The following is a 72089-nucleotide window of genomic DNA, read 5'->3' on the forward strand; positions in this document are numbered from 1 at the left end:
TCCTAATAGTAATACGTAAGGAATGGAAGCCCAAAAACAATATTGGAGATTTCAGAAATAAACTGTAGTTAGGAAATACAAGATAACCACCAGTATTAGTACAAATACAGAAAACCTTTATTATAACAAATTAGCACTCTTTAAGCCTGAATACAGAAGATAATATACATTGGAGTTAGTGATGAAACTATATATCTACCAGCTACAACCAACACAACTGCTTGTGGATATGACACATTCTAACATGATAAAAATGATACAGTATTAAACAAACGTAATGATAAGTAAGCTGAACTTGTAATGAAACCAAGCACCTGCTAATTGCATTATATGAACATATAACTAGCCATTTCTGGAGAAATTAAAAACTAGATGACGTGGAATCACTTATAAAAGTTCACCTTAGTAAAGCATCGTCAATCATTGTAAAGCACAGAGAGGTCATTTAAAACACAACAAACTATGGTAAAGGCATTGTATAACCATGGGAAAAGCGTGGGAAACTTCCAAGTTAGCATGGCAATTTACTGTTGTAAACTTTTATAAGGGTTTGGTAGTTATTACATTAACACAAAAAGCTGCTTTCCATAAGGCAAATCATCAAAGAACTACCTGAAACCTAAACACATCATACCTGCAAAATCAGCCACTTTTTTGTACCATGCATCCTTAAATATTTATTATTAATTTTATTAATGTAGAAGACCACCGATGCAAATGTATAAATTATGTAAATACATGCCTATAGAACGTCTACACCCCTGTAGCAGGGAGAGATCTGTGCTGACTCTGCTGGCCTGTTCACGGGCTGCAGGAAGAGGGCAGCAGTCGCCCAACAACCGCCTGTGAGTCATGGCAGTGACACGGGGAGGTGGGAAAGTGGGTGTGTGGACTTTGCCCCTCTCTGAATGGCTGAGAGGTGAGTCTTGGGTGATTGTTGGTCCTATAAAATAACGCTCTGCTGTTTCCTCAGGTCTGCCCTTATAGACTCGCTGAGAGTGCAGAAACGCTGGTCGTGGACCAAGAACCAGCTGGGAGAGAAAAAGACACGAAAGTGTCACAGTGAGACAGTGAGAGCGATGAACCCTTGGGCAAACCCCTTAAGAATATAACAGAGCAGGCTAGGTAGCCGGCAGCGTAGGATGGAGATCTGGGTCGCACGGGCAGCGGCGACCGGGATATTGCTGCAGAGTGCAGCACCTTTTATTTGTAGTTTTGTTATTGTGTTATTTTGTCCCTTGTTACTTTTGCCTTCTGTTTTCATTATTATTTCTTTGAGCACCTGCAAGGCGCCGGTATTGTGTACCATCGCTTGGTATGCCCGTGGTTCTGTTTACCATCGTTGGTAAATCAGACCACGGACCCACAGCGCCATTTGCGGGATAAACCGAAAAACAGCACCCCGAAAATAAAACTGGGCACCTGTGCGGTGTTACCAAATCCACCTGTCTGTCTCCTGTGTCAGTGAATTACCCACCACCCTTCCACAACCCCCTTGAACTTTTTTCACATTTTATGCGAGATCACGTTTCATGCATTTAAATGAGGATTTTTTTCCACTTATCTACACATCATATTCCACACTGTTAAAGAAAAAAGATATATATTAAAAATACAAAACTGAAAGATCATAATTGGATAAATCTCCATCCCAATGAGTTGCTTCCACCAAGAATTACCTTTGGCATCAATTACAGCTGTGAGTCTGTTGGGATAGGTCTCTACCAACTTTGCACACCTAGATTGGGCAATATTTGACCAGTCTTTTTACTATTCAAGCTGTCAAGTTTCTTGGTGAGTGTTGATGGACAGCAATCTTCAAGTTATGCCATACATTTTCGATTGGATTTAGGTTGGGGCTCTGACTGGGCCACTCAAGGATATTTACCTTTTTGTTCCTTAGCCACTCCAGTGAAGCTTTGGCTGTGTGCTTTGGGTCCTTGTCATGCTGAAAGGTGAACTTCCATCCCAGTTTCAGCTTTCTTGCAGAGGGCAGCAAGTTTTCATCAAGGACTTCTCTGTACTTTGTGCCATTCATTTTCCCTTCTATCCTGACCAGTGCCCCAGTCCCTGCCGATGAGAAACATCCCAATAACATGATGCTGCCACCACCATGCTTCACAGTAGGGATGGAGTTCTTTGGGTGATGTGCTGTGTTGGGTTTGCGGCAAACATAACGCTTTGCATTTAGGCCAAAAGTTCCATTTTAGTCAGACCACAAAACTTTTTGCCACGTGGCTACAGAATCTCCTGAGTGTTTTTTTTTTTTTTTTTTGCATACTTTAAACGGGATCCAAGGTGGGCTTTCTTGAGTAATGGCTTCCTTCTTGTCACTCTATCATATGGGCAGATTTGTGGAATGTTGGGATATTGTTGTCACATGCACACTTTGATCAGTCTTGACCATAAAAGCCTGTAGCTCTTTCAAAGCTAGCCTCTCTGATCAGTCTCCTCCTTGCTCGATCATCCAGTTTGGAAGGACGGCCTCATCTAGGCAGGGTCTTGGCGGTGCCATACACCTTCCACTTCTTAATAATTGTTTTGACCGTGCTCCAAGGGATATTCAAGGCCTTTGATATTTTTGTATACCCATCCCCTGATCTGTGCCTTTCAATAATTTTGTCCCGGAGTTCTTTGGAAAGCGCCTTGGTGCTCATGGTTGAGTCTTTACTTTGAAATGCACTATCCAGCAGAAGGAACCTACAGGAACTGCTGAATTTATCCTGAAATCATGTGAATTGCTACAATTTAACACAGGTGGAGGCCACTTAACTTGGTGTGCGATTTTCTAGAATTTGTTTTTCACTTGAAAGTTGTGGGGTAGGGTGTGTAGATAAATGAATATATATATATATATATATATATATATATATATATATATATATATATATATATATATATATATATATATATATATATATATATATATATATATATATATATATATATATATATATATAATATATTTAATTGCATTTTAAAGTCTATAAAAGGTGAACATTTTGAAAGGGGGTGTAGACTTTCTATAGGCACTGTATGTGTGTATAAAGATGTATTTACATAATTTATACATTTAGTATACAAGGACATCCTGGGAATATGCTCTGAACTTATGAAATTTAGTCACAGAAGTTTATTTGTTAATATATTCCAGCCTATTTGATCAACCTCCAAACCCTATGCATACTGTACTGTACTGCCATTACATTTCCCTGGAGTTGCTACTGCTTACTTATTTCAGCAAGCTAATGTGCATACTCTTTTCTACAGATTCTAAAGAATTTTACATTAAGTGCACGAAATTGTATCTGAGCTTTTGCAATTGACAGGACAGCCTCAAGATAATGTCCTTCTATCGGGGACTATTACTGCTTCTACAAACTGCCTGTTTTGTAACAAATGAGTACGCATCGATTGATTGCTGCCAAAACGCTGGCACTAAATAACCTTGCCCCAATGCATTACACAATTAATAAACTGCAGTCAATACTACAGTGTATTTATTAAAAGTAATATCTTCATTAAATAATGATTATTTTTTGGTATCTGCAGTGTTCCAGACTTGCCATAATATAAACGCACTACTACTGCAGCTTCTCAATTTGCAGTCTTTGTAGTTCCACATTGGGTGATTTAATATTTTACAGTTTCACTGTAATAGAAGTATACATTTGGGAAATTTAAGAAATGTGTAGACATCATACAGACACAATTCAAGCACATTAGAAAGACAATATCTCTAACATGTGTAAATGGTAATGTTGGATTCATGTATCAACTACATGCAAACATATTTCTCAGAAACTAATCTGCCCTTTTAATGTAAACATTCTATTCTAATTTCCTGTCAAGAAACTAGAAGCCTTGGATTCTTTATGTATTATTTATTTATATTTATTAAATTTCTTTAATTCTAACCATAATACTTTGCAATATAACCCCTGAAGGAACACTTGACATGTATCGGAATTTACACTATTTCATTTAGAAAACTACATGTATAACCCCTCAAACAAAAAAACACCACCATTTTACATAATCTAAAAACTCAATCAGATAACAAAACTGTATTATGTTATTGCCTATTAAAAACTAAAATAAGTTAGTTAATGCTGGGAGAGGCTTTGAATTAATGCACTAAAAAGGGAAGAAAAAGTAACAAAGAAAGCAGAAAACAATGAATCCAATGACCCAGTTGACAGAGTAAATGTAGACGATCACCATGTCCATGTCAAATCGCCAGCCCTGAGAGTCATCGTCAAAGTCCATAGAGTCCAATCTGTAACCCCCATGCGGGAACTGTCTTTGTGCAATTCGGTCTGCATGCCTCCTAAAACCTACAGGGAACAAAAAACAAAACAACTTTGAAAGCAAAAAGCTCTGACTGCAGTTGACTGCTGTTCACAGAAAACATATCTGTTCCCCATGACCTGATTTACCTTGAGTTGTGTTCCTAGTACTGGCAGATATTTTTTTGGAAATGCATCATCATAAAAATTCTTCCGCAGAAGTAAGATGCAGCTCTTGAAGAGAACAGCAGCCAGTCAGTTTGACCCTGAAATAATGTTTCTTTTGTGGCTCTCAAAACAGGCAACACCTTGAGAATATAATAAACTCCTCTCTACATGACATCATCCTGCAGTGTAATGCAACATAACATGAAACAAAAGCCCAATTTTTTTTTTTTTTTTTTTTTTAAATCTGTGCCAAAACAGTGATGCAATGGCAACATAAGACAGATATCTGGTTGTACATAGGATGTAAATCACACAGCTGTGGCTGCAAATATTTAACAACTATTTTTCACTGGAAAAACTGAAAGGGTGTCTTGCAAAGGGAATAATAAAGCATATTCCAGCCACAGTTTGAAGTAATGTCAGTAGTTCCTTCCTCCAAGATGATATTCTGTGACCCCTTGCTTACACAGTATTTTCCATTGTATTACAATATTTTTCATGCTGAAGAACGATTAAGAACATCTAGTAATTCTTTGTCCTGTATGAGTTTTCAGGAAGTGTACGAGTTATCCTTGCTGTGCTAAATGACTTAATTCACATTATTTGTCATAAGTGAACAGCTTCCGATTTCAAGGATTTATAACTCACTCACCCATCTGGCAGACATAAAATCTACTTTTTCAGCAAAATGTTTAAACAGTTCCAATACCTTTAATACTGTTTGGATTGGTTCTGTATTACTCTGGTTATGCAAAGTACTATGGGTTTAGTGAAGGCTTTTTTAAAATCAGCATGTTTAAAAATACAGTGCAAATTTTGGATTTACAGCAATGTTACAAACATACTTAAGGCTTAATTTCTGTTCAGTGTTCACGGCAACTTTTATATGAATATATGAATACATCCACTGTACAAGGCCATGTGCACTAATCGGGGTTAAGTGGAAATATTTTGATTTTCTATTCTTTAAAAGGAGGGGCTTGCATAGGTTCATTTTAGCAGAGGCTTTGAGCTCATAAGCTTTTATTCCTTTGTAGCTTAGGAGAAGATAACTGGGTGCAAAATCTGTGCACTGACACTCACGCGTCACATTTGTCCTACTTGAAAACTTGGACGAAGTTAAATTTTTTATTAAGCCTTTTTTTTTTAAGCTTGATTTTTATAGGACTTTCTTTTTCAGACAGAACCGTACATATCATATGGTTAGTATAAGGGTTGGATTTTGTTTGCATTGACAGCAGGAAAAAGAAATCTCAAAGAAATCTCATTCAAAAAGACAAGTGCAACTTTTCATATTAGTATGTAATAATGGCACATTTCACATACAGTGTTTACATGAAGACTTGCTTACTCTCCAGGTCACATTGCATTTCAATGAGTTTTACCAAGATCCCTATTAATGTAAGTTTTTTAAATTTCAAGGTGCAATGTGTCAATGGGTGCAATTATCTTTGTTAAAAGAAAAAAAAAAAACATCTGTAATGTTCCAAAATGAATACAAACCAATGGACTTCATATTCCTAATTTAATCTTCCATGTTGTGTTCTCTATTTGAAATGCAGGCAGTTTTACAGTAATGCATATTGCACACTGAAGTTATTGATAAATGCAAACCCAAGTGTCTGCAATCTAAACACAGAATCACATTTTTCCTATAAATGCTGAATCATTATAATAATAATAATAATAATAATAATAATAATAATAATAATAATAATAATAATAATAATAATAATAATAATAATATTTCAACCCCCAAAGGCCTTGTTACACAAGGAAGCTTACTTGCTGCAAAACAGAGGAAGCATACAGCTGCTGCATTACAGCCTGGGAGTGTCCCTGTGTAAAAAACCCGCAGCACTGTCGCTGCATACAAGGCTGCACAGTAGCTCCCTGCTGCTTCCAATTCAGGGGCTCAGGGAATTGGTAGCAGCACAGTCGCCTAATCATGTTTAAGCCTTTCTATGGAAGCCTAATAGAGGTTTTATTTTTTTTTTATAAATTTGGGTTTCATGTCCTCTCAAATGAAAGTTGATTTCTTGAAAATTAAATCCAAATTAGACTATATAATGCAATCAGGGCACATTCAAGGCATAAAGCTTTCTGAGCAACTGCAGCAGTCCTAACAGCATTGCACTTTAAGAGGCAAAACATGACAGAGCTTCAGATTTCACTACACTTCATGAACCATTAAGGGAAACAGAGTACAAATAATCAATCTCCAGTCTCCGGAGATCATGAGCCCATCCCGTATAATATCTAAATGAGGTTTACTGGTTAAAGCATCTGACAAGATAAGGGTTAAAATGGAACAAGTTCAACAACTGGTATCCAAACTCACTGTTACATTTATGTCCTTTTTATCACTGAAAAGATCCTGAGGACATGGTGTCTGTAATAAAGTTCTATGTGGATGGTTCCTTCTTTGGTTAAGTTATTATTGTGGGGATGTTGCTGTGCCAGTTCTAAGGACATATCTACCACTAGGCAGAGGGTACCATGTGCTACAAGCACAAATAATAGGTCAAGTTATCCCCCCCCCCCCCCCCCACACACACACACACACACACACACACACACACACTGAATATCATACACAGACTTTTTTCTTACCTCCAAAAATTTGGAACATTTTCCTACAGCTTGGAAGAGGCCACTTAGCACAGCTAGTTTTCTGGAAGTTCTGTTTTCTGGATAAATATTCTTTTGGGAAAAAGGTTTTTGTTGTATGGTTTAGATCTGTAACAAATAAAACAAATATGGACACTGAAAATGGAAAAGTATATTCTTATAGCTAAAGCACTGGAAATTAGTGTATCTCCAGGTTAGTTGTCTATGGGGAGAAGAACATAAACAATATATATTTGTGGAGAGAAACCTTAAACAGCACATGCCCATATAGTTTGACTTTTTAAAGTTGTTTTACTTGCTTTAATACTTTCCTGTTACTTATGCCCTTACTTGCTGTGACAGGCTAGCGAGTGGACAGAGGCCCAGAGACTGACTGCAGTTTAAACAAATAATACTTTTATTCACAAATAAACACAAAATAAAAATGTCAAAACAAATATATTCAAACACATATAATAAAACAAAATAAAGGTTTCCAGGCTGGCGATGCCTTCACTGGATCAGAAAATATAAAAACACAAACACACACACACACACACACACATATACATATATATATATATATATATATATATATATATATATATATATATATATATATATATATATATATATATATATATATTATGCTTCCTCAGCTCCCTCCTCTCCCTAATGGGAAGCTGAGGCCTCTTTTTATGTCAGGTGGCTGGATGTTGATTGATCGTTAATTACCCCAATCAACCCCAGACACACTAACACAATAAACCCAGGCAGGTAGGGGAATTTAACCCCATCCCTGCCAATCTATACAGGGCAGAGCTCTGCTCTGCCACACTTGCCTTTTTCCCAGCTGAAACTTTTAACAGGATTTTATTTACCTTCCTCTATTGACCTTGAGCTAGAATAAGAAAACTAATCTTTAAACTTCCAGTCAAATCACTGTGAATCATGTTTAATGGACGCTAGTCTTGAGTATGAAACTCACTATCTCTGAAATTTTGAATCAGAACCTCCAATAACACATACTCTATTGCAGAGTACTCTATATTTGATGCTCAGACTCTTTGCATTTTAACCCGAGTCAAGTTTCTTATCTCTGCTGGCACACATACTCAGAGATTTTATGATTTGACGCAGAAATACATTAACTGTTATACCCCTTCTCCACTGGCACATCTGACCCGTGAGAGCTTGGTACGGTACGGGTATGGGTGGTTCTCCACTGGCTATATGTCAAGACTCACAAGAACCAAACCGTGAAAGTCTGGACATCTGAATCTGGCTCAGAGTCAAGCCGGGCCTGGGGGGGGGGGGGGGGGGGTTAAGGATTTTCGTCATTACGTTGCATCAGTCAGTCAACTCCAGAAAGACAAACAATAAACAACATGCCAGGCACCGAGCGTGATGAGAGAAAAGTACAGTCTTGGGACGCTGAGGAAGTGTAGCCTCTAGTTTCTCTGTGGGCAGATAGAAGATCTGGAGTCATGCATCAGAAATGAGAAAGTGTATGCCCTAATTTCTGATGATTTGAAGCAAATGGACATAAATTGCAGGTACGGTACACTTAACATGCATTCAAAAACACAAAATCCCACCAAATTTCTTATCCTTGACCTTTATTATATTACTATAAAGAAAAGAATATATAGTAAAACAGTATACAGCTGTACCATACATACAACTACGACTCTCGTTGACCTTGTGCAGCTTCTACTAAGCACCCAAACAAAAAACAACAACAATCTTTGGAAAATTATATTTTTAAAACCTGCCTTTTTCCCCCCTTCAACAGAACTAGTTAAACTTTATTAAGTCGATATCATCAGTAAAATTGCGTGTGACGTCAGTAGCATGGCCCTGCTCTGCAGTGGAAAAACAACTCGGGCTTTCCTTAACTGCACTGTGAGGGCTCAGTACGGCTCCTGCGTGGCTCGGTTATACAGTGAAAAAGAGGTATTGGTATTTATGCACTAACTTTCCAGTTTAGTATCTATGAGCCAACAAAACCACAAATATATATATATATATATATATATATATATATATATATATATATATATATATATATATATATATATATATATTATTTATCTAAATTTTAAATTAACATTTCAAATGCCAGTTTCTGATTTTCCATCCTAGCAAGCCTACTGAAATAGTTTTAACTTAACTAGTACTTTGTTGAAAGACACTTAATTGTAACATAAATCAAGACTATTAGAGTATTCTATATATAATAATATAATAAAAGGGTTAACTGAACATTCAAAGTGTGAAATATAATCAGGCTTTAATTACCTTTATATTTATCGGGTTAGATTTACAAAACCCATGCACACCCTTGAATCCTGAAGAAAGATGCAGAACTTGGATTTATCTGGAATAAAACCCTTACAACACAGACACTGCCATCCTCAGACTGTCACAGACTCACCAGCTGAATTAAGTAATGATGAATGTCAGACACCACGATGAGAGAACAGCTTTTAAATATACCAAGTAATTTGACAAAAAAACACAACAAAAAAGTATTTAGCCCTAAAGCAATGTCACATTAAAGTAAATAATGTTAATGTAGATAAAGTGGCTGTATGTATGAATTCCCCTTATTGAACAAATCATTTATCATACTTTTATTTCACTTACTCAGAAATATTATGACAATGTATTAGTTTAAAATAACACTAGGGCCCAGGGAAATACCTGAAGCACAGAGCTGGGTTCATCCTGTGTGCATCTATATATAGTTACTTTTGCTCCGTAATGCCCCCTGTGCACCCCAGCTATCACCTCCTCTTTTTTGAAAACACACAGTATCTAGCACACCAGTCTACTCACTTGTGTAACCAGTGACCTCTGTAAATACAGCATTATTCATTTTTACCAATAATATTTTACCTGTTTGGAAAAAGACCCTTGTAATGATGGTCCGGCAGAGAGGGCATGGTGTATTGGTGGGGTTGTCCTTGGCAAGAGTGCGGAGGCATGGCTCACAGAAGATGTGGTGGCAGGGGTAACACATGTAGGGACTGAAGTACACATCCAGACAAACAGCACAGATGTAGCCATCCTTGTCAATGCCATGGACATCTTCATCGTCACTGCTTGTTAGATTTCCGGCAGAACTCTACAAGACACAATACATTAACATCACTGTGTGCTTGTAGATGAGACAACTGTTGAGATTATACCAGGAGCTGCAAATTGAGAGGCCAACTCAAGCCAAACATAAGTAAATGAATGAAAAGACATACATTCTGCAATGAAAACTATGGTAAATAAGTCTTTTGAGGGGAAAAAAAGGCAGCGGTTGTATGACATGAAGGTCATTCAGTCAATATGTGACTGTAATAAATTTTGACTTGCTAACTGCTCAGTGTGTGTTTAAAGCTTATGGATTTTCTAAGTAATTAACAGTAATAAATGAAACTGTGAAGTTTACACATTTAAAAGAGGCAGCCTTTATTTTCCAAAAATGCAGCTGAAATTTGTATGCCTGAAATTGCATAGTGTCCAGGTATTTGAGCATGGCATCAACATCCATAGACATTTTTTAATAACACACGAGTTAAAGCTTTGTGAACCTGCAGTCTCTATACTGTATTGTTGTGTATACTTACATTTTTTTTGTAAAGACAAGATGTAATGTTTACAAAAGGAGACTTGCATTCCCAAAATGATTGCAGAAACATTTCAGGGGAGAACAACAATCAAAGCAGAGGAATCAATCAACCAATCAATCAATCTTTACTTTATATAGCACCTTTCTTAGTGGACCACCATCACAAAGCGCTTTACAAGATGCAGTAACAACAAGAAAATCCATAATACTTTAAATACAGAGAAATGCATATGTGGCAGGCTGGCGAGTGGATAGAGGCCCAGAGACAGATTGCAGTTCAAATGAATATACTTTTATTATAAACAAACACAAAAATAAAAGGGCAAAAGGGCCAAAACAAAGGGATTTAAACACAAAAAGAAAGACAAAAAGCAAAACTTACAAAATTAAAGTTCCCAGGCTGGACGATGCCTTCACTGGATTCAAAAAATTCAAAAATGACAAACAACAAAACAACAACCTGCTTCCTCAGCTCCCTCCTCTTAATAGGAAGCAGAGGCCTCCTTTTATGTCAGGTGGCTGGGCGCTGATTGATCGTTAATTAAGGTAATCAACTAATCAACCCCAGCCACCTGAACACAATAAAGCCAGGCAGGTAGGGGAATTTAACCCTATCCCTGCCAATTTCACACACCTCCCCCCATGTACAACGTACACAGACTGCAATCGGCCAACCCCCCCCCCCCCCCCCCCCCCCAAGAGTCCAATTATGTCCCTTGGGTGGGCTGTTTTGGTGGGCGGTGGTGGGCAGGGTTGATGTCAGAGCCCCTAAGCCTTCTTTGGTTGAGGGGGCCCCGGATCTCCAAGGTAATACGTCGACGGCGGTCCGGCTCCCTCTGGTGGTGGAGACGGCGACGGCGGCCCGGCTCCTTCTAGTGGTGGAGACAGTGATGGCGGCGGACCCTCGGGAGGAGGCGACGGCGGCTGCGGACCCTCGGCATCCCTAGTAAACAAAAAGGAGACACCAGCAGCCTCAGGCGATGCGGAGCAGCAGGCAACCTTGGGCCACAGCTCCTCCCCTCTGGGCTCTGGGAGCGGCGGCTCCTCCCCTCTGGGCTCTGAGAGCGGCGGCTCCTCCCCTCTGGGCTCTGAGAGCGGCGGCTCCTCCCTCTCTGGTTCTCAGGACGGCAGCTCCTCCCTCTCTGGCTCTCGGGGCGGCGGCTCCTCCCTCTCTGGCTCTCGGGGCGGTGGCTCCTCCCTCTCTGGCTCTCGGGACGGCGGCTCCTCCCTCTCTGGCTCTCGGAGCGGCGGCTCCTCCCTCTCTGGCTCTCGGGGCAGCGGCTCCTCCCTCTGTGGCTCTCGGGACGGCGGCTCCTCCCTCTCTGGCTCTCGGGAAGGTGGTTCACCACTCTCTGGCTCTCGGAGCGGCGGCTCCTCCCTCTCTGGCTCTCGGGACGGCGGCTCCTCCCTCTCTGGCTCTCGGGATGGCAGCTCCTCCCTCTCTGGCTCTCGGAAAGGCGGCTCCTCCCTCTCTGGCTCTCGGGACGACGGCTCCTCCCTCTCTGGCTCTCGGGAAGGCGGTTCACCCCTCTCTGGCTCTCGGGAAGGCAGCTCATCACTCTCTGGCTCTCGGGAAGGCGGCTCACCCCTCTCTGGCTCTCGGGAAGGCGGCTCACCCCTCTCTGTTGGAATAACCAGGCCATCTCCCATGTCTACCGCCAGGTAATTCACAACCATGAGGGCAACCTCTGGGAAGCAACCTCCCACTTTTCCCACCTCTCCCCATCTCGACGCCACAGCATGTTGATAACTATGGGGAGATCGAGGACAAGGTCTGCCTCAGGGTGCGTCAACCACTCCCAGATCTCCTGGGACGGTGGTGAAGGTGGTGGTATTGGAGGTAGTGGGGTGGCCCCTGATGCCCGGGGTGAACACTGCACCTCTTCCTGGGCCTGATTGTAGGGGCATCCTGCCCAGTTGTGGCCGTCCTCCTCACACCGGCCACACCAGTTTGCCGGTGGCATGTGTGGGCAGGACCGCCAACGGTGGTCCTCCTTCCCACACCAGGAACACCAGGAGAAGAGGCTAGCCGGATCCTCCAGCGGTGGCTGCAGCAGCTTACATTTCTTCAGCTGCTGCCTTTCCTGCCTTTGCTGCTGTCTGCTCTTCTTTCCCATAATAAAAAAAATTGTCCCCCCCAAAAAAAAAAAAAAAAAAAAAAAAACACTGCAGTACTGCTCCGAGCCCCCTGGAGGCGCTATATGCCACTGCTGACACCAAATGTGGCAGGCTGGCGAGTGGATAGAGGCCCAGAGACAAACTGCAGTTCAAAAGAATATACTTTTATTATAAATAAACACAAAAATAAAAGGGCACAAGGGCCAAAACAAAGGGATTTAAAAAAAAGATAAAAAGCAAAACCTACAAAATTAAAGTTCCCAGGCTGGGCGATGCCTTCACTGGATTCAAAAAATTCCAAAATCACAAACAACAAAACACTAACCTTTAAACTTTTATTTTATAATAAGTGAACAAAATGAAAACAAAACTTAGCTCTGTTCGAGCACTAACTAAAACACACAGAAACGCCCTTTAGCACAGGATATATATATATATATATATCCCGCGACGAGAAACTCGATATATGATATATATATATATATATATATATATATATATATATATATAATATATATATATATATAGATTTATATATATATATAGATAGATAGATATAGATATAGATTTTTTTTTTTTTAATAGGGCAATCAAAGACTAATCTCACCGTTCAGTGGAGAGGAAATACCCCCTTGGGAGGAAACCTCTGATCCTGCTGGAGAGACGGCCCCCACTCTGAGCACACTAGATATACAATGTTGGACATGAGATATATCTTGGAGTGAACAGCGGATGTAGGACTACTACTGTAGAAGACTAGTGGCCCATTTTTTTTTTATTGAAAGCTGGTTGAAGTTATTTTTTTTGCTTCTGGGGTAGCTGCGCCAATATGGAATGAATGGGGGGAGCAGACAAGCTTTAAAAATGAGAGAGGAAAGATTTTTTGTTATATTAGTACTGTTTGCATTAATGAACAGGGGATCACAAGGGTTGGAGGGGATGCTACAGGAAAAAGAGCGGCAGAGAGGAATAAGGGCAGACAGGGGAGTTGAGCTTACAGAACTGCACAAATTGACCTTGGTGGAACTGGTCTGATTTGGAAATGCATAGGAAGAGGATATAGTGAGTGTCAGGGACTAGAGTGAGATCACAGAAGCAAAGAGCAAGGGAGGGAAAACTGAAGGCAGAAAGGCAAAGAGATCATTGAAAGGAGAGAAACAACCTTGGAGGAGGATTGTGATTAGGTGAAAGGGAATATCGGGGAGACAGGAGATGGGAGGAGGAGGAGGGAACACTTTGCCATTCCCTGAAAGAACAGGAGGACAGCAGGACTGATGATGGGGGAGGGGAAGATATACGGGATAGACGATATTGGTATTGAATGCCTGCTAGATGTTTTGAGGGTTCCCAAAAACAGGTGTAGATCAACTGCATGAACAACAAAGGAAATAATGAAATCCTGATTGATTTTGAAGGCAAACCAGCCTGTTGCATAGGATGAGCAGGTAGATGAAGCGAGAGCCATGTACTCTTGAGCGAATGTGAGAAGATTGCAAAGGGATGAATTTAGTTGAAAATCAAGTTGTTGATATGAGGAACAGGCAGTGTGAACAGATGGGCCGAGGGAGCCACATGTCTGAAGCCTGGAATCTGTAGACGAGAAAGCATCGGCAGCGTTACTGATACCTGGGAGGTGTCGAGCTTGCAAAATTAAGTTATTGGTAACGGATAGCCAGGTGAGCCAGCAGAGGAGTTGCATGGGAGATACGGATAGCCAGGTGAGCCAGCAGAGGAGTTGCATGGGAGATGATGAACAACCTTTGTTAATGATGTGTACAGTGGCTTGTCAGATTTTTTTCTGCCAGTAGGGGACCCAGAGGAAGGCTGTGATGACAATAGGAAACAGCTCAAGAAGGGCTGCAGATTTAGACTGTGGGGGAGAATTTGGATTTCCTGAGGCTTTGCACTGGAGAACCACTGGTTATGAAAAATACCACCGAAACTGAGGAGAGATCGTTGGGGACAGATATTAAATCGTCTCAGAACAGCCATTCCAGTGCTGTAGGAGGAAAGTCCACATCCCAATGCCTTGCCGTGCTTCTGAAGAAATGTTGTTTGTTTTTGCAAAATGCATAATTTAAATGACTGCATATCTGTATGCCGTCTGAGCAGAAGTAGCTGGAGGTGTCTTGGGAGCTGGCAATGGGAAATTTGAAGATGATGAGGAGGCACCGGCTTTGGGGCAGAGAAATGAAGAGTGGATGATGGAAGTGCATATGGTACAGGTGTTTGCTACAAAGCTGTTAAAAAATCTGTTGAAGAAATCAGGATCGGTTTGAGACCAGTCTATGAGAGTGTTATCCAGCGCTAGGCGGGATACTGCTTTGGCTGAGAATGCATTGTGAAATTGACAAAAAAAAAAAAAAAATTATCTGACAGACAAGTCAACAATATTGAACATGTAAGAGTCCAGTTCTTTCAAATGTGTTCAGCCGGTCAGAGACTGAAGAAACGGCGGAGTTGAATAAGTTGCTGAATAAGTTGCTCGATATCGTGGGTATTTGTAGATGCAGGTTGAAGAAAGAGTCAAGAGGAGCCGAGAGTTCTGGTATAACAGCAGGCAGTGAAAGGGGAGTAGCTTGGGCTGGGCTGGATTGCTTAAAGCAGGGACAAGCGACCGCTGAAGATCCTGGTTCTCTGACATAAGTGTAAAAAGTTGTCAGGATGTTAACAATGAAAAGAAAAAAATACAGGTACATTATTTAAACAGTTTTAGTAACAGTGGGGACGTATAATTCTATATTTGTTCGGAACCCAGCTACTTACTTTTTAATATACGAAAAACAAATATCATTAACCCCTGAAAGTGAATTACAGAGTCTGATAACTTACATGCTCAGTGCAGCACAGTGCAAAATACAGTTATGAGGAATTTAAGTTCATGAACAATGTGAAAAGGAGTGTGGTGGGGTACGGAGCCAGGTCGCAGTAAAGTTGTCCCTTCCAGTCAAGGTTTTTGTTCAAACTATGTTTTTTAATTTGAACTAATTAACCTCCCACCCACATCCAGGTCCTGAAGTACTTAATTGTGATATAGCTAATAGTTATGGTGTACAATACCCCCCTTATGACAGAAGTTAATGTACAGTACCTGGACATGAAACAGTGGTACCTAATTGTACCAGTACCTACTTGTGTGTTACTGTGTTGTATGCCACTGTACAAACTACAATGATTTAACATATTTTGACAAATAGATTCTAGAAAGGTTAGTAATATACTGGACAGGATGGTGCTGAAAATCTATAAAAACCTGTCATCTTAAATAGTAAAATATCTATCTGCTAGCATCAGTATAGTACTCTCAGATTCTAAAGCCTGAAATCCTATATTTAATACTGCTCTGAAATAACATTGCCACTTCACTGCACAGATCATCAACAAAGCAAATTCAGCGCTGTGCAAACCTTCCCTATTTACTACTGTATGCTTAGTATATAATAAGCTTGAAATGTTTTTTAAAGAGGTTACATCAATGTAAAAGACAACATTGTTCTCATACATAATAAACAAACAGAATGATCACAAGTATTTTGAAAAACATTCAGTATGTGGTGATAATTAAATCCCTGAATGTAACAAGATGTCAAGGGCATTTTAGTTGTTTTGAGAAAAAACGCATTAGTGTTACACTAGCTGAAACCCTGATCTACTTGCAGTAGTTTCTTCATATTGTTACCTTCAACAATTTAGAAACTTCCTATGTTCCTGTATAGCAACAGAATATACTGTTGAGTACGATATTCAAATTATTTGATGACTATGAAGAGGATTCTTTTAGTCTAGGCCGATGTTCTAAATTGTTTAATTGACTCCACTGAACCTCAATACAGCTCTTCAATTGGTGAATTAGTTATTTTTGCCCAATAAACCTGGAGTGGAATGATTCCTGATGGAATTATTTTTGCAGCTACAGTGTGTACTTTATTGAGCAAAAAACAAATCAGGAACTGTACCACAGTATATTATCCATTTATCCTGTCTATCTTAACACAGCCATTCCCACTCAAGAATCAAGTTTCCAAGGGTCTGGAGGCTAGTGGTTTTGACTCAGGCTCAGGTCAAAAGTTTAATTAATTTGGTGGTCCAAACCAAGACATCAGATGGACATGACATTGCACTGAAATCTGATAATCACTTTTTGTTTAATGACCCAATTCGGAACTGGAGCTTTAGTATCAAATGTATTTCTGTCCGTGGGAACTGGTTTGTAAAACACAATGTGACGCTGCCAGTAATCCAACGGCCTCCATGGGATTCTCTTTTAAAGCGACCATTTCTTCCCTGTTAATCAAGGAACTAAGAGTAATCAACCCTGTGCAATTAAAATATCATTAACGCCCTTCTGTAATCCATTTTGTAACCCCATTATTCTGTCCAATTTGAAATGCCCAACAGGAGTGTAAATGATCAGTAGGACTGAAGACAATGTTTGGCTACCTGACAATGCATGGCTTACCTATTAGTTTTTGGCAGGTGTCCGAGCCTGGTTTCAAAGTTTTTCAAAAGTTTTACTTCAGATTATGTCACATTGACACAAGCTCAAATAAAGTGGTTACTAGGATTCAAAGGGATCTGCCCGGGACCACCGATTTAGCCGCTGGATGTACAGTATATCATTAGTTAGTAGCTCACAATCTATTGTAACACCTACATATTCAAAGTCATCCTGATCCCCACCACTAAGTGACCCCATGTTTATCTGGTACATTTATTATCCATGTGGTATGAATAAAGTTATTTTTTCAAGATAGTCACGTCACTCATTACGCAATAGTTTAATGCCACACATTTTATCATATAGCTAGATTTGTTCCACTATCACCTACACTGGGTAAATCTTACTTGGGCACTTGTAGAAATGGTGTCATTACATTTGTCACTTTGTAAGCCTATTAATGCAAAGTCTTCTAATTAACCACAAACAGGCATACAGTCACTGTATGATGCAACAGCATAAACGTATCTTGGGAATGGCTTCACCAGGAGGACATTTTAAAGGTTGTAACGAAAGCAAATGAGCAACAGTGAATACACAATACCAGTTGTGTATACACATCTTGTGAAAATACAAAACAGTTCCACTAATTTGGGCACTCTTATTTTTCATAGTTCCATAGTTTTATTCTAAATGAATATACAAACTGGTCATAACATAAAAAGAAAAAACATATAAATATATGAATCTAGTAAGGAGTCTTATGATCCTGTACTGTTAATACACAGTCCACCTCATCAGACAGAAGTTAATGTGCCTATGTCTCAAGTTCATTTAAACAGTCAATAGGGTTACAGTTCCCCATATTGAGTTTATTATTAAGACAAAACAAACTTTTATTTAATTTGGCAAAGGAAGTGTATGATTTAGAGGAATGTTCCAGGATGACTGGGTGATACAATGTACAGCATATAGTCCTTGAGGTGGATTGGTTAGATCTTGACATGTTATTGAATTAATGTATGCTAGCCAAGTGACTTTGTGTCTCTTCATTCAGTTTGAGCAGCAAGTAATCCACCCAGAATGATGTACGCCAAACAATGCAAGAAGATAAACAATAACTGAAGTCAGACAGAATTTGGTGGAAGAATGCCTACATGAAAACAACTAGAAAAAAATCTAAACCTAAATTACAAATAAACCAACAACACAGAATATTTAGTTTGGGCATTATCACAATAATACCTTCATATAATATTTCCATTATTACTGAGTATACCTTTATGTACAGTATAACGCATGACTGAAGCAGACTTAAAAGTATAAAAAAAAAAAAAAACCTCACCCACTCATGTTTTGTTTCTTGTCAAAGTGATAAATTAAAATACTACAGTATAGTGTCACCTCAGACTACAGCTAAAAGAAACCAGAAGTCTCAAACTGTCAGGTAACAGGGTTATTAAACAAAAACAGCCTAATTATTTAAGAGGCTGCTCACTCCCATGATCATGCCACTGTAGGAACATGCGTTGCTACAGTACCTGCAGATAAATAAAACCTTCAATATATTCACCAATAATCATCAGCTGATCTGTCAGCTGTCATGAACATTTTCTTCATGCTACATTACCTTCAATCAGCCCCTCCAGGAAAATCTAAATGCAGTTTGAGTATATTCACTGGCAGAACACAAAGAGACTGGTGCTGCGACAGACACCAAATATGATTTATTTTCTCAGAAATGAGTAAAGCTTAGGGCATTTTACTGCCTTTATTACTCCACTGTCTGATATAATTGTTCTGAATGCAGTGACCTAGTTGAACTGACTTTCACTGCAGAAAACAACCACCCTGCCTCTATGCAGTAGTGAAAAGGAGCAATCGGAATCACATCTCCATTAACGCTTTATTTTAATGAGCAGGAACATTTGGTAGCAAACAAGGAAATGCAGTGAGGCCTAGCTCTAGGGAAGGTACAGTGATCTGATCTTTGAGTGTTGTAAGTCTGCTCGGAAAGTATTTGTTTTTTGTTTTTTTCACAAGAGATACAAATTTAGGAGAACAAGATATTTCCCTGGATACAAACTATAACTTTTAAAAATAAAATACTGTTCAAAACATCATATATAAATAGGGGTTTATCTAAATCGCGATTCTGCAGAAATCATGAAATTGAGGGGTCATTGTGAAATTCACCTCTTTTAGGGGCCAATGCATATGGACAAGTACAGAGAAAAAAAAAAAAAAGGAAACCTTGTTTAAATTAACAACTGCACAATGCATGAGACGCAAACTACGCATCTTTCATCTGTAGATAGCCCTTTTTTATTCCTTCGCCGTCCTGTATGCATTGCACGTAAGCAAAAAACAAACAAACAGAAAATGTCCACAAATAATATTTACAAAAAAAATCTCCAAAGCAGTTATGGTTGTTGTTTACTATTCAAATATGAACGAAGTTTTAATCAGCCTATCAGTATTGCTTTTCTGTGACCTGTACTGTGAAGTAGGGGGTGGGACAAAGTTAGGTGCTGCTTTTCATTAGGTTGTTAAAATCTAGTTTTCAGCATTGGAGGTAAAATAGTAGAAATGGACTACAAAAAAAGCAAAGTATATTTCGTCTGATGATCGTTTCAAGATATTTCCCAAAGACACTGTACATGCAGATCGAGGTAATTGTTTTGCATATCTTAATGTGTCTTTGGAGAAAATACGATCGCTCGCTATTTAGCTTCAGAATCACACATTAAACAAAAGCTACTACAGAGGCTGTTGAACAGAACGTAAAATAAACAGCTTTCAGAAACCAAACTGGAAAGTCAGCCCAGACAAAAAGTGTTCCTGTCTGCAAGTTAAATCCGTACTAAAACGATCTAGCAGAGCCACCTCGCTTCAACCTGCTGCTTACTTTTTCGCAGTTGGAATTTTAGACCGGAATAGCCTAGCCAACGTTTTCTTTGTTTTGACGCGGTACTAATAAAATAAATTATTGGATGGGGCAAATAACACTTCAATGAACGTGCTGCATACATTGCCTGTATTAAAGTATGCCAGATGCCCTTCGTAATCGAGTTTTGGAGTGGTTTCTAATCGAGTTCCACATCTGTATAACTTGGAAAAGCTTTGCCTTAACACCAATTCAGTGGATGCAGAATGTGCAGTCTCAATGTATGGGCAAGTCAACTGCAGAGGGATGCTGCTTGCTTGCCTTTAACAAATGACAGCACTCTGTTTTAGTAAAATAGCAAGTACCACTCTTTTTATGCTTTATAGTGTTCTGAAATACTGTCTACGTAGGTTTATTTAATGTTTAAACAGGTCCGCTAAATGTCCGCGAAATTCTAATTTTATTCCACAACCTAACAGTGAAAAATACGTACATTTACCGCGAATTAAGTAGACCCCTATATATAAAGTAAGAAACCTACAGTACATTATACATTCACAGTGCACTGGAGGCAATATTTACTGCATTATTTTATTAGCTACATGGTCTTCGTGCAGAAAAAAAAGCACAATGATATGCATTTGCTCTACTTACAGCAACATTCTCTGTATAACCCAATAATGGAAAGCACATATCACACATTAACGGTGCAATTCTTTACTTATAATCAAAATAAATAGATTTGTTTTAGGTAGGAATTCAATTAGGCTTTAGCCTAGATATTCAAGATGTATTATGAGCTCATTCTCCACCTTTTCATTCAGTCCATATTGTTTGTAATCTATCCATTACAGCATTCTTAACTAACCCATCTCTTATACTTATATATAATATTTTATGTCTAAAACGTGTTACTCCATTATTAAATGAATCAAAGTATTTACCCCCCTGTAATCAATGCTTTAACTAATCAGTTTTCCATAAAACATAGAAGAAAAGAAGAAATGTGAAGGTGAAGAAGAAAAAAAATACTAAAAAGTCACTTCATTCTATAGAGTGTTGTGTAGTGTTCTAAGCCAGGGGTTCCAAAACTGGAGGCCGGGGACCTCTGTGGGACCTTAGCACATTGGCATGCAGCAATCTTAATACAGATAGACTAAAGTAACTACAACAAATAACAAAAGCTTCCATTTTTGGAAACTCTTAACTACATGACAGGGCATATATAACCATCAAGTATAGCAATGTTATAAGTATACCAGAAGTCACTGACAGGTAGGGCCTCATCAATGGATAAACGCTTTCAAGTCCTTCACTTTCTCTGGTGCTGCAAACCCTGTGTTGAAAACGTTTTCAGACCTAGGCAGACCTGGCATTTTACCATTAAGTAAATCAGAACTCTGCTACAGCACATATACTGTGCAGCAGCAAAAAGTCATTGCTTGAAAAGCTTTGTTCTCTCATAAATTATTAATTCAGCATCTTCCAGAACACCGCAATCAATATAATGGCTTTTACTCAAGAGAAGAAACATCTTTGCTAAAGACAATGACCACGGGTATTTGTTCCAGACATAAATAAAATATGCATTCAAAAAAACTAATTAAGAGGAAGAAAAATCTGACAATGAGGAAATATCTAATCCATATCTAATTCCATTTCTACATCTATATAAAATATAATGTTTTTTTTTTTTTTCAAAATCTAAAAACAGAGAATAATTTTTTTTATGAATGCAAATAGTATTATTGATGTCTGCTCCTTATCTGGTGCTAGATTTAGGGTTCTGGAAATGTCCTAATTAGTAAAACAGTGATTACTGTTTCTGAAAAGGTCTTGACAGGAATGGCGTTGTGGTGAAGTCAGGCCAGATGCAGGAACCAAAACAAGGCATGCAGCGTTTATTTAAATAACAAAAATAAATAAAATATTTAAACAAAAAAAACAATTTGCTCACAGAGCGAAATAAAAGATTTAAACAAAAACAAAATCACGAACACAAAATACAAATCGAATAATTAGGTCAGGCTGGGCAGTAGCCTTCCCTGATCCTACTTTATTTTCTGTTTCATTTGGTTTCTTTCTCCTCTCTTTCTCTCACTCCGTTCTCTCCTCTGAACTCCTCACCTCGAGTGCTGAGAGCTGCAGGCTTTTATATTAGTGACCGAGGGATTAACTAGCTATCAATTATCTGATAATCCCTCAGTCACATTATGCAGTTTTTTTGTTTTTTGTTTTTTTTAATGTAGATGGGGCATCCCATCCACGCTGCAACACAAATACAATAACAAAACACTGCTACGCCATCACTAACACAAATAATAATAACAATACAACAGAACACAAGGCTCTCGCTGTCATATTTACACATAATAATAATAATAATAATAACAAACAAGAACCAGATATATACAAGCAGGTCTTTGCCCTGCCCCCTGTCAATAATGTGCAGGGCTCTCTCCTGCTGCCCTACTACAGTCTTGTTTAAAGCTATGTGGTATACATCAAATAAAAGTTTTATCCAAGAACTGCCCATTGATGCAGAAAGCTAAAGATACTGAAAATGGATGTGATACCTTTCAATCACTCAGAAAAACAGATCAGTGTTTTTTTCTTTCAATTTTACACAACCTCTTCATTGACACGTTTAGTTATTAAGATCTTACTTTTTTTGGTCCCCCCTCCCCCCGTTGTATAACAATCGATAACTGTGAACTTCCATTCTTATTTGGAGATGCACCAGATAAAGTCTGGTGCATCTCTGTGCACTTGGCTATGCAATCTTAGAAATAAATGGGTTATTGTGCATTCCACATAGACCCACATGGTTCTCCAGTCTTTCTTGGAACCCTTGTTGTGTTCAGGTTTTATAACTATTCTTACAGTCCACAACATCTAGATAATGGATTCACTATGAAACCAAAGGGTTCTAAATAGAACCATTCGAAGTTCCATAGTTTGTTGCCTATTTATATGAAACTTTGAATTTGGAACCCCTAATTATGGTTTTACTGGTTCAAATGGTTCTATTACTCAGTAATTAGGAATGGTTATTGTTATAGAGCCTACACAAACATGGTTTCCAGAAAAAGACGAAAAGAACCACATGCTCCATAGAGAATGCTGTAACCTTCTTTTCTAAGATTGTAAGCAATATTGAACACAGGGTGGTTTTTCAATGTGTTATCTTGCTGAAGGAAAAAAAAACCAAGGGGGTGCTTATATAAGATTAAATGTATAATATTGTTCGTAAAATATTTATTATAAAAAGTAGGCTTTTGTTATTTACAAATAGTTTGTGAATCAAGATTTCTATCACTAACTATGTAGCAGAGTTATTAGCATCAGGCAGGTGAGGTGGCAATGCTGTCAGGATTAAGATCAATAAAAACATTAAAACATAGCTTGAAGAGGGCAGCGGTAGAGAGCGGTTATCAGTGTTAATAACATCAACAACAATGCTTTTAAGATCATTAAGTTAAAGCCCCTTGTCAGTTTGGAATTATTATTGTTATATTCAGGTTATAATGTTATCTAGATAGATTGCACCAAAGTCTGTTGCATTAGTATAGGCCTGGCCTCCAAAAAAAAGGCTAGGCGATACTAATGCAGCCACACCACCTCATTAATCGGTAATTATTCCTACAAGACACGACTCAAAGTGAGCACAGCTGTTTTTATCAGCCCGTTAGGCAAATATAGCAGAACCCTAACGTTACAAACTTTACCGGTTAACCAAACACACCATTTGAAACTGAAAACTGCACTGTGCATTGTATCTACTTTCCTGGCAGATTTTCTTTTAATTTTTTATAATTGATCCTTAGGTTAAAAATGTACACATTTTAATAATGCAGTACACATATATTCCAATTATTGAAAATAACACACGTTTCAAAGTTACAGACATTTTAGTCTTATGAGCATCCTCCGTTTTTAAAGCTCTACTGTAAGACTTTTTGATTGCTTCTGCACTCACTTCCAATCAGAAGTGTGGGGGCTTGCTTTTGCATTGGTAAAATGACCTTCAAAGTGGTTTTATTATCATCTCATTTTTCAAGTAGTGGAGCACACATCATCCCACCACATTTAACCCATTGGGCTCTATTTTAAAGCCTGTGCATTTGTTTTCTAAAAGGAATTAACAACAGTAATGTGTATAATAGAAGCAACACATTCAAAAGTGCTTCTACCTACAATTAAGCTGTGTCTTATTAGCTTTGTGGGGTAAATATGGAGCAAGTTGAAGATGTTGTATATATTTCTTATTATGAAAAACTGTCCGACAGCTTTGTAGTGCTACCACATGGTAAAGCATAGGAAGTATATAGAGCATACATTGTGTATGTGCCCCAGAATCATAATACTTGACTGTATGTAATTCAGCCTGATCGAATCTCAGATTCAACATTTTGTATATATGATTTCTTTATTCTGGAACGCCATGTTGTTCAAGACAAAGTTGCACTACTGTGTGTCTGCGGGATTCTAACATACATTAAATCCATATAAAGCATGCTTTCAAACAACTGAGTGTATCATTAACAATGTCAAACTTGAATATCAAACATGCTGGAAGATGAAATGCAAAAGGGAATGTGGTGCCCTCTGCTGGAGGTCAGGTGCAGTACTAACATACAATAGAACCATGTTGTTGAATTAAAACTCAATCCTCCCAATACGCAGGTATTTATGTACAAATTTGCACGTTTCATCTAAAACAATTAAACACTCAATAGTTCAAAATTCATTAAAAGAATGTTGAAAACTGTTTATACTACAATGCTTTCTCAATATCTTCAGATTGTCCTGTCCGCAGCAGGCATGCAGAGCCGTAATGAGGCATTTAGCGCCCGGAACAGGCAATTAGATTTGCGCCCATAGCCCCCCCTCCCCTCCCCTCCCCTCAGTTTTTTTTCTTTTTGGGTGTTAAAAGTTGGGATGGTATATTTGCTCATAGTTTTGATTAACTTATTGTTATTTCAGAATCTCTCATCTGACATGTTTGAAGGGAACAAGACATTACTTAAAACAGAAAAGAACTTGTTAACACGTGTTAACTGCAAGGCTATATTTCCTGCCTCTGCGATTATATTCAATCCAAGCATTTTCAGTACCAACCAAAGACAATCAGTTTATTTTACGCATGGTCATTTTTTGTTAGTTTTTGACTCCACAGTAAAAGCTAAGGCAGAGATCAAGCTATGTGCGTATAATAAGGACAATTAAATTGTTATATATATATATATATATATATATATATATATATATATTATATATATATATATATATATATATATATAACTTTTTAATTAATCTGTTGTTCTCATAATCATTGGTACTGTAAAAAAAAAATGGATTGAAAATAATCGTAACACAAACGCGGATGCAATGACTTAATTAATGGCTTGAAGCATATTCAGAAAGACATAAACTCTCATTTCCATCTATATAGTTAGCAAAATGAAAGAAAATTGTTCCATTTCCCTAAAGATCCAAAACAATTTAGAATTTAGCAAGAGCCATGCAGGTATGTATGCTATAATTTAAACCAAAAAAGAATAAGAAGGTCATGAAAAATAATAACTAGATTTTGTGTTTATTAATACATACATGTTTAACGCATTACAAGAGCGACGCAATTATCACATACACTTGGTTTGTAATGGTGTTTTTAAAAATAGCAAACTGGGGGGGGGGGGGGGGGGGGGGGCTGGGGGGGCATTTGTTGGGGGGGCCCTCTTAACTACACCTCACTTGTTTCCTGTCCTTATTCCTTAATTACAATAAATAAATACTGGTACCACCCTTATCATCTTGTAGTTCAGGATGGTGAATTATAAGGGCCGTTTATCTATTTGCATTTTCTTAGAAATTAATTTCTTACTTGTTGTCTATCCTATTGTAATATTTTGGTTTACCTTTATTACATAGTGTAATTTAGTTAGTTAGGGAATTAATCCCAACTACTAATTCTGATTAAACTTGTATTACAATTATTGCCACCAAAGGTAAATAATTACAATAGGAATATGCACAATGGACTCTACAGAGTAATATCTATTGAGTTCGGATCCATCAATTTAACATTGATACAATATTAGACTGGATTATTAATTAGCACAGTGCATAGTAACAGTTCCAAAGGAAGCCCATAACTCAGGGATGTCAAGGCGCTGGGCTGATGTCACTGCCAGAATTACCACATCCGTATCAACTGTGCATATTGACACCTTGGCATGCCCTTGTTTCATGGCATCTTCCACGTAAAGGATGAGTCGTATATCGGCCTCCTCATGATTGCATGGAGCAAGACCTGACACATCTCAGGGCTGATTACATAGCACACAAGAGTGATGTGTGCTGATGACTTGTTTGTTGGTGTCCATGACTGGCACTGGTCACCAGGAAGGAGAACAGCTCCATTTTTGTTGTCATCAATTCTGAGAAACTCATGCCAGTTTTGAGGACGTGCACTGGATAGTTCCACGTGTCTCTGAATCCTTTCCCCCTCTTACTTCATGTATCTGCTTTCAAACTCTCTGGGAAGTACTTGTCCCACACATCATTTACCAGGCTTGCTTGCTGCAGCTGGGATTCATTGTACGGTAGAGTACGGTACTTGTGTTGCATAGCTATTGAATGCCTTGGCAGGGCCAGGTTGTAGCAAGTTGACGATAGCAGCCCCATCAAGGATAATGACTTCAGCAGTGGGAATGGGAGCACTGTCTTGTGCAGGGACCAGATCTTCCAAGCAACCTACCAGGTCAGATTTCATTCCAGTTCTCCGCTTGCCCATTTGTGATAACTAGGGTGGACATGCCTTGTTTTCATGTTCAAATAACTTGTCACGGTCTCCATCTCGTATCTGTGATGCAACGAACACCCTGGAAAAGAGGGAACAGTTGTTCTTCAGGGGTGACAGCTGTGCTCTTGACTTCTCTCGGACTGGAGGCCAACTGAAGAGGGGGAGGCTGTTCCTCTTGATGAGATCAGCAACGGGCTTTGTTTGGTTGACAAGGCACTCTTTGATATAAGTGTCATACTGCTCTTGTCCAAGCTCCTCAATCTGGCGTACAGTGTCTATGACAGCTGGATCGGCAAGTTCTTTGCCTTCTTTCTCTTCCCCATTGAGGCTTCGAACTCTCCAATCACTCGGGCCATCTCGGGACCAAATCCATTCAGCGCCGCAGGGATGCAGGGTTCTCAGTCAGACCCAAAGCCATCACCTTTGACTGAGGCATTGTTCTGCTTGTGGGCCTGGTCTATAGCTATTGCACAGAACGCACGTGCCATCTTCTTCACAGTAAAGTTCCCTTTGAGAAACTCTGCAAAGACATCGGGATGCTAGACTTCCAGTGCAGTCATGTCATGCAAATGGACTGGAATCCACCTGGCATAATTGGTTTGGTCCAAGGTGAAGAACCATGACACGATCTTGGTCAAAACATCTATGTAGAGTAGGAAGTCTGCCTCTCATATTGCTCTCACATAGATCATCACCTCAAGCTCCAACTGCAGGATGTTGCACCAAAACTGTAACTGGGGAGTACACCAGTCTTCCAGGGACATCAGATTCTCTCCCTTTTCCAGGCTGCTGCTGTACTGGGCATAAGCTTTGTGCACGAGTAGATATAGAGTACTAGCTGTGACCTGATGTGTGCGTCAACTGCATGTCACATGGGAGGCTGTTCCAGGTGTGGCAACGCCAGCTTGCACAAGTGCACTTGTCCACCCACTGTCCTCCAGAAGATCTCCAAGTGTATTGAGAGCTGACATCTCAATGTGCAGCCTGCCAAACATCACAACAAAGTGATCTTCACCATGGATTGTTGGCCAGTGACACTGGATTTGCTTTGCAAGTGTGTACAACCTGTTGCACTCCACTGACCTCATCGCTTGAATGTTGCAACAGCGATATTCCGGTTCCATGTAAGGAGTCACATGCACTTGTTGAGCTTGGATTATGGTCTATGTTGTCTACTACACCTGTAGTGAAGAGGCTACCTCCGAGTTGAGGAGGACAGACAGCTTTTTTCATCTCATAGTGTTGACAGATATTATTTCCCAGATCAGATATTCATCACCTGTTCACATAACATGGAGAGTCCTAGATTGAACTCCACTAGACCACTTTTTTTTTTAAATAGATAAAGCAGTAGTAATGTTATTGTTATTATTTATTTTCAGATCAATACAGTTCCAAGCCTGCTGCGACTCTAAGTCAGGCCAGCGCAGATATATGGAGAAACAGTCAACATTATCTGGCACAGATATATGGAGAAACAGTACACATTACATTCACTCTACAACATAATTATACCATAGGCGGAATCTTAACACAACTCATTGTTGGCCCTGTAGCTAAAAATCTTCCTTAGGACATGCCCTAGCTGCGTAAAATGTCATGCTTGTATCATCAAAGGCACAATACCCCTGAATATTTCACATATCCGCTGGACTTCAAGTTCATCTGAAGCCTGGAGTAGGTGACATTTTCTTGTGGTCTGGCAGATAAGGTGTCGATCTGTTTCTTTCTTTACATAAACAAATGCAAGTTAAGTGTTTTAAAGGGGGAGGGAAAATTTTGTATTGGAAACACACCGAATGGCTTTCTAGTATTAAATATAAAGTGACAAAATATCACCACAATAGGTGCTTAATACGTGTTATGAAACATACCTTTACATTTCATTACGCTTATAGTAGTGCTGGTCCTGAAGGCTGCAGAAGCGAATAAATAAATAAGCAATGCACATCTCAGGGGAAGCGAACAACACAGATATGCCATAACAATAACGAACAGGCGATGCTATGGTGTTGTGTAGAACCAGGTTCGTGGTTGTTAAGACCGTTTCTAAGGATATGACGCATTCCCTTTTCTAGTGTAGAGGTGCATGTAAAGTGAAAACATTGAGAACTGCAGAACAAAATTATTCGAGTGGCAATGCATTTAAGTCATTTTTTCGCCCCCCGTGGCTTTGCGCCCTGGGTGGCTGCTGTAATACATACATTAGTTGTTTAGTTATTGCATACTGTGGCAGGCTGGCGAGTGGACAGAGGCCCAGAGACAGTCTGTAGTTCAAAAAAATAACTATTTTATTATAAATAAACACAAAAATGAAAGGGCACAAGGGCCAAAACAAAGCAACTTAAACACAAATAAAGCAAAAATACACTCACAAAAATAAAGGTTTCCAGGCTGGGCAATGCCTTCACTGGATTCAAAACATTCAAAAATCACAAACACCAAAACACCAACCTGCTTCCTCAGCTCCCTCCCCCTAAATGAGAAGCAGAGGCCTCCTTTTATGTCAGGTGGCTGGGCGCTGATTGATCATTAATTAAACTAATCATCTAATCAACCCCAGCCACCTGAACACAATGAACCCAGGCAGGTAGGGGAATTTAACCCCATCCCTGCCAATTTCTAAAGAGCAGAGCTGTGCTCTGCCACATACCTCCCCCCATGTACAACGTACACCGGCCGCAATCGGCCAACTCCCCAATTATGTCCCTTGGGTGGGCTGTTTTGGTGGATGGTGGTGGGCAGGGTTGATGTCGGAGCCCCCAAGACTTCTTTAGTTGAGGGGACCCCGAATCTCCAAGGTAGCACGGCAATGACGGCGGCCCGGCTCCCTCTCGTGGCGGAGGTGGCGACGGCGGCCCAGCTCCCTCTCGTGCCGGAGGAGGCGGCGACGGCGGCCTGGCTCCCTCTCGTGCCGGAGGAGGCGGAGGCGGCAGCGGACCCTCGGGAGGCCTAAAAAACATAAAGGAGACACCAGCAGCCCCAGCCGATGCGGAGCAGCAGGCGACCCCAGCCGATGCCTGAAGGGGACTGTAGAGCGGCGGATCGCAACGTAATTCGTAGTATCCCTGAGCGGTGCAAGGCAGGCATCCTTGGGCCATAGCTCCTCCCCTCTGGGCTCAGAGCGGCGGCTCCTCCCCTCTGGGCTCTGGGACCGGCGGCTCCTCCTCCTCCCTCTCGGGCTCTGGGAGCGGTGGCTCCTCCCCCTCCCTCTCGGGCTCTGGGAGCGGCGGCCCCTCCCCCTCCCTCTCGGGCTCTGGGAGCGGCGGCTCCTCCTCCTCCCTCTCTGGCTCTCGGGACGACGGCAGCTCCTCACCCCTCTCCGGCTCTGGGGACGACGGCAGCTCCTCACCCCTCTCCGGCTCTGGGAGCGGCGGCAGCTCCTCACCCCTCTCCGGCTCTGGGAGCGGCGGCAGCTCCTCACCCCTCTCCGGCTCTGGGAGCGACGGCAGCTCCTCACCCCTCTCCGGCTCTGGGAGCGACGGCTCACCCCTCTTTATTGGAGTGACCGGGGCATCTCCCATGTCTACCGCCAGGTAATTAACCACCATGAGGGCAACCTCTGGGAAGGACGCCAGGTGGTGTTGTTCCTTCCATTGTTCCACCTCTCCCCATCTCGACGCCACAGTGTGTTGATAACTATGGTGAGATCGTGGACGAGGTCTGCCTCAGGGTGCATCAACCAGTCCCAGATCTCCTGGGACGGTGGTGAAGGTGGTGGTGCTGGAGGTAGTGGGGTGGCCCCTGATGCCCGGGGTGAACACTGCACCTCTTCCTGGGCCTGATTGTAGGAGCATCCTGCCCAGTTGTGGCCGTCCTCCTCACACCAGCCACACCAGTTTGCCGGTGGCACATCTGGGCAGGACCGCCAACGATGGTCCTCCTTCCCACACCAGGAACACCAGGGGAAGAGGCTGGCTGGGTCCTCCAGCGGTGGCTGCAGCAGCTTACATTTCTTCAGCTGCTGCTCGTCCTGCCTTTGCCGCTGTCTGCTCTTCTTTCCCATGTTAAAAAAAAAAAAAAAAAAAAAAAAAAGGATCCCAACCCCCCCCCCCCCAAAAAAAAAAATACTGCTCTGAGCCTCTAGGTGGCGTTATCCTACTTCTGATACCAAATGTGGCAGGCTGGCGAGTGGATAGAGGCCCAGAGACAGTCTGTAGTTCAAAAAATAAACACAAAAATGAAAGGGCACAAGGGCCAAAACAAAGCAATTAAAACACAAATAAAGCAAAAATACACTCACAAAAATAAAGGTTTCCAGGCTGGGCAATGCCTTCACTGGATTCAAAACATTCAAAAATCACAAACACCAAAACACCAAAACACCAAAACACCAAAACACCAAAACACCAAAACACCAAAACACCAACCTGCTTCCTCAGCTCCCTCCCCCTAAATGAGAAGCAGAGGCCTCCTTTTATGTCAGGTGGCTGGGCGCTGATTGATCGTTAATTAAACTAATCATCTAATCAACCCCAGCCACCTGAACACAATGAACCCAGGCAGGTAGGGGAATTTAACCCCATCCCTGCCAATTTCTAAAGAGCAGAGCTGTGCTGTGCCACACATACATAAAAGTTTTTCTACTAATCGGTAACTAAAGCTACAGTTTAGTTCTGTCCCTCTGTCCATATGACGAGTTCAGGTTTATTATCTCGTAGGACAATTCTCATCCCCTCTTTGTAAATACCCATAAACACACATGCATGTACAGTCTAAGTTTTGATTGTATTTGTTCTAAGTGTAGACACTTGGCATGTTTTAAAGAGATACACATCGAAGCTACCTTTAAAAAACAAAACAAACAAACAACAAAGTAATGGGGGAAAAAGTACTGATCTTTACAACAAAAACAAAAAAGAATTGTGTGTTCACATTTATGTTTTAATGTGACAGGGCAAGGAAGATAATGTTTCATTTAAATCTGGATATTCACAAAAAGAACATGCAGATATATTTTATCCCAAATCAGTTATGATAAAATCAATTTAGACAAATGCAATACTTTTACAGTTGAATAAATGAGGCTCAATTTTTCAATAAGCAGGCAAATGTGTCATTATGAATAGACCAGCCAAGTGAGGCAAAACAGATTCCTATTGACAGTTAAATACTGCTAGATAAGGCTGCCACCTATAAATGTGTAAACACCTCAGTTTAGTTTACTACGAATAAATGTTTAGAAAATCAATAAACCATAAACTAACATTATGCAACTGGCGAGATTCAATGACATTCCACTCATTATTAACAACCTTTCTTTTTTTCTCACGAAGCCTGTGTAGGTATTCTTTTTCACATACTTGCCAGCATTGGTATCCAAGCTCCAGTTACACAAATGCACTGGATGGACTGAACTGAGCTGTTTCAGATGACAATATATAGCAATCAAAAAAAGTAAGCCTATTTTTGTAAATATAAAGCAGTTATATTGCCAAAAGAAGATACATTTTATGATTTTTACAAGTTACTTGTAGACTTGAAGAGTGTTTGATAAAACTTAACTGGCAGTTGCTGTGTGCATAACATTATGCCAATTAGTCACAAGGTTTTCCAAATACTCTGTACACCAACAAAGAATCACATAACCTTTTTGTGTGTGTCTAATTTATTTTTCTACAGTAATAGAAACGTGTATTAAGTATTACTTAGTACTATGGTAAATGTGAAATGAAGTTTAATGCCCAATTGAAAGGTCTTGTTTTTTTATATCAACTTAATATAGTATGTGTTTCTTGAAAACACTTGCCCATCGTTTAAACTGTGTCGTTTAGTTTACTGCAGGCAGTTTACACGTTTACAGAAAAATGTAAATGTTGCAGCCTTACTGCTAGATAACCTGTACAATATTTTTTGATCAGCTTTAATCTGGTTGTAGCTAACACAATAATTCAATAAATTAGAGTACCCTAAGATAACATTTTACCAGCATGGGGAGGCAGGGAGTATATTACTGTATGTAGGTAGGCAAATACTAAAACACCATATACATGTACTGTGTCTGATAGTATGTAAAGAGTTTGGGTTTTGTTTAGTGCTGAGAAGGCCAATATAATAACTTCTAAAGTAAACAATACTAATGTCTGTATCCCTGAACTAGGTTTATTTCACAGTGCTTTTATTTGGCTTATCCTAACCAGGGAGGAGTGTAAAATCCAGGGAAAAAAAAAGCTTACGCCACAACCATTTTATTGAATGTTCTTAATGTAATGTTAACATATGTTTAAGTGGCTGCTAAAATGTGGTATTGGTGAATACAACTCATACTTAAACAAAGTTCAAAGGGAGTGTGTGTCATGACAACAGAGTGAAATAAATACTCTTTGAATTGGAAAAACTTGAATTGGCTACAGTATGCCACAGAATGAAGTATCAAGCCTTACATATAGTATAATACTATACAAGTTTAAACCAAATAAAAACAAACAACAACAACAATCTACGTTAGATTCCTGTAATAAAATGATATGAACCATACATAATTTACACAACAGAAAGCTTGCAATGTTGATTATTGAATAAAGTCTTACAGATTTCTAAATGGGCTCTCCAACACAATACAGGATCCAGATGTAATTTAGATGAAAACACATCTGCAAATAATATGACATTGAATAGTTAACTTATTCAAATGTAACTGAACAGATACAAAATGGCATTTCAACGTATTGGGTGGTCAGTGAGTGAACTGGGTGTACAGTAAAGCATGCCTGCCTATAAGCCCACAACATTTAGTGGAATTGCAAACAACCCCATAATGCTTTGAGCTGTGATTCATTCCATTCTCCTCCACTGCTTTCTGTCGATTTTTACTTTTGCGCGGCCCAGCATTTTTAAATACATCTAGACTCCACAATAACAACAAAGGGTTTATTTTACCAGCACATCTGGTACATGTGCTCACTGCTCTGTGCAGAAGGAATACTGCAAGCTATGCAGTGTGCACTCCAGTGCTCTCCATCCTGCTAGTATTTTCTACATTGCTGCTGTTGGGTAAAACAAATTGTCTTTTACAAAACCTTCATGACCAAACATTACTTTTTTTTTAAGCATGCCGTTGTACAGTATTTTAAAAGGAAAACAGTATCTGCACTTCTAGTAACCTAATAGGTCACTATTACTGCACATTGTCTTTAAAAGGGTTAAATAAACCAAATATCTGTATGCATCTTACAGTTTTGAAGGACAATATCTTTTAAACAGGAGCCTCTTACCTGTTTGTTTTGCTCCTGAAGCTGGCTCTGTATCCAGCGTTCTCTTCTCCTCTGCTTCCTCCTGAGGCTCTTGAGCCTGTTCCTCTCCCTCTTGCTTAACCTTCTCTCTGCTGCAGGTGATGTGGAGGGGCCAGTCTGTAACAGGCTAGCCGCAGACGTTACCTGCTCTTCCTCTGTGCTACTTTCAGAGGGGAACCGTCTTCTCAAAGCCACAGCCCGGATTGTTGTACTGTTACCTACAAGCACTTGTGCATTTGGTTCTCCAGGATGGTCCGTTCTACCCTCCATGTCCATGACAGCACATTGAGAAGATCTGTCTGGCTCGCGATCAACATCTGAACTGACCCTGTTTGGACAAAAGGTGCCAGATGTTGCCCCAGTGACTAGATGCAAACGGGTTCTTTGGCTGTGGGGCTGTATTACCCTTTGCAATCTGCCAGACCGGGCAGAATTGCAAGCGTATGCTTTAAGAAGATCAGAGAAGCTCATGGAAATGCCCATTCCATCTGTGCTGCTGTAATCCAAGCTATGTGTTTTTCTATGTGAAGCTTTCACAACACGTCTTGCGTTAAGTGGCCCTGAAAAGGAAGAAAATGCTTGTGGATTAGCAGCTTTGAAGTCCCCTTTGCATGATCTTGCCTCAAGGCAAAGCGCTTCAGTTATTTTTCCAATTTCATTATTAGCGTTAACAGCATGGGAAAACATAGTGCTGCTCAACCCTGGCACTCTTGCTTCCATTCCCTGTTGGGTGTTTAAGCCATCCAGTGATTTGGGGACAAAAAGAGCAGCTCCCTTACTTGGTGGTCTTGACACTGGCAACGAATAGTCAGTCCGACTCTTGCAGAGATGTATGGTTACATCCTGGCCACAAGGACATTTTGCACTGCTGACAAAGTTAAAACCCCCTAAACGAGCCCCACAATACAGGCAGTTCAGCTTCCCAATTGTCCACTGGGCCTATAGGAACGAAACAGAAAACAATGCATTCATTGTCAAAAAATAAGGAGAAATAACCAGATCAACTTTTCTTTTTTTTCAACCAACAAAGTCAGCACTTTTGTTTTTTTTAAACACAAACCTAGGTGATTAGCAAGGTATGAGCAGAAACACATAATGCAGACAAAGCTAAATAAAACATACCCACACACGTGCACGCACACACACATTACAATATGTTGCAGCTATACTGCACTGTGGAGTATATTTAAATCTAAGTACACTGCTTTACAGAGCTATCATATAAATGTTATGCTAAGTACCTTTAAAAGTCCCAGCAGTACATTTAATAACAAGTAAAACAGTGAGAGAGAACAGTCTGGGGCATAGTAACAAATCTGTGTTTCAATGAAAGCAGATCTGGCACAACTGCAGTACATTCCTCACATAAAGAATACTTTACCCTGCTCTTACAGTGTCTGCATACCGAATTTGGTGGGAGGAGATTTCCCACAAGCATGCATGAGTCTGCCTCACCAAAAGCATGTTACTATTCACAAAACGCTTTAACGTTTCCAATGTTTTCATTTAACTTCTTTACTTACACCTACAAGTACTCTGCTTTAGTCATCATAATTTTGAGAAAGTAATGTATGTATTTCTTAGTGCATGAGTCAGAAAAGTGTGCCAAAATAGAAATACATTGAATAAAGGAGTTTGTAAGTTGTTAGCTTGTTTCATATTAGTTTTGGAATTGTTTTTTTTTTCTCTATAAAGAGCGAATAATAATTTGGAGAAAAAACTTTCAGAATCTTGCCGAAACATAAAGCAGTAAGATACACCAAGATGTCATTATTGTGAAATGAAGCACTGCTGGGTGCATTGTTAGATAAAGCAAAGCTGAGCGCCACTGCCACCTGGTAATTTGACAACAATGCACACCTTACAGGGATCATCAAATCTCCCATTCAAGAAGGAAAGCCAGAGGTGTGTAAGAAAACAAGTCAGTGATGAGGCTAAAGAGATCAAACCAGTGTATTTTTTGTTTACCAACAGCTCTGCTTGGGAATCTTGTTCAGCCAATCAGAGTGCTATGTCCACCCAATCCATTGTGTACCACAATGTATCTATTTGTAAGGATGCTCCCTTTATGCTAACTTGGTTGTTTCTGTACATTTGAACCATTTTGCCTTGATGGAATAAAAAAAGAAAAAAAAAACTATTAACCTCCTTTGACAAGCAGGCTATAGTGATGACATCAAACCTGTCAAGATAATCACAGTACCGCCAGGTGAAATGTGAATTGCGCTGTTGCGCAGGTTTAATAAATGAACAAAATAAAAGATTTAAACAAAAAAACAGCACACGGCACGTTAGGCCAAAATAAATAGACAAGCAAAACGAATAGACTCTAAACAAACAGTGGACGAACAGACAAACAAACACGGTGAGTCAAAGCAACTTATATTTACTTTTTCTTTCATTTAGTTTTTAATTCTGTCCTCGCCACATGTTAACACACCACACGCAACATATAACACACAAATACACACATGGGCGGTGTACACTGCCACCTCCTCATACAACTGAATCCTTAAGGAGTGATTAAAATCCATTTTCCTCATTATCATTATTGGCTCCTCTTTATCTATTGGTTCTTTGCTTGACTATTATACCATACTCCAGGATATAGAATATACAACACTGTGGAAAAGTACCCTGTTTTTTCCTGGTATCTTACCACTTCCTGGTAGGTCACACGGCCTGACTGCAGCTAGACCACTTGAGTGAAACTGTTCTACAGCACAGTGATTCTGTACCAGGTAGCAGCAGTTACTTTAAACCTTTTAAATACACACACACACACACACACACACACACACACACACACACACACACACACACACACACACACACACACACACACACACACACACACACACACACACACACACACACACACACACACACACACACACACACACACACACACACACACACACACACACACACACACACACACACACACACACATATATAGGTCATTTCTAAAACTACCCAGTTTCAGAAATGTACCTATAATTAGTCTTTTCAGAAGTTACACAAACTCATTAGCTCAAGTTGTTTTTGCCAGCAGCATTGAAAAAATATTATTAATTTACTTGACTTTACTTAGAGAATCACATAATACAGTTGTGTACAGAGTATAAAGCCTGTATCGTTAGGTCTTCAACCTGGACACCAAAAAGCCACAAGTCAAAGTGAAGGGTACCATTTGATTTAGACAAGGAGTTCCCATGAACTGGTTTATGAGAGTATAACAGTCGAAGTAGCAGAATCTTAATACAAAACACAAGTTATAGTATATTAAACAAATAAGAAATTAAACATTCTATGAGATATCTCTTTAACTTACCTCCTCTATATGTCCTATAATCCAGTCAGGCAGAGCCTCAATATTGATGTGCCAAATGCTGCATTTTACTGGAACATTCTCTCCACCTGCATTTCTCTATGTAGAGATAAAAACAAATACAAAAATCACTTAAGTGTGGATTGTATACCATTTTATTATTTTACTGGTTCCCCCTAAATTAATTATAAAAATAAGAAAACACACACACACTGCCCACTTTCAATTAATTACACATTTACTTTCATAAATGAAAAACAGCTTTTTGGTATATAGTACAAAACATTTCTTTGTCTCAGTTCTCCTTCAAATCAATTGTATATACTATAGTACTCACTGAGAAATAAAAAAATAGTGCTTAATACTAGATTACAATTTCCAAACAAAGAGCCCTGGAAGAAAAAAGACTAATACCTTGGTCAAAAGACTTCTCGAATCTATTACACATTTCCGACACTTCCAACATCTCAGCACTGCCGCGTTCACATCGCTTTCCATATGGAAATGACTGCATCTACAAACAATGAAAAAACATGTACAATTACACACTATACATGAGGGGATTTGTTTTTGAGTTTTAAGGAAAACAGAAGATGACACATTTTAGGATGAAGCACTTTGGTACATTCTACATTGGATAAATTGCAATGCCTCAGCCAAAACTGTGTGGGTTTCCTTGTGACCCTTCTCTATAACGACAGAAATATATCTGGATTTCAACTTTGAATTGCTACCTGTATTTCTGTAATAAGCGTACACAAACAATGATGGTCTGGGCTTCTTATATATTATTGCTGGGGTGAACACAGGATTTTCCTGTTTGGATATTCATTCATAATTTAAATATTCGTTTGCTTTCAAAAAGTAATAAATGCCATTATACTGCTCAGAACACAGGCAGAGACAATATAGCATGGGGGGGTGGCCCCTGTGTGTTTGCCTTTATTTTACATCAAGACCTCACAATGTGTAACACGATAAGATATAAAAATATCCCAGGAGTAAAGAATAAGTTGCATAAGACTTACTTTACCCCAGTGAATTAACTACAAAACAGAGGATGTTAAATAACAGTTCAACATTGTTTTGTTTATTCCTGAAATAAATAATACATGAAGTTAAAACTGCATTTTATTTATTTTTTACTTTTTGTTCATTCTTTGCCATCACTGTTTCTTCACAGTAAAAAGTGGTCATAGCCGCATTTTCATAAAGTAATAACATGATGTGTACTTGTGCATTTTCGTAGCTAAACAAGCAAACAAAAACAAAAATTTAACTTTAAACACTTCAAATAAAACAAACGTGGAAAGAGCGCTGCAAAATGAAGGGGGAAAAACGCAGTTTTGGTTCTCGTTTCCATTCCACATAACAGTGAGTTGCTGCAAAAATTATATAATATATAAAATCTGTTTAAAAAAAAAAAAATCACTGCACAACATTGTCAACAAGTTGGCCACTGTTTAAGTGAGGCATTTCAGAATGATGTGCTTGCCTTTTTTTCTGTCCCATAAGATTTTAACTCGTTCTAAACAGCACAATGCATTTTTGACCCAGATGGCCTTCCATAGAGATCGCTATGCGTGCGCGCGATTAATCTGGTTTGTTTACTTTTTGCTGTCTAACACTTAAATAGAGGCTCAATAGTTGCTGTATTGATCCTGTTTTTTTTTTTTTTTTTAATATATGTATGTTACAGGCAAAGCCCAAAATGCAGGCAACTCATAAATTGGTGTGGACTGGGCAAAACCTGAAATAAAAATAACTTAGTTCGGGCTTCGCCTGGGAAAACCATGATCTGCCCACTGCTTCTCGGGCAAAGTCCGAATCGCTCCCTCTGTTCTTTCATTCCTGTTCTGAGGCAGACCTTTGGAACAAAAAATTAACATGAGAAACCCCATTGACACTTGCGTAGTACCATCGGCAACAGCTGGACATGAATCGAGAAATATATAAAACCTACGTCACACTTTGGAACAATATTACCTGCAATATCAGACATTTGAGTATAAAAAGGCCATTATTATTATTAATAATGTAATAACATATATAATAATGCGTTTTATTGAACCATCCAATCAGACAGATTACTGGCTGGAACATAAATGATTATCTGATTCACGTTTGACAGTGTTTATAACAAGAAGTTGGAAAGCGTACTCAGAGGACTGACTGACAGTGTAAGTAAAGTTCTTAATACATATTTATATTTTAATAATTTGTTTAAAATAAATTAGTCTTGTATACACTGAGTGTACAAAACATTAGGAGCACCTTCCTAATACTGAGTTGCACTCAGAACAGCCTCAATTCATCAGGGCATGGACTCTATAAGGTGTCAATCGTGTTCCACAGAGATACTGGCCCATGTTTACTCCCATGCGTCCCACAGTTGTGTCAAGTTGGCTGGTAGTGGATCTCTACTCTGAATAGCTCATTCCATCTCATCCCACAGATGCTCAATTGGATTGAGACCTGGCGACTGGGCAGGCCACTGCAGTAAGCTGAATTCACTGTCATGTTCGTGGAACCATTCCTGGACAATCCTAGCCTTGTGGCAAGGGGCATTATCCTGCTAACAAAATCCATTAGTAGATGGATACACTGCTGCCATGAAAGGATGCACCTGACTGGCAATGATGTTCACGTATCCTGTGGCATTCAAACATTGCTCCACTTTTATCAAGGGGCCCAATGTGTGCCAAGAAAACACACCCCACACCATCACACCACCACCACCAGCCTGCAATGTTGACACGCGGCATGATGGATGCATGTACTCATGGTTTTCTCCATACCCTAGTCCTCCCATCAGCGTGATACAGCAGGAACCTGGATTCATCAGACCAGGCAATGTTTTTCCAATCCTCCAGTGTCCAGTGTTTTTGTTCCTTAGCCCACTGCAACAGCAGTTGCTTATGTTTTGCTGAAAGAAGTGGAACTCTGTTAGGTCGTCGGCTGCCATACCCCATTCGTGTCAAGGTACGACGAGTTGTGCATTCTTTTATGGGTCTTTCGGCACCAGTGTTGTACTGGACTGTCAGTTGACTAACTGTAGCCCACCTATTGCTCTGCACAACTCGTGTCAGCCTCCTTTGGCCTCTTTCATCAATGAGTCGTTTTCGACCACTGGCCTGCCGTTGGCTGGATGTCCTTTGGGTGGTGGACCATCCTTGATACATATGGGAAACTGTAGAGCGTGAAAAACCCAGCAGCGTTGCAGTTCTTGACACACTCAAACTGGCGCGCCTGGCACCGACTACCATACCCTGTTCAAAGGCACTTAAATCTTTTGTCTTCCCCATTTACCCACTGAACGGCACACATACACAAGCCATGTCTCAATTGTGTCAAGGCTTAAAAATCCTTCTTTAACCTGTCTCCCCTTCATCTACACTGACTGAAGTGGATTTAACAGGTTACATCAATAAGGGATCATAGCTTTCACCTGGATTCACCTCGTCAGTCTATTTCATGGAAAGAGCAGGTGTTCCTAATGTTTTGTACATTCAGTGTATATTATTAAATATTTTATAGTCATGTTGTCAATAAAAATACATTTTTAAATACATTTTTAATTACATGCCTATTTTCTGAAGTTTTTATGAATCAGATTAGTGTGTGAGTGAATTACGCTACTAAGGCAGGTGGGTCAAACAGGCTCTTCAATCGTAGCTCTGTCTCTGTCCCCTGAAAACATAAAATGAAAGATCTTTGAGATTCTTTTCGGACCTTGACTGGGCATTGTCGGGAACTCCTAGATCTGCCTGTGCAAAACCCGGAATTAAAGATTTTTGTGATTCATTTCAGACTTTGCCCGGGCAATCTGCGAATTGCCCAGTTTCGGGGTTTATCCATAACATATATATTAATCTCACATATCACACTGAGCTCTTTTTCAATTGCTATTTTTGAAACTGTGGTGCAACTTCTGGTGAGGCGGTAAGTAAGTGCAAGGTATTTTTGTCATTTATAGCAAATATGAACATCTGATTAAATTAAAAAAAAAAATGTTTTAATGCATTTTAATTCCAGGTTATAAGGAAACAAAAGGTTTTGAAATTTTGAAAGGGGGTGTAGACTTTCTATAGGTACTGTACATATACACTGAACAAAAATATAAACTTGTTGGTGTTGGTCCCATGTTTCAAAAAAAGATAAAAGATCCTAGAAATTTTCCATACGCACAAAAAGCTTATTTCTCTCAAATTTTGTGCACAAATTTGTTTACATCCCTGTTACTGAGCATTACTCCTTTGCCAAGATAATCCATCCACCTGACCGGTGTGGCATATCAAGAACCTGATTAAACTGCATGATCATTACACAGGTGCACCTTGTGCTGGGGACAATAAAAGGCCACTCTAAAATGTGCAGTTTTGTCACACAACACAATGCCACAGATGTCTCAAGTTTTGAGGGAGCGTGCAATTGGCATGCTGACTGCAGGAATGTCCACCAGAGCTGTTGCCAGAGAACTGAATGTTCATTTCTCTACCATAAGCCGCCTCCAGCGTCATTTTAGAGAATTTGGCAGTACGTCCAACCAGCCTCACAATCGCAGACCACATGTAACCATGCCAGCCCAGGACCTCCACATCCGGCTTCTTCACCTGCGGGATCGTCTGAGACCAGCCATTCGGGCAGCTGATGAAACTGTGGATTTGCACAACGAAAGAATTTCTGCACAAACTGTCAGAAACCGTCTCAGGGAAGCTCATCTGCGTGCTCGTCGTCCTCACCAGTGTCTTGACCTGACTGCAGTTCGGCATCGTAACTGACTTCTGTTGGCAAATGCTCACCTTCGATGGCCACTGGCACGCTGGAGAAGTATGCTCTTCACGGATGAATCCCAGTTTCAACTGTATCGGGCAGATAGACAGCGTGTATGGTGTTGTGTGGGCGAGTGGTTTGCTGATGTCAACGTTGTGAACAGAGTGCCCCATGGTAGCGGTGGGGTTATGTTACGGGCAGGCATAAGCTATGGACAACGAACACAATTACATTTTATCGATGGCAATTTCAATGCATAGAGATACAGTGACAAGATAATGAGCCCCATTGTCGTGCCATTCATCTGCCGCCATCACCTCATGTTTCAGCATGATAATGCATGGCCCCATGTCACAAGGATCTGTACACAATTCCTGGAAGCTGAAAATGTCCCAGTTCTTCCATGGCCTGCATACTCACCAGACATGTCACCCATTGAGCATGTTTGGGATGCTCTAGATCAACGTGTACGACAGTGTGTTCCAGTTCCCACCAATATCCATAACTTCAAACAGCCATTGAAGAGGAGTGGGACAAGATTCCACAGGCCACAATCAAGAGCCTGATCAACTCTATGCGAAGGAGATGTGTCGCACTGCATGAGGCAAATGGTGGTCACACCAGATACTGACTGGTTTTCTGATCCACCCCCTACCTTTTTTTTTTTTTAAGGTATCTGTGACCAACAGATGCATATCTGTATTTCCAGTCATGTGAAATCCATAGACTGGTGCCTAATGAATTTATTTCAATTGACTGATTTCCTTATACGAGTATAAAAGGGCTACTGTAATAGCATTATGGAGCAAATGGGAGCCACAACCATACCGTGTTATAACCGACTGTACACTATAACGGGTGAGCACTATCTAGCACTAATCGCAGACAGCCTTACCAAGGTAATATTTTCAGACTGCCTAAGGTCATACTCATAATGCCAATCAAGGTCTGTTAAAGCAGCATAGATTGATTACAACATGACGCTGCGGTACTAACAGACTGTGCTGTACACTACAGAACAGCTAAGGACGTTAATTAAACTGACACTTTATAACACCTGTTCGTAAATCCTAATCAGTAATGCTAATAATTGCCAGCAGTGACTAGTGCCGCACACCGCGTCTGTCGCAGACAAAAAAAAACAAACTGTATTCACGTTGACACAGACTAAAATATACACAGTACCTCTGTCTTGCACTTTAATGATGTGCTTTCACCCACCAGGTAACTCCCTTTGCAACAATATACCATACTATACAACTAAGTACGAATGCTGCATGTCATTATCATATATGTTCGATTTGGGACATCTAGAAAAACCTGAACATTTGTAAATACTTACGTCAAAACTCCCCTTACAGAAAATGCTGGCACTTAATAGGGATAATTTCTGAAGCGAAACTTGATATTGAGTGTATATCAGTGAATACAAACAGTCGCTGTGTTGTTTTGTTGTTATTAAAAGTTACAGTATGTACACATACGGCAAGCCGGAGTAGTCAAACTAAAGTTCTCTCCAAAAGGGACGGATAGAACCAACAGTAAATTATCGCTTTCTCCGGTCTGTTGTCATAGGCTCCTCTACGTACACACTAGTATTCTATGTTGTGTTATTTTGCCTTTAAACGGTTTAAAATTAAATAACAAATGGAAAGGTATTCAGTGAATGCCAAAGGGGTCACACTGATACAAGACCACAATAAAAAGCAACCTACACGAACATTGGTTTGAGCCATGATCTGACGGAGTGACTGAAACACAAGCAGCAAGGCAGTTTGATGGAAACTGCAAAACCATTTTAATTAAAATAGGATATTCTTAGTTTAGTCTGTTTTTATTCTGTATTAATTAAATTATATTCATTGAAAAAAAGACAGTTTAAAAAAATAAATAAGGGACTCCTGCACAGTGTGCGCACACGTCTATTAAATTTCTGAGCCGGTGTTTTCTGTCGCTGTAGTAAATGTGTCTGTCTGAATGCACAGTATTAATTAGAGCAACCATGTGAATTTGGAGGCCTCTTCCCGGGGCAACGGCAGTAAATGTGGTATCAATATCTTGTGGAGTGTGTGCTTTCATGTGGCAGCTCGTTTGCCTAAGAAAGGCATTTTAATATCATTGTTTTATTAAAAAAAAAAAAAAAAAAAAAAAAGCCTTTTTAGTGAAGGCAGCAACGGATTCTTTAACAAACGTCTCAGACATGTTAAGAATACCAAGCCTTGTAACTCGCAAAGAACAGAATCTTCAGACATGCTTTCGTTCTGAAGATCATTAAAAAAAAATAAAATGCAGTCACATAATTGTGTTACATCTAAATCAAATGAGCATTAAGGTACACGTTAAAAAGCTTGAAAAAAAAGTAACAGGTTCGGTCACATTAAAAAACATTAAGCAGAACGGAAACTTGCAGTTATGTGTAGAACAGGCAATAGAAGAAACACTAGCATCTGCAGTTTCCAAACCTAGTAGTTAATAATCTAGCACGAGGTCAGGAGAAAAGGCCATTGTCAATAACAGAGAGAAAGACTGAGAAAAAAAATGATACTCTGCATGAATGTGTCAGAAAGAGCTTTTAATGTGAATTAGTAATGCACTACTAAAATACAAATCCGCTTTTGCTGCTCAGTGTCTGTAAAGTCAATATGTTTTCTAAATAGCAAAGTTACTCTGTATTGTTAGCAAATACACATTAACTTTAACAAAGAAAACAATTAAATTTAAGCAAATATTGCCTCTGGTTAAAATACGTATAAACATTGCAGCTCTTCAAAAGCAGGGACCTTTGCATATCCATTTCTTATATTGTTTGCTATCTCCAGTGAATAATATTAGTAGAGATTGTATGTCTAATGTACCTGAAATGAAAATCCCATGTACAGCACGCCTCCATTGCAGCTAATCATTATAATATGTTTTTTCTGATTGCTGTTTGCTCTGTTATTAATTTCCATTAATTTATTGTGGAACACATGTTTTGGTGGGCTTATGTATTTTGATGAGAAGTCAGACTTCTTAAGAGAGATACATATATTTCTTATCTGATAATAGAGCCTTCCTCTCACTATTAGTAAGTCTTTTTGCTGAATTTGCATAAAATAAAAAATAGAAATCGATATGTAATGTATCCTGTTCATTCACTTTAAAGAGCAAGTTGGCGTGGTTAGATGAGTTATCTAAACTCACGTATTCTTGGGTTTAGGTTCACTTTGTATAATTTTCTGTTTCAGTCTTTACATCCTGGTGACTTAAAACAGTTTAAAGACCCTGCTGGCCTCAATATATGTAGCTCTCTGACTCTGTATAATATCCAAGTCTATCTGCTACATCAAGGTTTAACTATTAACCTTGCCCCCCACAACACTCTAGTAGGTGTAGGAAATACATCCACTAGGGGAAAGGTGTTGGAGGGCCACAGTTACAATCTAAGTGGTTCCCAACCTTTTCTCTGCCTCATGTCTTGACACCTTTAATTATTTTTTGAGGCACACCACTATATTGTCTCTAAATGAACTCGCCCTCTAATCGTCCCGGTTTAAGCTATGTTTACCACCCTTACCATTCCCCTAACATCATTCACTTTATTGTACAGACTGTGACAAGTATTTTCAGTTGACTGACACATTTTCAATTTCCTTGACTGCATGTGCACTTAACATTGCTCTCACGGTTTCTTTGCATGCTGGTCAAATGAATGTCTCAGTGTCTGTATGTGGCTTTTTTGCCTTTGCTACAAGCTCAGCGACCACGTAGCTTGCTTCGAGCACTTTGTCAGAAACAGTTGCATAGTCTATCATCAACAGCACTTGCTTTTCATTCTGATCCCTCAAACACTTGTTTCTTCTCGCACATGAGACATTGTGGAAGAGGGCAAGATGGCTTCCCTGTAAACAAAAATCTATATTGCAGATAGCTCTCACAGAAGTGTTGGTTCACCACTTTCACTCTCTTAAGCCATTCACACTGTGATCTACCCGGGTCAGAATCTGCTTGGGCAGGACCCCGTGTCATGTGCGTTGGGTACGCGATTTCACACTGCTTTTGATAAAGCAGGGTTGACCTGGGTGACAGATGCAAGTAAACAACACTGGTATCAATGCCCCGGAAGCAGCTTGTTACTGACGCATCCATCCGAGCTTCTCTGGATTGAACCGTGGGCCCAAATGTGGATTAGAGAAAATGTTTCTTCATCCCTGCTGCAATCTGGCTCATGGTGTGCCTCAATCAACAAAAATATGGCTAAACAGAATAAACAGAAATGTTCCTTGCAGAAGTAAAACCTTCACTCAGGCGTGGCTGTTTGTTATTGCGTCGGGTCAAAGCATGTAGACCCACATCCTGAGGAGGGTCGCTGGGACCCGGATTAACCCAGGTACGACCCATGTACGTGGTTCACACTATGCAGGATTGTGACCCAGGTACGTGGTTCACACTATGCAGGATTGTGACCCAGGTACGTTGTTCACACTATGCAGGATTGTGACCCAGGTACGTGGTTCACACTGCGCAGGATTGTGACCTGGGTAGCCAGGACCAGTGTAGGCGTGCCAGTGTGAAAGGGGCTTTAGTTTCATGTTCAGCTTCATCACTGCAAGTAGATGTGGAAGTGCCAAAATCACTTTTCTTCAAATATTTGTCCATATATTCGAAATTCACCACTGTAACTTTTGAGATTTGTAAGATTTTAAAAACACAGTGGTCACCACTTGACTCCTGTAATGGCAAGTTCATGTGAGCACAGTGTAACGTTGCGTCTGTCATGTCAACCCCAAGAGCAACAGTACAGTATGTTATCCATCCGGTTCCAACACTAATAAAAATACAAGGCACACCTGTTTGTGCCTAAATGCACACTGGTTGAGAAACACTGCTCTGATGTACCAGATGTACTTATAAGGGGTGTTTTAGTTTTAAAAAAATCACCTAGATGTGATGATTGAAACAGACAATTATACATAGTGAATCTAATCAACAACAAAAAGAATACATTAATTTCGATAACTTTGATATTTCACATTTATACCAAGTTCTTTTGTTTGTAAAAAACAGACAACCTAATTGAATTAATTACCATACATTTAAATACTATTATGAATAGCCAAGTCGCTAAACTTCAATACTGTTGAAATGGTGAAATGGTAGGATGATAGGCTAGATACCTGTGCAAATGTCTACAAGAAATACTGCACCTCATGTACTTTCCAACCACTTTGAAGTCTCATAAACTGATTTATTTAGCAGAAGTGGATACGAATACTGCTGTTTAGACCATTAAAAAAAGTGTAATTTGTGTTGTGAAAATCAAACAACTAACAGTGCATGCGAGTCTGTTTGGATGTCTTTCTGTCTTGGGCAGATCTTCCACTTTTTAGATAATTTGAGCAGATCACAGTAAATGTTTTTGAATTGAACATTAGTTAATCAGTGCAGAAATTCACATGAGGAAAAACCCCATCTGATTATTTTGTTGATTGTTGGTCTGGTTTCCAGCCCTTGCATCACCTCCTTTGAAAAGAGGGATGTTGCTGCTATGGGATTAAACATAATGAAATACAACATGTCCTGTTGTAGTTATCACGGTTGTTTTGAAAGTAGCTTAGCTAGTAATATACTGAACTGTAGGTGATTCAAACACAGCACAGAAGTTTTCAGTACCGTAAATTAATTGTTTAGGGTATAGACTATACAATTCCAGAATTGTAAATCTGCAGCTGTTTGCTGCTATCATATATAAAACATAACTTCTAGAAATACTTTGGAAATGTAACACTTTACCATAGAAATTGGTAATACAAAAGAGGCAAGAACAAGATTGGTTTCAAATGTTCTTTTGGGAGTGCTGTCATCAAGTAGGAACCTCTTAAAATACAGTGTTTGCAATGAATTCCCCTACAATTTTAGAAAGTAATAAAAGAACAGCGTGCTGCATGTTCATGGTAGGATTGCAATTACTGTATTCACTCAATACTATTATAGAACATCTGTTTATTATGGCTTCTTTTGTATATACCCAGATTCTGCCAAGTCAACGCCACGGGGTCATAGAGCTGATGTTAAGGCAAATGTGACTTGAGATGGGGCGAAATAAGCAGTATTACTGTAATATTTTTTAACATTCGCTAGATAGATTACGTTTAAAAGGCACAGCACAGCTACGTAAAAGAATCAAGAAGTGCAGTTAACATTTATTAAATGGTTAACATTTATTAACATTTATTAATTACAAAGTAAAGGGTTTGCCTGAAAAAAGGGTGCTGCGTAAGTCCACTGCAATGTAATTTTAAATCTTCACAAAACACACATTAACCTTTAAAGTCTATTATAAAAAATAATAATAATAATTGATTGTAGCTTAACAGGAAAGCATAATGAATCGGACTTCCACGACTTTGTCATCTGAACCTTCGTCATTGATGATGCAACCAATTGCCTCAACAGCAGTCCTGGTCGTGTCTCCAAGTGCTTTGGCAAGCTGGATATGCAGGAACCCATCTTCACAGCCATCTGCGGCCAGATTGATACCAGAAACTTTAAATGACTTGTGTATAATATCCTCATCAAGCGCAGCCCAGGCTTGCGACACCCACTCAATGACATTTTGGCATGTTGCTTGCTTCAGATTGTCCTGAGTGGTACGTTCATCCCTCTAACGCAAGTGCACTCACAACTCCCTCAATTTAGTTTTAAAGGGTGCATTACATCTGCAGACTGAACAAGTGGTGTACATCTAGCAAGTATAAAGAGCACATCTGTGTTCCATATCATCTTTCACAGCCTGAGTCATATGTACCTGTGCTCTGTCGAGAATAAGCAGCCAATGTTGATCCTCATTGTCTGCTCCCCAACATTTTTGGGCTCGTCATCTAGCCGTTGACTGAGGCGATGACTTTCACAATGGATGGGGAACACACGGGGAGGAACGATGCCATATCGTTCCTTAAAGTAAATAAAGACTGTCTTTTTATACCCACATGCCGGAGCAGTAGGTGCAATGGTAAAGCTCATCTTTAAAGCCCCTCTTTTATCCCCCAGTGGTGGCAATCCTTACAGGTTTTTCCCCGCGGACACTTTTCATTGAGTTTTGTTTCATATGAAATCTCACCATTGTTTCGTCCATATTGCCAATATTATAATCTGCATATCCATGTTGATTGTGAAGTACATTAAAGCACAGTGAAAGACATTGATTTCATCAGCATATTCTGTTGGAATTTTTTGTCCCTCAGCAGTACCTCTCAAAATGGCCACATTAAACCTTTTTTTTCCAGTTTTGAAGCCAACCATCACAGGCTGAGGAACCCCCAACATTGTGTTCTGTAGCTGATTTTAAGGCTTGTGCTTTAAGCATTTTAATACTCACCACATACTCACCATTCCTTTCTTCAATCATCCAGTCAAAAACATCTAGGTCCATAGCATTAGATATAGGTTCCCTGCCTTGATGCAGAGATCGTAATTGTTTGTTTTTCCCGTGGCACAGTTGCAAATAAACACACACAAATACTTGGTTCGTAGCTCCAATTGTGTAATTGAAGACCTGGTAGGAACAAGGACCTGGAATGGAATGAATTAAATGAGTCACAAGTTGGAAGCACCGATCTAGGTCATTCGCCAAAGCTTAAATTAGAGGTCTGTTTACATGTTAAGTATCAATATAACCCATACGCATATGTTCACCATTCTCTATAACTCTAATATATAATGCTTAAGTCTACAGTTAATGCAGTTACAAAGCCTTAACAAACTTCAATGATTTCCATTGGCTTGTGAATTGTTCAGCCATATTATTTAGGTTTCTTTAAAGGCAATTCCGTTAAGTGGCAGTACAGGACCAATTGTGATGTCACCGTTTTGTAACTTTCCAGTTGAATGGAATTGCGAGGGGCTGTGTCAAAGTGGTTAACAGTGTGCAGGTGCAAGTGATCAACGAATAGACAGATAATTATAATCCAGGTGCAAAGTTGTTTCATGGTTTAATGTTCAGTGCCTGATGGCAAAACAAACAGTAAACAATAATGATGGCAAGTAAAACAGCGGCGTGTATTACTTACTTTATAATCCCCGGGTTGGTCCCGAAATAAGTCTCGTTTATTGTACACCCACACAAAATACAAAACACAAAATGCATACACAAGTCTGTTAGTGCTTGTGGTGCAAATACAGTTATTTGTAATACAAATTCAGTGCTGTTCCGGGTTTGTACTGGCGACAGCTCCGGAACGTGTAACCTGTCTTATAACAAGCAACAATTAGACAAAACAAACAAACAAACACTCATGATAGATACACAAAGCACAGGTCCTTCCAGGTTTTTTTTCATAAACCAAAACGAAGGAACAGATTGCGTCACACTGCCCCCTACTTATACCGTCACTCATGACCCCTTGGTAAACGATTGCAGCCACTCCTCCAATCCACGGCAGTGACATCATTTGCCTTCCATGTCAATGAGTTAATGTACTGAAGCTCCACCCCTTTTCTAAATGACAACTTCTTTTTAACCCTTGGAACAAAGTGTCAGGCCAAGCAGCCCTTCATTGTACTCTGTTCCCTTTACTTAGCTCCCTCACAGGTAGGGAGGGAGATTTACCATTGAAATGAATCATTGTCTTGCTGTCACAGAGGCGCTTACTGATATTGAGAATAACGTTGAAATCAATACTGTATGGTTATGAATGGGGTTGTTTTGATGTGTCCACCAGAAAGCAGATTATAATAATGATTATCTTTGGAACTACTCACCCAAATATGATACAACTTGTCATAAACATACATGTTATAAGCTTTAAATAAAAACAAAAGACAAAAACGCTGATATTTAATCTGTTTCAAAGAATGTGCTGTAGTTTAAACATTTAGAATACTTTTTTCATTGACATTCCGAGTGTGAGAGCTACACTCAGTGGAATTTTAATTGTAGTTGCTGCTAATAAGTTCCAGTGGGGACGGGATTTATAATAGTCATTAAAAGATTAGTCTGAATGTCTATATACAGTACCTAATTATACATTTATAGCATTGTTTAACTGCTATAATAAAAGGAATTACAGCAAATTAAATCATTTTAATTCTCTCCTCTCCTCTCCACACCCATTCTCCAATCACCGAACACACAACCCCGAGTGGGTGAAAACATGTTGCTTTTATGCAGCTGTACCGAGACTCGATTGCTAATCAATCATTCAACTGAAGTCTCGGTACAAATGCACGAATTAAGGAAGTGCAATTTCCTGTGCTCACATATTACCTGCATGTGAAGTGCTGTGCAATCCTTGTGCTTAAATACAAATATACATTTTAAACACTTGTGTGCATAACCCATATTACATCTCCGTCTACCAACTACAATACACCAACATTAACACGCTACATGTAACATACTTACAACACAGTGGCGAAACAGCAATAGATTACCTAAAAGTAAGGCATGCAAACTGAGAGCCTTCTTTAACCTAGGATGGTACCCATTATATATATATATATATATATATATATATATATATATATATATATATATATATATATATATATATATATATATATTGTATATAAATATTTCCCCGGGCACTTCATATATATAATTAAAGGGTCACTTCAGTCTTTCACCATATATATATATATATATATATATATTATATATATATATATATATATATATATATAATATAATTTGAAAGTCCAACACTGGCATTCGTTTGCCCCTTTAATAAGGTAGACCCACCACAGACACTTCACTTTTAGCACTTTATGCGCACTTTTAATAATACACATACAAAACACAAATAAAAACCTGGCTCCAGTTTGGAGCGATAACTAAACACTTTTCAGGAACCTTACTATCTACAGAACAGTTAAGCTGTTTAGCTGTCAAACAAACAATACACAAATCAGTACACACAGGACAGCACAGCTCTCTCTCTCTCTCTCTCTCTCTCTCTCTCTCTCTCTCTCTCTCTCTCTCTCTCTCTCTCTCTCTCTCTCTCTCTCTCTCTCCTCAACAACGGGGTACACCTTCATGTTTCCTTCTGCTCAGTCCAGAATGAATTGCCTGTGGGGTTATATTCCCCCCCCCCCACCCCACAGAAAAAGGTATACGTAGCTGGCACCAATTTACAATAATTGCCAACTGCCACAACAATTAACAATTAAATGACAAAAAACTAATTGACAAAACAAACACGTGTTTTGTTTTTTTTGTTATTAAATGTTTGTTAACTGTTTGTTACTTTGACAAAAACAATGCACAACACGTGCCTTTCTAAAATTGGAGGAGGAGCGGAAAGATCCTCGCCTTTCTATATATATATATATATATAATATATATATCTATATTATCCTTATATAAATATATATATAGTTAAATTTTATATATAACGGAAAGAAATTCATTTAAGAAATTTCGGGTTTAAGCCAATTAAAAGAATTACGTTTTAAGATTAAATTTAAAAACATTAACTGAGTCGCAATTTTTCAAATAGCCCAGTAGGGTGTTCCATAAGTGTGAGGCTGACGAGCAGAAAGCCCGATCATCCATAGTGTGCAGGCGAGTCCTAGGCACAGACAAAAGAACATTGTTACCAGATCTCAATTTTCGTTTAGGTATGTGGTACTGAAGGAGATCCCTAAGATAAGGATTTATAAGTTAGTAATAAAACCTTACATTCAGTCCTATATTTGTTCATTCCTCAAGGAGGCAGTGTGGTCCAGTGGTTAAGGTCACCAGTTTAAATGACATCTCTGTCACTGACTGACTCACTGTGTGACCCTGAGCAAGTCGCTTAACCTCCTTATGCTCCACACGTCGGACAAGATGTTAAATCAATTTCCTGTTGTAAGTGACTCTGCATATAATGCACAGCTCACAGCCTACCTCTGTAAAGCTCTTTGTGATGGTGGTCCAATATGAAAGGTGCTATATAAAAATAAAGATTATTATTATTATATTTGACTGGCAGCCAGTGGAGAGAAGCAAGTTTCTTGGTCTTAGTGAGAATATGGGCAGCACTATTTTGAACATATTGTTAACTGTTTATAACCTTAGAGGAGATACCTGCAAAAAAAGCCTTACAGTAATCCAATCTTGATGAAATAAAGGCATGTCTATGCTTTTTCTGCATCAGTCACAGATAATGAGGATCTAAGCCTAGCAATGTCCGTAAGGTGGAAGAAAGACACTTTGCAGACATTCTTAACATGATCCTCAAATGATAAAACAGGGTCAAATCTCACACCAAGATTGGTAACCAATGAAGTGGGACTGATCTCAGGTCCATCAATTTCAAGGCTAAAATCAGCTGCCATTGAGATCTGATGCGATAAAACTACTAACATTACCTCGGTTTTGCTGCAATTAAGCTTTAAGAAATTTTGCTGCAACCAAGTCTTTATGTCAGTGAGAATTATTCAATAGAGAAACAGCAACAGTAATAGCTGGTGTAGTTTTCAAATAAAGTTGACTGTCATCTGCATAACAATGGATTATTTGACGGAGAGGGAGTAAATAAATAAATAAAAACATGTTTGCTATAACATGTGCTTCTTCCAAAACAGCACATGAGTCTTATAGGTATATAGAGAAGGAACTATCTAAATTAATTAATTCACTGTTTAAAAGTTGACAAATTAACCCTTATTTTTATGAAATTCTGAATTGTTTATTAACATATTGAGCAATCATCCCTTTAAAACCTGTCCCTTCCTGGTAGTTAATGACTCCTTAGTCAGTTAATGCTTGGGGTGCGATTGTATACGTTTAGTTGGGGCATCTAGTGTCTGCCATTCACTGTCAGCATTGAATGACAAGGACATTCCCATGAGATAGGCTATTGTCATTTTCATTATTTTTATTGACTTTGAATAACAGGCTATCCAGTACATGCATTGATGAAGTGACATTATCAAATGTCAGCACTGGGTGGCTAAATGCTGTTTTAGGAAGGAAAAAAAAATCAACCCACACTTCTAATTTACAATGAATCAATAAATCAGCAATTAGCTTGCGTGACTCTTTGATCTTTTGTATGCACTAGTAAACAACTACAATTTCCAAAAGGAAACCTTTTATACTAGCAGACTTTCTTAAAGGTGGGTGAACTGTGACACTGTAAATTGGGTTAGTCCAGGGAGTACCTCTGATTCTTAGTGTTGCATGTTCACAGCTACCCTTTGTAAAATGCTAAAGAAAATCTAAGAAAACAGGTAAAGGGACAGAAATGTTATTCAGAATCAGAATTTAAACTGGAAACATGAGTTAAAGATCACAACACAACATGTCAATCAATTATTCCTCAGGAGTAATGTACATAGTTGTAATTTAAAGGGAATGCAATGTCACAAGACAAATGTTTAACCATTGTGCTTATCATTTATTATGACTTATTGTTTATGTTTTGCATTTATTGTACTGTATGTCACCATGGTGCCATTTTTAAAAAGCTGACTAATATGAAAAAGTTAAATTTAAATGGAGCTCGTCATATTTCATTAAACGTGCTTTTTGGTAAATGTCCACACGTTGGTTTTAGATGCTAAAACAGTGTGGCATGTGGCTACAATTGAACAGCACCATTTTCATACAGTACATGTACAGATGGCGATACCCCCTTGCCAAATGATAGTCATGACTGAAAGTCAGTTGTATCACACTGTTACAAATCTATACACACTGCCATTGATTGCAGTAGCACAGTACCATTTTCTGTCATTAACCAATCATCTGTGTCCCTGTAACAGGAATGGCTTGAGGGTTACGTCAAACCAGGAAATGCAGAGACACAGTACTGTGAGTAAACTGCGCTGGTGCGCAGATATAACAGCAGCTGCGGTTATACTCATGCCAGGAACCACCATGGTGTGGCAGAGCAAAGCTCTACCCTTTTTAATTGGCAGGGATGGGGTTAATTTCCCCTACCTGCCTGGGTTTATTATGTTCAGGTGGCTGGGGTTGATTAGTTGATTAGGTTAATTAACGATCAATCAGCGCCCAGCCACCTGACATAAAAGGAGGCCTCTGCTGCTCATTTGAGAGGAGGGAGCTGAGGAAGCAGTTTGGTAGTTTGGTAGTTTGGTAGTTTGGTAGTTTGGTAGTTTGGTAGTTTGGTAGTTTGGTAGTTTGATTTTTGTGAGTTTGTTTTTGCTTTATTTGTGTTTTAAATTGCTTTGTTTTGGCCCTTGTGCCCTTTCATTTTTGTGTTTATAATAAAAGTTATTTTTTTGAACTGCAGACTGTCTCTGGGCCTCTATCCACTCACCAGCCTGCCACACATGGTTATACTCATACCTAGAACCACCGCGGTTATACTTAAATCTAGAACCGACACGATTATACTCATGCCTAGAACCGCCACCATTGTACTCGTACCTAAAAACCTCCACTGTTATACACAAACCTAGAACTGCCACGGTTATACTCAAACCTAAAATCGCTGCAGTTATACTCATACCTAGAACCTAGTGATTAAGATGGTTACATTTTAAACAACCTCAATATTAAAATGAAAGACAAACTGTCAGATACAAGTTTTATTCAAGCACATCAAACATCTGCACAGCTGAAACTCTGTGTTAAATGAACAATTAAACATAAAAGGATTTATTTTCTAACTTGCCAAAAAATGAAAAACTAATAAAATAAACATTTCAAAAACTAGCGTGTAAACAGATACGTACCTCCAACTGTTAAACTTTTTTTTTGAAGTAGCATAAAATAACTAAATTCCCATTAAGTAACATGACTGCACTTTCAGGGAAACTGACTTCAAAGTAGCACCTAAGTAGCACAATCCATACAGATGTAATGCTTCTCAACTTTTCCTGTGCATTTACCACTACCTGGCATTGTTTTTTCTTGCGAGTGTCACTCAGTGCAGCACAGAATCCATGTGCCTGGTGCTTTGCAGTTTTCTGATTGAAATTTGTTTCTGCCGAAGCTCTGTGGCTACTTCAACATGAAATCTTTCCTACTGATCTTTCCCAGTGCATTCTAGGTGTTGGTTCTAGGTGGGCTGGATTATCACTTCCTTATTTTTGAAATCCTGCCTTTTAAATGCCACCAGGGTATTTAATACATGTATTTAGGAAAAGTCCTAAGCGAACAATCGCATAGTATAGGATATACTAATACTACAGGGCATCGTGGTGATTGAAGTTCTACTCTGGTAAAGACATAATTGAAAGGAATATAAAAAAATAAAGAAAAGATTAGTTATCAGTGAGGTTATGTGCAACAATGCAAGTCATGTGTGCATTTTACATTATTTTAGTTGCTGTAAGCGTAATAACAGATTTGGCAAATGTGCGATTCCTAAAGATTTTTTTAGCAGTTGATTTGGTATAAGTAACTTAATGATTATCTTAACTGTTTAAATTGTGTACTACAGGTATATCAAGGCTTGCCATGATATATTGTTGTTTGTCTATTTTATCCCCCTCACTGGAAATTTGACAAATCGCACACTGGTCATGAAACATTTTTTAAATAAATAATGAAATGCAGTTTAATCCTATCAGATTCTATAGTGGGGCCCTGTGACAAAGAGCGAATGAATCTGAATCAGCAATCTCCCTCTCGACCTGTGAGAGCACTGTACAGCAGGAATAGCTGGCCCCATACTGAATGGTTGGGCAGTTCATTCCGGGGGCAGTCGGAAGCCGGCCATTCAGGAAAGAGACGGCGTCACAGTACCAGGAGTAATTGCCCTAGTATGGTGAGCAAAGTTTCATTCATGAATTGGAGGAGATGTGATTGCACTTGCTATCGGAGGGGGCGGGGCTGGGGGTACTTTAGGGGGACGTGACGCCGTAATTGCTTCCTTTGTTGTGGTTGATGGGAGGAAACAAGGATTGTGGGATGAGTGTTTCATGTTTTGTTTTTGTTCTTGACTAATTTTTGCTGTTTGTTCTTGGTAGACAGCTAAAGAGTTTGGGAGTTGTCACTTCTGGCCAGCATACAAACCTGGAGTATACAGAGCACCATTGGCAACCTGCACCCCACTGCACTGAGAGCATGCACTGTGTTGAAAGTGTGTGCGTCCGTTTTGTGTGTCTTTCTTTCGGGACTGTAACCCTCCTTTTAAGCACGGTCCAATACACATTGTTGGGTAAAGCCCGTGCAAATTATTATTTAAAGTGTTGTTGACACGCAACACAGCGGAATTAAAGATTTTGAACTGTGAACTGTCTTGTGTTTGTCATTATCTGGAGCACCTGCATCACCTTTCATGTGCACTGCAAACCATACATTCACAGGCCCCACCTTCACCCCCAAACAATGTGTTTCTAACAAAAAGCTTTTCATAATCATACAGTAACTCCTCGCAAAACTAGACATGTCTGTCCGACATAAGGAGGTATCGGATTTTAAAAAATACAATGAAATTGCACACACACGCATTTCAGTCAGGACAATTTTGCGTTAAGTAGCTACCTTTATTAAAATACAAAGTCTTGTATGTATCCAAAAAAACATTGACCCAACAATGGTTGAAGAAAAATAAGTAGTGTAAAAATAGTTGGAGCACAGCCTCGTCCTTTGGAGCAATCCTGGTGCCGTCTGCCAAAACACAAACAATAAAATAATAAATCTTTGCAACTTGTTATTCCAGGTGAATGAAAATTTTAGGCAGAGGAGCACTGTGAGGAGGTGGTTGGGGTGTAATTTGTAATCACCTAAACTGGAAACATTTAAACTAGAAAGTAAGGGGGACAAATAAACAAAAAAAAACACTGAAAGGAGACTACATCAAAACAAGGGTAACAACTCAGGTAAGATAGCATTAAATGTATTTATCTAAATGCTAGTTTAAAAAAAAATATCAGAACTTAAAGCTACTGCACTAACAAGTAACTACAGTATGATAGGTGTTACAGAAACTGGGTTATCCGAGAGTGATGGAGACAAATATAATATTAGTGGATATACTCTGTATAGGAAAGAAAGGCAGGACAGAAGAGGTGGAGGGGTAACGCTATACATCAAAAATACTTTTGAATCCCAGGTGTTAAATTTGGAAGAAAAAAACAGTGCAGAATCAATATGAGTCAAAATAATGAACACAATTCATACAGCATAATAATAGGGGCATGCTATAGACTGCCAAATTCAGACACCGAGCAAAATAAGCTGTTAGAAATGTGTGCAGCAAAGGAGAAGCCATACTAATGGTGGATTTCAACTTTCCCCATATAAAATGGGATAACCCGGTGGGGAGCACGACAGCCGGAATTGAAATGGTAGAAATGACAAATGACTGCTTCCTAACACAATTTGTCAACTCAGATCACAACATGATGTCATTTGAAGTGCTTTTTAAAAACTCTAAAATAACGACTAAAGCTAAGGTTTACAATTTTAAAAAAGCAAACTATGAAGAATGAAACATAGACTGATAAAAGTGAAATAAAATAGGAGAAAAAAATCCATTACATTTAAAAAATGTAATACTAGAGGCATAAAACAATTACATCCCAAAAATAGATTAAATCTAAAACAATATAGCCAAAATGGTTTAATAGACCAATTAAAAAACTGAGAAACTATATATATATATATATATATATATATATATATATATATATATATATATTATATATATATATATATATATATATAGTAATACAGCAGGGAGGGGGTTAATATCCTCCCTGCAGAAAACATGTGCGTATGCACATCTTGTTAATTGTTTTATTATTAATTATCCCCTGCACCTGGTAGCTATTGTTAAATTAAACCTAGGTGCAGGGTATTTATAGAGAGCAGCCAGTCTGTTCGGGGCTGCTGTGAGTGAAGAGTAAAGTGTTTTGGCGCCGAAAGGGTACGTGGGCGTGTGTGTATACGTCTTTTTGTGAACCGGTAAACAGGTTAGCTGTCCGGTCTGTGTAGTTAGGTTCCGGTATGTATTAGTTATTGCTCAAGAAAGAAATAGGTGTTTGTTTTGTTTATTTCATTTGTAATTTGTTTCTGTTTGCGTGTATTAAAAATAATGCGTAAGCACTTTAAACTCCATTTCTTGTGTCCTGGGTCTGAATCAAAGGGGCAACGAACCGTGTGAGTGGCGGAATCTATTACTATATATATATTAGAGAGGCACTTTACAGAGTGTTTAAAAGGGACCAACAACAAAGTACACAGAAAGAATACTTGCAACTGCAAGCACAAGTCAAAAAGGAACTTAGAAGGGCCAAGAAAGAGATAGACATGAACATTGCCAAGGGGGCTTGTGGCAAAGTGCCCGCCCCTGTGTGTATTTTGTGTTATGTGTTAATGTTGGTGTATAGTAATTGGTACACATATAAACAGGTCTGTGTTTATTTCCGGGTTTCTGTTTCTGGTCTGACATCCCCCACTCCGGCCATCTTTGTGACACGTGGTGTCAGAAGAGGGATTACCAGCGCCTCCTAAATGCAGACCAGAGCAGGAACTACAGTTTTTAAGAAAAAAAATATTGGATTACAAAATAAATAAATAAATAAATAAAATGGGATGGAAGGAGGATAAAGATGTGCAGGACAGGGAGGAGGAGTGTCGCCTAATGGCCAGACATCCACGGCAATTTAACAAGCCATCGCCGGGGTGCCTCCTCTGTGACCAGGACCATCTGTTCGCCAACTGTCCCTTCTGCCACTATGAGGAGGAGGAGGAGTAACCGGCCCAAGAGAGGAAGGTGGGGACAAGGAGAAGGGGGAGAGAAAAGCTGCAACAGCAAGAGGAGGTCGGGGACGACGGCTTGAAGGCCTTTTTCCAGTGCCTTGTGGCAGAATTATGCCCCGGCTGTGGGGTATATGGGCACATGTTGGCCCTGTGCCCCACGCGATATCTAGAGGGAACTAATGCACAAGTGGGAGGAGCCTGTGCGTCCAGCAACCAGACAGGGGGGGATCATGAATGTCCAGCACCCAGACGGGGGGACCATGAGTGTCCAGCGCCCAGACGGGGGGAGGCCGCAGGAATCCAAAGCTCGAAGGACAGCTGCTTCCACCAACACCAGCAGAGGAAAAATGCTTGCTGTTTCCACCACCACTAGCAGGGGAAGAATGCCTGCTGGTTTTACCCTGAGAGGGAGAGCCGCACCTGTCCCCTGCAAGAGAGGGAGAGCCGCACCAGTCCCCTGCAAGTGAGAGAGAGCCACACCTGTCCCCTGAATCAAGTGTAGACTGCACGCCACTCCCACCTCCGTCGCCAGGAGGCTACACGCTGCCTCTGTCTCCGCCACCTCCACCGGCAGGAGCAGTGCAGCAGGAGCTGCCTTTGCCTCTGCCACCTTTACTGGCAGGAGACTACATGCCTCCGCCACCTCCATCAGCAGAAGCAGAGCAGCAGGAGCTGTCTCTTCCTCCGCCACCTCCAGCGGCAGAAGCAGAGCAGCAGGAGCTGCCTCTTCCTCTGCCACCTCCAGCGGCAGGAGCAGAGCAGCAGGAGCTGCCTCTTCCTCCGCCACCTCCACCGGCAGGAGCAGAGCAGCAGGAACTGGCTCTTTCTCCGCCACCTCCACCGGCAGGAACAGAGCAGCAGGAGCTCTGGGGTTGCAGTCAGCTCTGCTTGGCTGCAGGGGTCAGTGTGGCTGGAGCCCCACCAGAGGGAGCTCCCTGCTATGAAAAATGGGGGAGAGGTCAGGAAACCACACTTCCCCACAGCAATTTTGCTGCAGGAGTTCTGGGGGCTGGAGTCACCCCAGAGGGATCTGCCAGCTATAAAGAGGGGAGAGGTCAGGAGACCACCTTCCCCCGCAGCAGTTTCGCTGCAGGAGTTCTGGGGGCTGAAGTCCCCCCAGAGGGAGCTGCCGGCTATAAATGGGGAGAGGTCAGGAGACCACCTTCCCCCGCAGCAGTTTCGCTGCCAGAGCTTTGGGGGAGATCTGGAGACCACCAACCCCCAGCAGCTTTTCCGCTGCTGGACTCGCCCTGGCTGAAGGAGTCAGTCTGGGAGCTGTCAGCACGTCTGCTGACAGCCGCACCATTGGCAGCACTTCCACTGCCAGTGGTACAGCGGGAGGAGAGATTCGCCCCACTGTCAGCACGTCTGCTGACAGCATGGCCAGTAGCAGCCGGGCTACTGGAAACATTGCTGCCCATCAACCCCTTAAAGTCCCTGTTCTTGGCTCAGGACTTTGAGCAAGACTTTTGGGATTTTAAGGGGGGAGGTGGCCATTGAGGCCATGTGTGCTTTGCACAAGGGGGGGTATATGTGGCAAAGTTCCCGCCCCTGTGTGTATTTTGTGTTGTTTGTTAATGTTGGTGTATAGTCATTATTACACGGGATATAAACGGGTCTGTGTAACACGAGTGTTTAAAATGTATATTTGTATTTAGGCACAAGGATTTCACAGCAGTTCACGTGCAAGTAAAATGTAATAATATGTGAGCAGTGGGATTGCACTTTATTAATTCATGTGTAGTTGTACCGCGACTCCAATTGAATGATTAATTGCTAATCAAGTCTCGGTACAGCTGCATAAAAGCTACATGTTTTCACCCACTCTGAGCTGTGTGTTCGGTAAGTGGAGAACGGGATAGGAGATGGAGGTAATAATTGTGATAATAATAAGAATAGTAGTTAAATATCTACTCACTGTGTTTGTCTGTATAGTCTGTTTTGTTTGTCTTTTTGTTTTGGCGACGAGTGCCGTGAGCTGTGTTTTTGTATGTTACAACCTTTTTATTTTCTGTTCGGTTTATTTATTAAATGCTGAGCGAGACCATTCGTGATATAGTGATATTTTGAAATATCACTGTCCTGGTCACAAAAGCAAAGGTTGTGGGGAATAATAGCTGTTTTCTATACTTCTGAGGCATAAGCAATTAGGAAATAACATTTACTACCCAGGAACAAAAATTGTGTTACATAGTGTAATCAATGAATGTACTAGGCACTTGCACTATAGATTTCCTGCCTGAAAACCTTGCAAGCTTTATATTATACTGATCAGTATATTAAATGTATAAATCATTGCACTGAAATAACACTAATGTGTTTTAGGTAGGCTACACATTGCATTATGTAAAAATATAAATTTGTACAGTAGACCTATACAGTACAGGAGTAAAACAAATGAATGCCTAGTACACTTTTTCTTTACTCTAGCCTGTAGGCTACTGGTAAAACAAAATAAATTAAGCTGCTACATTGCACATTTTGTCTAGGCTACTAAGTAGGCTAAGTTAAAAATAGTAGTATACTTGTAACTTGGCCTACTAGACAATTAACACAAAATAGATCAATTCACATTAATACAAATTTCAAGGGACCAGCAACAAATTTTGCATTATACCAATAATTTGCGCTATCACGAGTAGCCTATAAACCCAATGTATACTGTCTGCTTTTATTTAAGTTAGTCAGTGGTGCACATTAACAGAATAGGTGTGTTTCCTATTCCTATACAGATGCTCAGAATGAGCTGGAGGGGTTAGCGGCACATCTGTGCAGTCTATTGCTCCCAATACATTGGGGAAACCAGAAATGTCTTAGAAATTTGTTTTCAAGGCTTGTAAGTACACACTGCTTTAGGGAAAAATAGGTATTTGGTGCTCGCCTCAAAAATGCATTGCTGGCAACGCACTAGAAAAAGCAGACTGGGAATTGTCAGCAACAACTACCACCATCCTCTGAAAGGACCCAGAGGCAAAATAATGCAGGGTGGAGAATAATTTGACCACTGCAGGGAAAGCATGGCTTCTCTGGGTGACAGACTCCAGGTTACCTTTTAAATCTGACAGCAGCTCAAGAATTGTTGTATTGAGTGAATCATTCTGGGTTATTCCATGAAATAACACACACCAGTGAGCCATTTAATTGCATATCTATTGTATTAATCACACATTTAAAACAACACAGCAGGGTTTAACAGCAGGTTTATAATTACAACATTTAAAGCTCCTGGTAACTGTTTATACTGTCAAGGGGATATGTTTGAAAAGTACTTCAGCTATTTTTGTTTTTCATTCTTGATAGTGGATTTTAGTAGTTTTCTGCCACTCAGTAAATTAGGTCCCTTGGTTATTATAGGAACTAGTTTTTTATTTTTGTTTTTTTTTAAATGTTGCTCAAAATATCAAAACCCAAGATAAAAATGTCCATGAAGTTAAATTGCATCCATTAAATATTTGGATATCTTTTTAGTAGCTCTTTAGAAAAATAACAGCCAAGTAAACACAATTGGCTGGCATGGGAACATGGGAAATTTGCAGAAGCAAGTGCTAAATCGCAAACATTAAAATTGTGTTAAAAACTGCATCATATTTGTATTAATTTCTTGCCAATAGCCTATGGCACTGGTATGGTTCAGTGATATTGCAATTTAGAAACGCAACAAGGTCACTGGCCAGCCCCTTAGGAGCAAATAACAATGCCTGTTTTATGAGTGCAGTGAAGAAAAGATAAAGCATAGAAATAATTAATAACAAAGCACAGCAGGCTATACAACTCCTCCCAGTCAAGTATTTTGATAATCTATTCAGTCTGTGTTCTCCCAGACATCTGCTACGGGTGTGTGTGTTTTTTTTTTTTTAATTGCTCTTTAATAAGCTTGAGATATACATTAAAACTTTAATTAGCTCAAGAGATCCAGCACCAGTTAAACTGTCAGCATGTAGCCAGTATAAAATATGATGTGCGAGAAAAAACATTATAGGCAGGTAAAAATAAAAGTGACAGCCTGAAATCTTAAATGCGGAAATATCTGTGAAACTCACAGATATTATCTATGTGAATTTTGTGACCTTTGTTTGTTGGTATACCTGTCACTAAACTCAAAAGGCTTCAGCTTGTTCAGAAGGCAGCTGCCAGACTGTTTTCTTGCATTCGTCATTCTCAACACATTGCTCCAGTGCTTAAGTCCTTACATTGGTTACCAGTGAGCTACCAAACTTGATTTAAACTCAAAGTCACTATAATAACTTATACGGTCTTTCATGGATTAGGGACATCCTATCTCCAAGAACTACTAACTCTGTATAATCCTAGTCGTTCTTCGAAATGGAAAATGCTGAACTGTTGTTCCAAAAAGTCATCTTAAAACAGAGTTTTTTGCTGTTGTGCTCCTCTGTTGTGGAATTCCGTTCCAATTGCCATTAGGCTGAAACATTGGATTCTTTTAAATCTAAATTGAAAATATACTTTTTTAATGTGCTTTTAAATAAGTGGTTATAACTGGAGTGTATTGTATACATGATTCTTTTTGTGATTTTATTGTGTTTTACTTTGTACAGCGCTCTGGGGTGCCTTGGCGTGAAGGGCGCTGTATAAAAATAAATTTGTATTGTATTGTATCTTGATAAACAATTTTTTCTTTGTGTCTAATTGTAAGTTATGAGCCAACGTTAAGGGGGACATATAATGTTTAGCCTCAGTTTGTAGAGACGGCTCTTAAGCCAGAATAACAAAACATATATGCATCATATGCTGAATATTTGATAATGGTAAAATATTTTGTGCGCTTTATATTGTGAAAGCTATGAGATTTGAGTGCAATATTCTGGGGAAAAAAAAAAAAAAAAAAAAAAATGGAATGTGAATATATATATATATATATATATATATATATATATATATATATATATATATGTATTGTTATTATGTAACAAAAATCTATGTTATGATACAATACTAATAAAATCTATTTTATATAAAATCTATTTTAGATACAGTACATATTGATATGTATATGTGTATACATATTAAATGATAATATATAATATATATATATATATATATATATATATATATATATATATATATATATATATATATATATATATACACATATACATAATGGTTAGATTTTATATTGGTACAGTAAACAAAACAAAAAAAATCAATTATATTCCACATGCAGCGGTTCATGTATAAAAGCACTAAATAAGATATCTAACAATGTTGGAACAAACCTTTTCAGTCAAGTGTGTGACCTATCCCAATATCAAGTCAAAAACAAAAAGCAGTATTTGAGAAAAAGTTTCAAACATTTTATTACGCCATGAAAAAAATATAAAACACCTAAACTGCATGAATAAATAGCAAGGAAGGAAAATACAACCAAGTAACCAAACCAGGAATAAACAACTCCAACCTACTGTACGATGTAGGGCCTTGTACAGGTAAGCAGTCTTATGTTGTTTCTTATTGGTTTTAGAATGGGATTTGGTGTATCTGTCATTTATCTGTTGATGAGCTGTTGATTTTAATGCCTTATCTATTCCAATCAATCGTTCCTGATTGTTCCAAGCACCTGCTGTATAATTGGAACATTACCAATAACCCTGCTCAGTTTAGAGATCTTACTTTCTAAACTTAAATCATTGAGGCATTAATCAGTGCTTCAGTGAGGCTGAACAGACCTTCATAATCAGTTGGAAAGGCATTCTGAAAGTACAACTAGTAATTAGGTGTAATTGCTTTTTTCATCTCTGATTAAAATTACAGGGTCAGTTTGAAATCATGTCCTCCTGATGTCTTAGAAAGGCACTGATGATGGCTTAACACCACAAAGCCCTAATACAGTGAACTAACAGTAACAGTTTCTGGTCTCTCATCCTACAAGGCTTGCACACTTGTACAAGATAAATACAATAAAACAATACATATACAATATTTAGAATTAACCTATTTTTTACATTTCAATGTAACACATACATCCAATATGATCAACAAAATCCACACAGCATAAAGCACAACAGAAAGTAAATTGAACAGTAGGGGTTATGAATAATTCCAACCAATATGCTGTGAATATTTCACACCAAAAAAAAAAAAAACATAGAAAACTAAATCATTTATTTAGAATGAATAAAGTAAAAAAATAAAAATAACGGTAGCTCATCTCCCACAATTATTGCATACATATTTCTTATTATTATTAGTAGTATTAAGAATTATTACTAATAATACTGAAGATATTGTATTTTATATAACTTGATATAAAACATTGCTCCTATGTGTTTCATTTTGGTGTAAATTAGGTTTATTGTCATTTCCTTATTCTACATACTCAGTTTTAAACCAATGAAATGTTTCCAATCCATGGTCAGTAAACGAGAATTCGCTTCTAGAGTTATGGCAATGAAATGGGTAGGGTAAGAGCTGTATCATTTTCAGGATTTCTTGCCATGAAATAAATCTCTCACCACTGTGAGTAACTTTGAAGAACTGATATCCCCTTTTAAACTGGTGAGTTTAGAATCAATAGATTGAAATGCCCTTTTGTAGATAGTGTACCTGGGTATAGGGTAGGTTGTAACAGCATGAACCAGGTGATGTAACTTAAAAAAAATGATGGTGAGTAAGTAGATTTAAGAAAATGCACAGAGTCCTTTTCTTCAATCAGTTGTTTATTGAAATATGCAGGGAGTCTGGTCCCAGGTACAGGACAAACAGAATACTCGTTCTTAGAATTTTTGCATGACATTAAATACCCTTCTGTATAGATGGTCCTCCTCCTCTGTTACCATGTATTTAATTTAGTGTGTGTGTGTAGTCTTGTGTGACAACCTCTGAACTCAGTGCATTCTTCAAACCCCTGGCGCCCCAAAAGGTCCATAAATCTGGTTTTGGTCATCTTCCTTGTTCATATCTCTTCGTTTTGCTTTAGACCCTTTGAGTCCAGTGGCGTTATCTCTTATTCTCCCTGAGAACCTTTGGGTCCAACGCCAGTCCCTGGGAGCCTTTTAGCTCCTTTATGCTTTGCATTCCAAAAGTCTTAGAGCCTGGCCCCTTCTGGTCCACAGCATTGTTATCTTGTTAGCTTGCAGTTAATGCTGGGCAAGAAGCTTGTAGACGCAATGTCTCTATTAGTTGTTAGCAGTACATGCAATTTGAACCAAACAGTCTGCTATCTGCAATATTAGTCTCTTTTCAGAAAATAACACCAGTATAGCAAACTACTAATCAAGTCTCGATCCATGTTTTCCAACACCAGGTACAGCCGTAAATAAAATGCATTTCTCATGAAGCAAAGCATACACAGAAACACAAGGCATGAACCTTTGCAGTCTCAGTGTGTCCAAATGTGACACAGGGTGCAATTGATCTGCTGTTCTGCAGGGCATGTGCTGCTGTAAGAACACGCCCACGCTTTATCAGAACAGGAGCTGCTTTATCTGTGTTGCTGTTTTTTGTTCTTCTTTTCCTTTGGTCCTTGGTCTTGGTTTTGTGTAAAATAAATCAGAATAAAAAAGGAATCATAGTCTTTTGTTACAATCGTCCCCAAAGGAACATTGCATTTCTGTCAATAACCAGCAAATGCAATCTTCATTTCATGGTCTTTACAATATATTTTACAAAAGGGGAATAAAACTATTCACAATACAAAACATTTGCGCGTGCTTCTGTATTCTTTATTTAACATTCATAGGACCCAACTGTGGGCAAAATGTTTATGTAATACATTTACTATGGAGGAGGCAATTTACCCATAGGGGAAAATATAGGTTTTAGTCGCTTGTTACTGCTTTTGCAATGTTAAGCCCTAATCACAAATCTTATACCATTAAATTGTGTTTTTCTTTCTAAAAAATACATCGATCAATCTAATCTATGGTCTTGTTAGCATTATACTGCAAGTAAAACTGACACTTTCAACATGAGTCTGCCCTCTCCTCTCCTTATATTGCGGATAGGTGTTTTTAAGGCATTTAAAGATCATGCTCTGCTCAAAATCATTTGCAATTTTGGATGCATTGCCCTCATTTTCTTTCCGCCCCAGTTTCCTCTGTGTTATTCTGTATAACAACTCAACTTGAGAGCTAGACACCTATTTGTTTTAAAGGCAGAACAAATATTTTGAGATTTACACAAAAAGAGCTTCATTATTTATACCGAGTAGGATATCTTTGAGAAGTATTTTAGAAAGTGTATATCATTCCTTGCCCTAAATAACTGCATTAAGAAAATGAGTGAACTTTGCAGTCTCATGTATGATGAATCTCTTTCCCAGTAAACACAAGATCTTTATGCAGCGCATGTGCACACAAGCGCCAGATCAATAATCTGAAAGGTTAATGTGTATAAGAATTTGAGAGGTCACCGGCACCCAAGAAAAATGCAAGTCAACAGACTGCATCCAAGTAAAAGCAATACTAGCAAAGGGTAACATGTAGGCTTTAAACAAAAAGGGACTACACCCCATGGGACTTGTGAGTTCATCTCTGAAGAACGGTCATCAATTGCAACAAATTGGTAGAAATTATGGAGTTTTTATGGAAGCCATACAACATGGGTGGACAAAGTATCTGACATTATGCTGTGGTCAACAAGGTCAAAAACTCATTTAATTTCCTGGAGGATAAGCAGAGTCACAATTCCTTTGTCACTGCTGACAAGCATATCATTAGCGCCCTTTGCTAGGCTGTCTCAACAGACTGTGCTTGTCTGTTACTCACTGTTACTTGTCAAAGACAGATCTGCTAGTTTTATATTAAAATTCAAAAGGTCCTTGGGTCTATTTGAATGATTCAGACACTGGCATATCTTAACGTGTGCCACTCTCAAATGTGCTGTTTCTTGGCGTTAAGGACACTGCATTTCTAATTTTACTGAATTTCAGAAAGTTAATCAGAGGGTCACACCTCTTTTGGAAAACTGCAGACATGTTAATAAAAAGATACACCTGCTGCACATATTGAGATCAGTATTTTGATTGAAGTAGCCGTTCTGATAATTATGTAGCCCTTATCAACTCAACTACATAATAAGAAAAGTTTCCAACTCTTAATGAGAACATTTCCATCTAGAATTTGGATTCGAAATCACAGAACAAGATAAAAAAAAATAAAAAATAGAGGTGTTGGAGAAAGGAAATCAAGTGTTTTTTTTTCTGTTAAACTGGTGTAGACTGATACCCAAGTGAAATATCATTTATAAGCTGTGCTGGTGTAATACGCATCTTATCACCTGACAACAGAATTCAATGGGCAACAATCATAGGAAAAGACTTCCCGCAATCCCACCAGGTGTGTCCAATCAGGCCCAATATAGTGAATAAACAGGCCAGCCAATTAATCGCTCAACCCTCACTCAACCACACCTTGTATTGATTTGCTGAAAATATTAAAACTAGCACTCTGCTAATACATTCTATAACATGTTAAACAGGTATCTCACAGCCTGTTGTGGTTTCCAAGCAAGAGGAAACATGGATTGCTCAAATCCTTAACCACAATTCTTATTACTGCAAAAGTAACATTTAGAAGCAATCAAATACATTCAATTGGAAGCTTCATGTTTATAGGAAGAGGAAGCATGAGACACATACTGTCCTTATCTGTTCACCTCTGAGCTCCTAATTTAGATGAACAAGCAGACTGTGTTGAGGTTGGGAAAATGACAACGGAATGAATAGGTTATCTTAATAAACTTAAAGATATCATCTTTTTGTTACTACAGAAACAACAACAGTCTGATTTTCCTATAGAAAACGCATCTTAGAACAAAAGCTGTGATATTTATTTTCAGTAGTAGGTCCTGTAAACACCTAGTATGTAAAATGAAACCTGAGTAAACACTTCTGTAAAGAGCTTATACACAAGGCTTTGTGTGGAGCAGTGTGATTGACAGTGTGGCAGTGTGGTTCAAAACCCTTGTCTGCTAAAATGACTAAAATGGAAAACAACATCTGCCATGGAGATGTGTGACTGCAAGGCAGTTAACAGAACACCCTTTACTTGTCACATGAACCGGAGAACCAGCAAAAGCAACCAGACTCGTTATTTTCTCCCAGGACCTAACAAAGAACTAGCATCTAGATGAATGGTCTTATAGCAACACACACACACACACACACACACACACACACTATAGCTGTGTATCTTGAAATAAATAGGTAAATATAGAACAGAACAGAACGAATAGGTAAGTATAGAATAGTTGTAAAGCACCCCTCTATTTACATTGTATTACATTATTATTTTTTGTTTGTGAGGCAATATAATCTATATCAGCAAAGAAAAGGTTACAAGGCTCTGATTTACAGTGCATGTAAATTTGAAGAGAACGTTCTCGCTTCAATAACACGTTCATGACCTGCAGGTGGCAGCAAATCTCCTTCCAGCTTGGAGCTGTCGGTGGTGCTGGAATTCTCATAGGGAATAAACATCAAGCAGCTATAGAAAATGTAATACATATATGTCTATAGTCTCGTTAACACATTACAGTATTGTTATATTATTATTATTATTATTATTATTATTATTATTATTATTATTATTATTATTATTGTGTACATAGTGACACTGTTCTATACAGTAGATATATATATATATATATCTATATATATATAATATATATTATATATATAATATATATATATATATTATATATTTCCGTATATAGGATATATGCGATACGCTATTGATCAAGTGTCATACATATATAAACCATAAATACACTGTACCTTTAATTAATTAACGTTTGATCCTTCAGCCATAGGTGCTTTCTTTTTCCCGGTTGATCTGTTCTTCTTTATCTGACCATCTCCAAAACACCAAAAAAGAAATGTATCAGAAACTTATAATATTCGCGAGGTTTGTTTATTGAATAATTAATAAATATGCAATAAAACCATACAGTCGTTACGCTTCAATAAAATATAGTTCTAATGTGCAAGACAAAAATTCCATAAAGAAAATGGAAAGAATTACATGCTATCCTTGAATTTTTTTTAAAAAAAGATGCAAGTAGAATGTGATTTGAGTTAAAAGGCAGCACAATGCAGGATTACTGCCAGCTGCGCCTGTTATATTGATTTGGGGGGGGGGGGCACCTTTGAAACACTCAAATGCTGGATCTAGAACTCAAAGACTTACTGTGCTACAGAGTACCGCCAGTGTAAAGTTAAAGAGAGAGAGAGAGAGAGAGAGAGAGAGAGAGAGAGAGAGAGAGAGAGAGAGAGAGAGAGAGAGAGAGAGAGAGAGAGAGAGAGAGAGAGAGAGAGAGAGAGAGAGAGAGAGAGAGAGAGAGAGAGAGAGAGAGAGAGAGATTGAGATTTCAGAATCGAAAGACACGCTCTTGCGACCTTTTAGTCATCTGACGTACCCTCCACCGCCGGTATATATGAATTGGATTTGTCACCAGTCGTCAACGATTCATACAAATAGCAAACTGAAGCGTCGTGTTGCCGTGTCTACAGATCATCATGATTCTTCTATATAATGGACTGGTCATGGAGACAGTCGCTACCATAAAGGACTGAGTTTACAACGTCTCCCGAAAGCTGATGTTTTAATAGAAATGGAAAATACCAACAACACTACGTTTTTAGACAGCTCTTACCAGAAGGAAAATAAAACACAATTTCAAGACGTAGCACTAAGTTACCAGATCATAACTTCTCTGTTCCTGGGAGCCCTTATTCTCTGTGCCATATTTGGGAATGCATGTGTGGTCGCAGCTATAGCTTTGGAAAGATCTCTTCAAAATGTAGCAAACTATTTAATAGGATCGCTGGCTGTAACGGACCTGATGGTGTCGGTGCTGGTGCTCCCCATGGCAGCTCTCTATCAAGTGTTAAACAAGTGGACTCTTGGACAGGTAACTTGTGACATTTTTATTGCTTTAGATGTGTTATGCTGTACATCATCTATCCTACACTTATGCGCAATTGCTTTGGATAGGTACTGGGCTATCACAGATGCTATAGATTATGTAAACAAAAGGACTCCGAGGCGAGCAGCTATTTTAATTAGCCTAACCTGGCTGATAGGTTTTTTAATATCTATCCCACCAATGTTAGGCTGGAGAACTCCCGAAGACAGGGCAGATCCGGATGCCTGCACAATAAGTCAAGATCATGGCTATACCATTTATTCCACCTTCGGAGCTTTTTACA

The 72089-nt window shown here is 39.2% G+C and overlaps 2 protein-coding genes across 2 annotated transcripts in view; one reads left to right on the top strand and one right to left on the bottom strand.

Moving 5' to 3' along the window:
- Window positions 1-2987: 2987 nt before the first annotated feature.
- On the bottom strand, window positions 2988-43763 carry LOC121300747 (E3 ubiquitin-protein ligase RNF180-like). The gene is made up of 7 exons (XM_041229527.1): window positions 43622-43763; window positions 37921-38020; window positions 37510-37605; window positions 34158-35114; window positions 9969-10197; window positions 7071-7196; window positions 2988-4337 (listed from the first exon to the last, which is right to left on the bottom strand). Exons 2-7 carry the CDS (start codon window positions 38002-38004, stop codon window positions 4138-4140), a joined length of 1692 nt encoding a protein of 563 aa, XP_041085461.1. The 5' UTR covers window positions 38005-38020; window positions 43622-43763; the 3' UTR covers window positions 2988-4137.
- Window positions 43764-71223: 27460 nt separating this feature from the next.
- The window catches only part of LOC121328327 (5-hydroxytryptamine receptor 1A-alpha-like), a 2137-nt gene continuing 1271 nt past the window's right edge, over window positions 71224-72089 (top strand). Inside the window, exon 1 of the mRNA XM_041272949.1 lies at window positions 71224-72089. This exon is cut by the window's right edge and continues 1271 nt beyond it. Coding sequence (XP_041128883.1) covers window positions 71492-72089 — 598 coding nt within the window. The 5' untranslated portion in view covers window positions 71224-71491.

This window comes from Polyodon spathula, chromosome 2, assembly GCF_017654505.1.
Source record: "Polyodon spathula isolate WHYD16114869_AA chromosome 2, ASM1765450v1, whole genome shotgun sequence".
In the NCBI taxonomy this organism is placed as follows: Eukaryota; Metazoa; Chordata; class Actinopteri; order Acipenseriformes; family Polyodontidae; genus Polyodon; species Polyodon spathula.

What these genes read in the sequence shown, in the direction of transcription:
- LOC121300747 (XM_041229527.1), bottom strand. Translation starts at nt 38,004, where the DNA reads ATGGAAAGCGATGTGAACGCGGCAGTGCTGAGATGTTGGAAGTGTCGG. An exon ending in TTCAGGAGCAAAACAAACAG is followed by an intron (nt 10,198 to 34,157) that starts GTAAGAGGCTCC and finishes TGTGTCTTGTAG; the next exon opens with AGTTCTGCCGGAAATCTAAC. An exon ending in AATGTTCCAAATTTTTGGAG is followed by an intron (nt 4,338 to 7,070) that starts GTAAGAAAAAAG and finishes TGTTCCCTGTAG; the next exon opens with GTTTTAGGAGGCATGCAGAC.